At 30.0% G+C, this 67,644-nt stretch overlaps 1 protein-coding gene across 1 annotated transcript; it reads left to right on the top strand.

Annotated features, from left to right (window-relative positions):
• The first annotated feature begins 7,749 nt into the window (after nucleotides 1-7,749).
• LOC117172299 (transcription initiation factor IIB) lies at nucleotides 7,750-35,998 on the top strand. Its single transcript, XM_033360066.1, has 5 exons — nucleotides 7,750-8,003; nucleotides 8,625-8,735; nucleotides 15,051-15,237; nucleotides 20,231-20,701; nucleotides 34,886-35,998. The coding sequence occupies exons 1-5, from the start codon at nucleotides 7,987-7,989 to the stop codon at nucleotides 35,045-35,047; spliced, it is 948 nt and encodes a 315-aa protein (XP_033215957.1). The 5' UTR covers nucleotides 7,750-7,986; the 3' UTR covers nucleotides 35,048-35,998.
• The last annotated feature ends 31,646 nt before the right edge of the window (nucleotides 35,999-67,644 follow it).

The following is a 67,644-nucleotide window of genomic DNA, read 5'->3' as shown; positions in this document are numbered from 1 at the left end:
GCATTGGGGTTGAAAATTCAACCCCCCCTCACTTGGGGAGGGTTGGTAATCCTGGTCTATAAGTTTATGGATTAACTACTGTTGGGTAGGCGAACATATTCCAAGAATTTAGAGACAATCGAAAAACATGACTTTTTGAGTTGGGGCAGTTGAGGAATAATGCACCATATACGGGTAGCAAAGCCAGTGTAAGGGTAAATGGGAAATTGATTGACTGTTTCGATATTGCGCAAGGCGTTATGTAAGGATGCGTTATGTCTTCATGGTTATTTATATTATTTATGGACAAGTGTTTAAGAATGGCTCTCTTCTACAAAGAGGGTGTGGATCTTCAAACAGTAAGGGTACGTGGGTTAGCGTTCGCAGATGATAAGGTTGTTATGGCAGAGTCAATCGAAGACTTGCAAAGAATTTTGAATAAACGGAATGCAAGCATGAAGAGCATGGACCTCAACATTAACGCAAATAAAACAAAAACTATGGTGTTTAAAGTAAAGAGCGAGAAAACAGTATGCAAAATTATATTAAATGATGAGAGAATTGAGAAAGTTGAGAAATTCGTATACCTTGCTAGCTTATTCAGTAGGGATGGAAAGATAGATGAAGAGTCATATAGGCGAGAGATGAACCTATCAAGAAAAAGATAAGAGTAAAATTAACACGATTGGTATGATATTCCTGCGCATAATATGCGGAAAAATTCTTTATCGACAAAGTTGTTATGGTGAAAAGGGCTCAAAGGTGTTTTTAAAAATATGTGATATCTCTAGTGAGATATCACGTGCCTTTATTTAGTATATTTACAGAGTCAAGATTAGAACTAACTTAGTGGCCCTAATGCCCTTTAATATATAGGCTGCTTATCTATTCAAAGGAGAAAGCTGTGGCTATTTACATATTACAAAGTGAGTAACGAGATAATTCTCAAAGAATGTGGTGCAGAAGAGACGATAGACACATGGGAAAGAAATCGGTTAACATGATTCGGGCATGTTGAAAGAATGCCAAATGAACGACTAAAGAAACAAGTGTATCAAGGTAAAGTAAATGGCAGCGTGCCCAGAGGCAGGCCGCAGAAAGAATGTTTAGAATGTGTAAATGAGACCCTGGTTAGAAAGGACGTAAAAACCTTGAATACTAATGGAGCCAAGTGCGAAAGCTCACATGATGACTTTGTGAGGATCTTCACTTGAGGTGATTGCTAGAGAGATTGATCAGCAACCTGGGTTGGAGCAGTGTTCCGGAACGAACGTGTTATTTAAATTAATTACACGAGAATTCCACATCAATCTAAAAATTCTATAAACCCTTCCTCACATTACTTCCTTTCCCAGCGAGTAAGTCACACCTACCCCAAAAGGGAAATATCTTAATGGTGTAATAATAATAATCATAATAATAAAAGTTTAATTCTTTTTTATTCCATTCAGATTATTTTTCCACAAAATACATAAATTCTAAGCCAAATAGTTTAATTTCTATCATAGAGAGAACAATTTGTAACCGAACAGTTGAAATTTGAACTAAAAATGATGATTTTTTAAGCAAAATGGAACAATTATAATTTCAGTTTAAAAAATTAATTTTCCAACCAAAAAAATTTCAACCAGAGTGATGAATTTTCAACTACAATGGTGAATCTTTAACTAATATAGATAAATTTAAAACCAAAAAGATTAATTTTTAACAAAGAAGTTTAAATTTCAACCAAGTAGTTTTATTTTCAACGATAAAGAAGAATAACATTTTCGACTAAACTAATCATTACTTAAATAGAATACTTTAATCTTCAATCAAAAAGATGAATTTTCAAATAGGAATATTAATTCGCTACCAAAAAAGACGATCTTTCATCAAAATAAATATATTTTTAACTAAAAAGACAATTTTTCAACCAAATAGTTCAATGTGGAAATAAAACAAAAATTTATACCAAAAGTGTAATGGTTTAAATTTCAGTGTAAAAAATTCCTTTTAGACCAAACTGATGAATTGTCAATACAAAAGATTAGCTTTCAACCAGAATTTGAATAGTTAAATTTTCAGTTAAAAATAATAACTTTCAACCAAAATAGTAATTAAAAAAAAAGTTGTTACCTTTTCAAACAATGATTTCAAATAAAAGTTAAATAGTTAAATTTGTAGTAAAAAATGCTAAACACGAGAGAAATTTTTATGAAAAACGATATAATATTCGTTTGGAACAGTAGTCACATTTTCAGAAAACGATAAATAAATAAATTTTAAAACAAAAAAAATAGTAATTTGTGGAAAATGACACAAGAGACGAAAACAACGATAAGACCAAAGTTAATCAACAAACTCTTTTTATAAAAATATTTAAGAAATAAAAAGTTATCTTTTTTGGAAAACAACATAGGCTACAATAGAATTTTAGTTCACAAAATTTGTTGCCTAAATTATATGTACAAATTTGCTTGGAACCAATTTCTTTATAAATTGTGCCCTTTTTAAATGATAAAAACAACACAATGAAAATACGTATGTTTCAATATCAATGCATATTATGAATTTTAATAAGAAAAATTTATTGAAAAGATGGGGGAGACCGCTTTACGGTAGATATTGGATAATTATCCTACAGTAGATGATCCTTAATTATAAACACAAATATAAGCAAAAAAATTAATTATAATTTTAATTAATTAGCACGTATTCGTGTATTTACTATATTAAATTAATTATTTCACGTACGCAAATAAATGTAACATAAATTTAATATAAAAGTATTGAACATAACGTAGAAAAGTTCTCATTTTGGACAACATCGAGTACGAGGCACGAGATACGTGATAAGAAAGTGTTCGTTAAAGCGGAAGGAGCTTTAACGAAAGAGAATTCGCAATCACCAAATTACATTTATCGATGCACTGACATATAATTTTAAAAGGTCTTTGTACAAATATGGGATAAATATAAAAACTGAGCGCGAAGCGCGTGAAGCAACAGTCCCGCGCCCCAGGCGCGTTCAAGCTTGCGAGCGAAGCGAACCGCACGCGAAGCGCGCGTTAAGAATGTGCTCGCACGGCGGGCAGATTTTTTTTCATATGTTGTGTCGGTTTCCAAAAGACTTAATTTGTTCAAATTTTTATTTTTTTTCTGGCTAAAACAAAAACTACGAGTTCTATCAAAAAATTATTCAAGGCAAATTAGCAGCTCTTTTTTGAATGAACAAGGTTTTCAATCTATTTTTTTGCAGTTTTTGTGTCGTTTGACCAAAAATTAAATTATGTAACCTTAACGTTTTTTTTACGAATGAAGCAAAAACCATGGATCCTATCTAAAAACAATTTATAACAAATTTTTAGTTCTTTTTGGTTGAACATCTTTTGTCTTACTATTTTTTTGTGGCTTGTGTCTTATGTCCAAAAATTTTTGATTTTACATTTTTATTGTTGTTTCTTACGAATAAAACTAAAACTACTTTCCCCACAAAAAAGTGTTTGAATACCTATTTGTAGATATTTTTTAGGTTTGCAATTTTTGTTGTGTCGTCTTTTTTGTCTTTTGCATAGTTTAACCGCACAATTATTTTTTTCATATCGTCTGATGTTTAACTTAAAATGTACATTTTCTTTTTTTTTATTTTCAAACTGCTATAAACTCTGGTATTCTTTTTGTAATCAAAAAAAGTCATGAGGATAAATTTTTTGCATATTCTTGCTCTATAAACAACTGTATATGGAATTTTCACATCCCAAAACAGTGGTCTCAACAATTTTTAAAATGCTCTAAATTTTTGAATTTTTATCCAAAATAGCTAGTTCATGAACGCGATATTTCTTTTTGGTCTCGAAAAAGTATGCAGGCGAGGATAACGACAACGACAGCCAGACAGACACTGACGTAAGCCCGGTTTTATCGGATTCAGGGGGTCTCGAAGCGTGGAGATTTAAATAAATCCACGGAAGTAATTTTTTACATAAAACATAATACCTTCTCATTATGATGAGACTGTAATAATTCATTATTCTTTGTTCGGATCAAAATGTGAATTTTCAATTTTTTAACTAAATTTCAAAAGTTTTTAGTATAATTCTGTGGGGACTCTAAGAAGTAACGTTTTTGTTCTCTTGACTTTGTTTCCATATCATGCGTTTTTTATTTAAAATGTTTATTTTCATTTTTAGCCTAAAATTTTAAAGGAAAAAATGCAACCTTCATGATTCATTAATTCACGCTTCAAACAAACTAAGTTTCATAACAAATTTTATATTTTCAAAGAAAGTGATGAATGTTCAACTAAAATGATTCATCGTTACCTAGAATAATTTCAACCAAAAAGATTAATTTTAAACCAAGAAGATTCATTTCTACAATAAAAGTCAAATTATCTTTTGAGAAAGACCATTTTTTAACCAATAGTTGAATTTTTTAATTTTTATGATGGAATATTCAACATCTCTTAGCTTCAAATTTTAATAATAAAGAGAATACAAGAAAAAAACTAATTGTCATAAAAAAATTACATTTTCAAACAGAGTGATGAATTTGCAACTTAAATAATTAGGCTTTACCTAAAGTAATTAAACTTTTAACCAAAAACATTAATTTTCAACCAAGCAGATTAATTTCTACCATAAAACCATAATTTTTCTATTAAAAAAGAAAACTTTTTAACCAATAATTTAATTGTTAAATTTTCATGATGGAATATTGTATAATGGAATATTCACTTTTTTGAGCTTAAAATTTTTAGTTAAAAAAATAGAAAATAAAATACTCATTAAACAGAGGTCCATTTTCAAGCAAAGTGATTGAGTTTCTATTAAATTGGTGAATTTTTGACTGGAATGGTAGAATATTAAACAAAATAGATGAATTTTCAACAAAGAAGATTAATTTGTACTACATACTATAAATTCTAAAATTTAGAAGACAATTTTTCAGTCAAAAATTAAATAGTTAAACTTCAATTTACGAAAATTAGTTTCAAAGAAAAAACAAGAATTTTTAACAAAATAGTTGAATACTCCCGCAAATGAAGAATCATTGTTATTCAATTATATATCGCAATTAGAACAATACGTACTCGAAAAAATTCCCGACTTTAAAAGAAATTCCCTAACAATTAAATGTTTTACAGATAGGGTAGACATCCTGTTAATTAATCATGCAAAAAGGTTGAAAACTGTATATTTAAAAATTTGTTCAATAATGGATTTTTAAATCCTTTATATTTTTAATGGTAGGAAATAAAAATTCAGCAAGCTGAGCGTGCGTGTTAATTTTTATTTTCGAAATTAATTTTCACCCCGGATTTAAGATCTAGAGTTCATTATCAATTAACTGAGTTTCTCGTGGCGAAAGGTGAAGAGGATTGCAGCCTGCAGATTAGTTTGTTATTGTTTTCATTGTCTGGAGATGACGCGACGTTCTTCTGTCCTGATTTTTACGTTTGAACGATTTCACTATAAAAGCGGAAAAGAAACAAGTAACTTTATCTGTAGGACTTGTGACCTATTTATATGCGTAATTAAACTTTCCTTCTTCTATTTTCAATAAAAACAAATACTACTATTTGAAATAACACATATTTTTCATCATTGATATTAATTAATTAAATTTATTGTTAATTAAACATTTATTAATTTTTAATCATTCACACAATTTCAGAATCATCTTAAATTTGTCAAATTTTAAACTTTATAAACAAATTGCACATTTTAAGTTTTTTATATTTTTAAATACAAATTACATTTTTCATCAACTTAATTTATATTCTCGATAAAAACTTTAGATCATAAATTAATGTTTTCCAAATAAAAATTGGCTTCTAAAAATATATAAATATCATATAATAATTATAATTGCACTTTCTTTAGAAAAAATTCGGTTTATCTTTTAACATTTTGTTATGGATTTCACAAAAAATCTTATATGCATTGAGAACGTTGTGTACGACACACGTTTTCATATTATAGCGAGAAAAGTGGATTAAATTCAATATGAACGACACATTTTTTTCAGTTATTCACAATTATTCAAAATTAAAAGACTATTTTTTTCATTGAAAAAATATGACTTAATTTTTTTTAAGAGCTAAAAAAACATTAAAAAATTATTTCCGAGGTATTATCGTGTATTTCGAGATATTTAAACGAGTTGCTGATCAAATCAGCCTATAGATTTTAACTTTAATTCCAGAACTTTTCTTCTATTATGACTATTTAATTAAATTTTCAAGATTTTCGCTTATCGTGAATAGCGACTGGAAAACATTTTTTGGTTAAAAATTCAATTCATTAGTTGAAAGTGAAATTAATTTTTTTGTTTGTTGATGATCCATCATTTTAGTAATTTTTTTAGTTAAAATATTTTCTTACCAATTTTATTATTATTATTTTAAACTGAAAATTTATTTTTGTTTTGTTTGGTTCAACATAAATAATCTTCTTCAATTGAAAATTCAACTATTTCTTTGGAAATATCTGTATTTTTTTGCTGTATTTTTTTTGTTGACTAATTCACTTTTTTATTTGAAAATTCAACAACTAAGTTGAAAATTTTATTAAAAATTAAAATATTTGGTTCACAATTCATGTATTTTGTTAAAAATGATTCTTCTTGGTTGAAATTTTATTTGTTTGGTTGAAAATTATTTTTCTGATTTGAAAATTGTTTCTTTTAACTAAAATTAAACTATTTCATTTTTCGTTGAATTTTTTATAGACTTTTAATATTTTTTGTACCAAATTCATTTGTTTGGTGAAAATTTAACTGTTCTGTTAAAAATTGATATTTTTTCTTTAAAAATTCTTCTATTCTGTTGAAGTTTGGCCTCTTTAGTAGATAATTTATTAATTATTTTTGTTACCAAAATATAATAATTTTATTTTTGCTTGAAAATTTATATTTTTTCAGTTGAAAAAATTTATTTATTTTTGTAGAAAATGTCTATTTTTCCGTTTCATAAATACAACATTATTTATTAAAAATCTTGTCTTTGTGACTTAAAAACTCAACATTATAAATCGGAGTTTTCGTATGTATTGAACAATCTTTCTTTGTTAAAAATTCAACTATCTTCTTGAAAATTGTTATTTTTTGTAGAAAATTTATCTTCTGCGTTGAAAATTGAACATCTGGTTAAAAAAATTATTATTGAATAATTTTTGTTAACAGTTTATTTCTTTGGTTCAAAAGTTACCGAATTTTATTGTAATTTTGTTTTTGTTGAAAATCAGTTTTATCAGTTAAAAATCCACATATTTTGTTAAAAACTCTACTTTTCTAGTCGAAAATTTAATTATTTTGGTAGAAAATGTATATTTCTTGGATCGAAATTCAACTTTTTTTTCAAAAATTTGTCAATTTTTTTCTTTATTGATTAAAAGACTTTTCGTGGTTTAATATACAACTCTTCTGTTGAAAATGAGTACTTTTTAGTTCAATTTAAAAGCTTTTTTTATGGAAAATTCAAATCTTTTTTGGTAGAAGTATCATTTATTACATCTTTAGTTGAGAATTTTTTTTATTGAAGATTTAGCAGTTTCGTTCAAAATTGAACTATTTTGTTGAAAATTATCTTTTTTTCGGTTGAAAATTAACTACTTTATCTAAAAATGTAATAATACAAATTTACATTTTCGTCAGTTTTATTATGCACACAAATATAACCTTCCTTGTCACTGTCCTTCAACTGAAACTGAAATTCTTAATTAGGTGTGTGCATTTGAAAACATTCCTTCCTTCCAGTTTTTAAAACTATCCAATTGATAAGCAAGAAAAGCGACAATACTGCTTTCGATATTTCCGTGACACGCATATTTTTTAGAGCAAGAAGATTTAAAACACCTCATCTCTGATTTAAACTTCCCTGAAAATCACATCAACGCCCTCCTAGCGGAATCAGGGGACACTAAAATTATTGTTCGCATAAAAAAGTCTTCCATTTCGTTTAGTTATTTTTGTCTATTTTGGTATTCAGATTTTAAGTTTTCTCCGTTTTCTCAATCCAAAAATATGGCAACTTCTTCCAAGTAAGTAAATTAAACATATTCGTCACAACCTTTAATAATCATTTTTCAAATAAAATAAAATAAAATATGTGAACGTGGCTTCTATTTCGAAATTCCGATTATTTCAATTAATAAAGAAGAGCAAGAAGTAATTTCACCAGCTTGTTTTTATTTTAACTTCATAAAGGAAATTACTTCCCCTTTATTATAATTTAATCTATGACAAGAGTTCTTAAGAATGATCTTTTGTATGTTTGGAATCCTGACTCCTCCGATCCCTCCAATTTTGAGGTTATGTCTGCCACACTTCTGATTGTTTACGTTGTTTTTGTTATCAGTCGCAGCTGGGACTCTATTGTTATTTATTTTCAAACAATTTTTCAAATTTTTGTCGTTTATTTATCATTATTTTTGTCAGAATTCTAACCCCCCCCCCCCACGATTACGAAAAAAATGTTATTTTCATTCAATTTCGTCCTTTTTGCGACTTAGATTTGGATCGATTAGTAATTCTTAAAAGTACTTTCTATCCATAAAATTGTTACAATTATAGAATAAAAACTCCAGAAATTTAATTTAAAATTCATTTTTGAGGTTAGGGCCGGATTGCAAAGCCTTTATTTATTTTCTTTTTAATTTCAGCCCCTACGACAATAAAATTTGTTGTCCTTATCATCCAGGATGCCCTCTTATCGAAGATTACAGAGCTGGGGATCAAATTTGCCCAGAATGTGGATTAGTTGTCGGAGACAGGTAAAAAAAAGTTTTTTTTTAAATGTATATATATATAAGTCAAAATGATTTGATTTTTAACATTTTAATTAAATAAAATAATTTAAATTTAAAACCAAACTTCAATTTTATTGATCAGTTGACTCATATTGGTGATTTTCTGTACCAAGTTCAATTGAAAATATGAATTCGCTAAACAAAAAATGTAATAATTTATATTTTAACCAGAAAACGATGTTAAATTAAATGCAAAAAAAGTTGAGTTGAACGAAAAAGGACCAATTTCTAATCAAATAGTTCAATCCTGTACTAAAATATTGACTAAAAACGACGAATTTTCAACTAAGAATTATTTTTCAGTCAATGAGGAACAAAAATGTCATCGAAAATGTTGAATTTTCATTAAAAAATATGAATTTACAATCAAGAAGATTCATTTTCTACAAAAATAGACGTATTTGTAACAAATTAAATAAATTTTTAACTAAAGACCTTGAATAATACATACGGTAGTAAAAATTTTATTTGATTAATTTTTAGTTTACATAATAATAGAGTAGTTCAATTTTCATTCTTTAGAATTAATTTTCAATCAAATTTTCTTCAAAACAGTATAATTTTGTACCAAATAATTGTATTTTTTACTTAGTTAGATTTGGGAGCCAAAAATAAAATTTTGATATGTAACAATAAAATCTTTCATCAAAATAGTTCTATCTTAATTTTAATAAATTAATTATAAACCAAAAAATAATTTTCATCTGAAATATGAATCTTTAACCTAAAAAATAAGTTTTTAAGACAGTAGTTTTCTTTCAACAGTAGAGTTTAATTTTCAAGTAAAAATGTTATAGTTGACATTTTAACTAAAAATATAAATTTTCAACTAAGCATTGTTCAAACCATTTAGTTTAAATGTTTTTAATTTGTTGAAAATTCGCCTTTTTTCGTGGAAAAATAATTTTTTACTTGAAAATTTATATTTTTGGTTGAAAATTAAACTATTTTGGCAAAATTACAACTGCTTTGTTGAAATCTCATATTTTTTACTTAAAATTTCAACATTTTGGATGAAATTTTTTTCTTTATTGAATGAAAAATCTTTCTTCGTTGAAAATTTTTTTTTTATTTGAAAATTTATCTCTGGGCAGAAACTTTATATTTTTTAGTATTTTTTGTTGAAGATTAAAGTATTTTATTTTGTTAGAAAATCATCCGTTTTTTTTCTATTAAAATATTTCTTATTTAAGTTGAAAATTAAACTCCTCGGTTGAAAGAAAGCTGTCTTAAAATTTTATTTTGTAGGCTAAAGATTAATATTTCAGTTAAAAATGATTTTTTGTTGTTTGAATTAATTTATAAAAATGAAGATTAAACTATTTTAATGAAAATTTGATTGTTTATAGCAAATTTGTATTTTTGGCTGCAAAATTTAACAACTTAGTATAAGATAAAATTATTTGGTGCAAAATTAAAAAGTTTTGAACATTAGATTTTTTATTCAAAACTAATTCTAGCGAATGAAAATTTATCTTTATTATATAAACTAAAAATTAATAAAATAAAATTTTGACCAAAATATGCATTATTTAAGCTAGTTAGTTAAAAATGTATGTAGTTTGTTACAAATTCGTCTAATTTTGTAGAAAACGAATCTTCTCGATTTAAAATTCATATTTTTGAATAAAAATTTAACATTTTTTATGAATTTTTTTTCATAATTGTCCAGGAGAATATATTCAACTTGAATCAAAAATATTTGAATAAAAACAAAAAGGATGATTTTCTAACAAAATAGTTTAATCCTCAACCAAAACTACTAAAAAAGATCAAGTTTCTACCAAGAGATAAATTTTCAAGTAATAAAAGACGAATTCTTAGCTAAGAAAGATTTTCAACCAAAAAGTTGAAATTAGATTAATTTTCTACGAAAAAAGATGATCTTTCAACAAATTAAAAACATTTTCAATTAAAGGGTTTGAACAATTTAAAAAATTAATTTTAATACATTTTTCGTGCAGAATTCAACTTTTTTCAAATACAAATTTGATTACTTGGAAAGACTTTTATTGAAGAATATTCATAATTCTGATCTTTTGGTTTAAATTGATCTATTCCAGTTGAAGATTCAATATGACACTATTTATTTATTTTGACACTATTTTTTAAACATTTGCGATAGTTTTTGAGAGAACACGTATTTTTTTCGAATTGTTTTAAAACTATTTTTTGAAAAGCTCAAAAGATCCGATTTCCAAAAAAGTTAATGTTCTAAAACTTTTGGGGTGCTGAAACCGATTTTGATAACATAATTTCCAAATTTAAAGTGGCTGATTCAATACGTGAATTAAGAATCTAATCCTATGTATTTTCATAACTTAAAAATGAAGTTTATTTAATTTTCAAGATGAATAAGTCAAAATTATTTAGTTGTCTCGAAATTTAAGATTTTTAAAATTATAAATTGAAGAAATTTCAAACTTAAATCATCAAAATGACATCATTTTTCATTTTTAAAAGCTTTTATTTAATTTGGCGTTCCTTTATGTTGGCAATCAGATCTGCTGATCGAAAATTAAGGCAGTTCTTGTCAAGCTAGAAACTTTTTTTTTTTTAATCTACGCGTCTTTCATGGCAATACACTAATCTGAAAAAAATTTGCATTTTGCATAAATAAGTATTGTTTTTCAGAGACAGTAGTTTTTATAGCCAGCGCGTGTAGCTGGCATATGAATGTTTGTACATCTTTAAAGTTAAATAAATTTCAATTTTAAATCTTTAAAAACAAATATTTTTCAATTTAAAATCTTCAAAATTGAACTATTTCGAATAAGCATGTAAAATTGCATCGTTTTCTAGTTTCAAAATTAAATATTAAATAGACTTCAATACAAAATTTTCAAACCTGCAGAATTCTGCATTTTATGTATTCAAAATTGGACTATAAATTCCAAAAACGTTCAACATTAAATAATTAAAAATTGTAAGTCGTTAAAATTAAGAAATTTAAAAATTTGGAATTTAAACTATTCTAAAAAAAAAAACATTCCAAATTGTATCGTGTTCTAGTATAAAAATTAAATATTGAGAAGTATTTAATTGAAAATATTTAAAATTGAAGAATTTTCCTTTTTGAGTTTTCAAAATTGAACTATATATTGCACAAAAAAAAAACAGCTCAAAATTACACAATGTTAAGCGAAAAAATTACGCATTAATGAATCTTCAGTTTTAAATCTTTAAAATGGAAGAAGTTTAAATTGCAAATTGCTCAAATTGAAGCATTTTAAATTGTAAACCTTCAAAATTGAACTATTACAAAAAGCTTTAAAATGGACGAGTTTTTAATTTTGTAAATTGCAAATTAAAGATTATGTAAGTTTTAAGCTTGAAAATTAATATTTTTGTAATTTTGATACTATACATTTAAAACTTCTTCAATTTGAAAGATTTAGAATTGAAAACTCCTGATTCTTTACAAAACTAAAGAATTTTTATTTATGCATCTTTAAAATTAAATGTTTTAAAATAAAAATATTTCAAACTAATAAATAATAATTGAAAAAGCAATAAAAATATCCAAACTTCCTGAATATTGAATCCTAAGTCCTTAAAATTTAATTGCATATTCATAAAAGAACCTTTAAAATTACAGAATTTTAAACTACAAACATTACGCATTAACGAATCTTCCATGGTAAATCTTGAAAATTGAAGAATTTTAAATTGTGAATCATTGCAAAAAAATATTTCAACTGTAAATCATCAAAATTAAACTATTCTAAAGAAAAGTTGAAAATTACATACCTGCCAAGCTTAAATTGTGAAAATTGGAGAATTTTCCCTTTTTAAATGTAATCAAATAAATAAAAAAAATTTTAACGCTTTGATTAATGCTTAGTTGTTATTATTTTTAGATTGAATAAATTTTATTCATTTAGAAAAAGCGTTTTTCATGAGTTAATGTCTGATAAAAAATTATTTTTTACTTTTTTGTACGTTTAAATGCGGCAAGCATTAAATAAAATCATTTTTTTTTAAAATATTTTTATTTATTTCATTACATTTAAAATGGGAAAATTCTTTAATTTTCACGATTTAAGTTTTATAGGTATATAATTTCCAACTTTTGTTAGAATATTTTAATTTTTAGTTGAAATATATAGAATTTTTTATTATTTTTAATTTTGAACGTTCTTTTAGAAATATGTAATTACATTTTGAGGACTTGAATTCAACATTCATGAAGTTTGTATATTTTTGAATGCTTTTTCAATTATTATTTATTAGTTTTAAATATTTTTATTTTCAAATATTCAATTTTAAAGATGCATAAATAAAAATTCTCTAGTTTTGTTAAGGATCAGGAGTTTTCAATTCTAAATCTTTAAAATTGAAGAAGTTTTAAATGTAAATTATGAATATTACAAAAATATTAATTTCCAAGCTTAAAACTTACATAATTTTCAATTTGCAATTTACAAAATTAGAAACTCGTCCATTTTAAATATTTTTAGATTCAAAGTTCTAGAATTTTGAAGCATAATTTTGAGTAATTTCAAACCTTTTTGTAAGAGTTCAATTTTGAAGGTTTACAATTGAAAATGCTTCAATTTTAACGATTTGCAATTTAAAATTCTTCCATGTTAATGAATATATAGTTCAATTTTGAAAGGTTAAAAAGGAAAATTCTTAAATTTTAAATATTTTAAATTATTTTTAATTAAATACTTCTCAATATTTAATTTGTATACTAGAAAACGATGCAATTTAGAATGGTTTTTTTAAAATAGTTTAAATTTAAAGATTTAAATTATTTAATTTTAACTTTTTGCCATTTTTAATTAGTTAATGTTGAACTTTTTTTTGGAATATATAGTCCAATTTTGAATACATAAAATGGAGAATTCTGCACTTTTGAATATTTTCAATTGAAGTCTATCTAATATTTAATTTTGAAACTAGAAAACGATGCAATTTTGCATGCTTTTTCGGAATAGTTTAATTTTTAAAATCTTTATTTGAAAAATATTTATTTTTAAAGGTTTAAAATTGAAATTTATTTAATTTTAAAGATGTACAAACAAAATTCTTAAATTTCTTTAAGATTTTAAAATTTAAAAAGTTCCAATATGAAGAATTTTTAAATGACAATAATTAAAATTACAAAAATCTTAATTGTGAAACTTAAACTTTGCATAATTCTTAATTGTAATTTTCAAAAATTATAAAAATTACAGCTCTTTAATTTAAAAAATTAATAATTTAAAGTTCTACAATTTTGAGGACTGACAATTTTGAATATTTTCATTTGAAACCACTTCGATGTTTAATGTGTATTAGAAAATGAATAAGCAATTTTGATGTGTAATGACAAGCAACAAAATAGCACTGACTCTATTTGTTTAATACCATGTCAGCGTAACCTCAATACAATTTTTCATATTTTTTTCAAGTCCAACTTAAATGCGATGACGAGTTGAAAATTTGTGAAATTAAATGACAAGCTCTAAGAAGCGTTCGTCTAGTCCTACATTTTTATAATTATGAAAAAAGGAAAAAAATTTGCTTTTAACTTTTTTATCTTTGGAAAATTTAAGTATAAGCCTCGTTAAAGTTACATAATTGGATCTGAAACTTCATATTTTTGAATCAAAGTAAAAATACTTGGTCGAAAGTTAAACTCTTTTGTTAAAAAATCATCTTTTTGGTTGAAATTTCATTTATTCCAGTTGAAAATTCATTACTTTGCTTGAATGGTTTTTTTTTCGGAAAATTATTTTCTTAACCTGAAAAATTAACTATTCCAGTTTTTGTTAAAAACTGATCTTCCTTAGCCGAAAATCCAACTATTTGGTTAAAAATTAATCGATCCTTTTGAGGATACAGTATTTTTACTTGGAATGTTAGGAATTTTTGTTTAAATATGCACTGATTTTTTAGAATAAGAAGATAAAATAAAAATTTGTTTGAATTATTATTTAAATTCATTGACTTTAGAGTTAAATTCAAGAAATGATTTGACATCCGTACTATACAGAATTATACCTGAAAAAAATGGAGATACTTGGAGAAAATCTGGAAGTGTCAGGGAATTTTTTCCAGGATTTAATATATTTTTCAGGTAAAATAATCTGTACCTCTCACATGTTTTTGGTTAATGCTATCAAGAAGAAGAATTTTACCAAATTTTAAAACATTTCAATAAATATTCGCCAAAATATTTCACGGGGAAGCAAAAGTGTCCCCAAACGGAGACATGACCATATGTGAAATTTCAAAATTAATTATTTTAATTAAAAAAAAAAAAAACTATTTTAAATTTAATTATTTCAGAGTGATAGACGTAGGATCAGAATGGAGAACATTTAGCAACGAAAAAGCAGGGGTTGATCCATCTCGTGTTGGAGGTCCCGAAAATCCATTGCTAAATGGCTCAGATTTGTCAACAATGATTGGACCAGGAACTGGCGCAGCTTCTTTTGACGCATTTGGCGTTTCAAAGTATCAAAATCGACGCACTGTAAGTCGCTTTTCAATATTCATTTAGGGCGTCTAGCTACCTTGACAATCTTTAAAACCTGGAAATCTCTTTGAATTTTCGAGAGAACCTTGAATTTTCATTATTTTGGTATTTTTTTGCCTTGAGTTACTCACGAGAAGCTCGAATTAATTTTTCTTCTTCTTTTACAACCATTATTTTATTGAAATTCGAACAGTAATTAAAACTTAACCTTTTAGTCTATTATTTAAGGAACATATTTCAAAGATTTAAAAACATTTCGAAAATTTGAAATGAGTGCAAAGGGTTTCAAAACATTTTAGAAGATTTGAGAAGAATACGCTAAAATTGCAAATCAATGATTTCATCGAATAAAAAAGATTTCACAAACAAAGATTTAAGAAAATCTCACAAATATTTTTAAAATATTTTAAAGATTTCGCAAAAAATTCCCAAAGATTTGGAACATTTTATAAAGATTATGAGGATTTAAAAGATTTCCAAATATTTAAAAAAATGTTTAAAGGGCAACCCAGATTTCTAACATTTCGAAAGATTTTTTACAGATTATAAATATTTTAAAAATTTCAAATAAAAAAAAAGGTTTAAGAAAAATTTTACAACTACCTCAAATATTTCATACAGATTAAAAAATACAAGAAATCCAAAGATTTCAAAACGGTTATAGTGCACCAGATTTTGAATTATTTTAAACATTTCGAAGATTTGAAACGATTGCAAAAGCATTTAAACATTTTAGAAGATTAGAAAATATTTCACTAAGATTTCAAATAAGTCAATGATTTTAACGAATAAAAAAGCGTTTACACAGATTAGATATATTTTAATTATTTTTAATGAATATAAAAGATTTCAACAAATTTGAGAAGATTTTCAATATTAAAGAAAGCTTATAACAATATTTAAAAATTTTCAAAAAAATTCCCAAAGATTTGAGATTTCAAGGATTTCAAATATTTCACAAAAATTCAAAACAAATTCCAAAATTGTTTTCTGATACAAATTGAAGTGGCTCATTTTTTACATGTATAACCAACAGTTTTTTAATTAAGTTTTTAAATTAATTAATTATTATTTTTTATTATTTGAAAAAGGAAACCTGGAAAAGTTATAAACATTTATTTTATTGATTCAAATTTTCTAAAATGTGACATTTACCACGTTCTAAAATTAAGAATTTGTAAAAAAAAAAATTGCCTTTTTCAAACTATAATCTAGACGGCTTTTAATAAGTTTCTTTTTAAATTTTATTACATTTATATGAAAAAAGGTCGATTTAAATACTGAAACTAAAAAATATACCCTTTTTAAAATGATTAAGAAATGCTGTATTCTTTCAAAAAAAGATTTGAAATTGAAAATTGTGCTGTTTAAAATTGTTCCCTTTCTTAAGTTTTAATTTGATAATTAAAAATGATATGGTTGAATTTTGGAAAGTTTAATCAACAATTTGAACATTTTTAATTTTTAAAGCATCCACATTTATTTAAAATAACTGAAAATTTTAAAGAGTTTTAATATAAAACAAAGTTTTGATAGCACAGTTCTTGGTAATTACAATTTTTTAAAAATTGTAAGTGAAGTTCTGATTCATTAAATTTTTAACATATCGAAGTAGAAATTGATTCATTTCTAATGTTTTCGTTTTAAAATTACTTTATTCGAATATATTTTTTTAGAATAATAGAATTTTTAAGGGTTATGATTGAACATTACTCCATTTTGAACGGCGAAAATAGGGTCAATTTAATTTTTGATCTTATTGTATCAACAATTTAAAAATTATATTATAATTGTTTAATGTAATTAACACATAAAATTCTAGATTTTCAAAAACTAATTAAAATAATAATAATTAATTAAAAGGTTAAAAAATACAATTATTCAATTTAAACGCTTTCATTTAGAGGTAATAAAATTTTTAATCAACCGTCAGAATTCCAATCTTAAATTATTTAATTTTGAATTATTTTGGTACTGGGCGACAACTTTATTTTTACAGTAAATGTTGAAAATAGCGTCGATAAATTATTTTAAAATTCAGCATTTTCAAGCTTCCAAGATGTCAAAATAACTACCGTTTACGAATTTTTAGTTTCTATAAGTCATTTATTTTACAGAACTGACTAATTAAACTTAAATATTTCACTCAGTAAATTTAAGCTAATGACATTTTGGCGATGAAAATTATATTAAACAAATATTTCCAATTCAAATTTAGTGTTATCGAGTAACAAAAGTTAACTTTAGCTTAGTGAAAATAGTTGAAAAATCTAACAATATCAGCTGTTGTGAAAATACAGTTTTTGGTTGGCATTTGACAATAAAGTTACTTTTTCTCATGTCAACTACAAATTTTATTACAGTTGAATACGACTGGCTTCGATTAAATAAAAAATCTTTAAACTCTTTGAAATATTTTGACATATTTTGAAATCGTTCTGATATCTCTTTAAATCCTGATGAAATTAAAAAAAAAGAATTCTTTGTAAATTAATTATTAATTAATTGAAACCTTTAGGACTATTCGTGTATTTGAAAGAATCGTTTGTAATCTTCTGAAATAATTTTTAATCTTTTTGAAATGTTCTAAAAACTTTGTATTTTCGAGAAAATCTTCGGACAAATCATTGAACTAAGAAGTTTTCTGACATATTTTGAAATCTGTGGGAATGTTTGACATTTTTTTCAAGCTTTGTGAAAATCTGGAAATTTTTCTGAAATTAAAAAAAATAGTTTTTAATCTTTGTGAATACATAAAAAACTTTCCAAATCTTTAACATGTTTGAAATCTACTGAAATATTTTGTTATCTTTGAAACCTTTAGGAAAATTTGTGAAATATTTTTAAATTCTTGCAGTCTTTGGAGCCTGAAATCTTCTGAGATATTTTGAAATCTTTGAAACCTTTCTGAAAGTATGGAAATCTTTGTAAAAATTTAAAAATCTTTTTTTTTTATTTAAACGCATAATTCGTTACCATATACTTCATTTTTCAACGAAATCAATTTTTAGTTAAAAAATTAATTTTAATCAAACAACAAAAAAACAACAAATTTTCAACAAGTTAGTTGAATTTTTAATATAAAAACTGAAATCTCAACGAAAAATGTAACAGTTAATATTTTAACTAAAAAATACTTTTACTTTAAATAAAAAACATTTATATTTTCCAACGAAAAGATTAATTTTCTACCAAAAAAGATGGATTCTTAACAAAATACATCAATTTGCAAACAAATAGTTAAAGTTTCAACTAAAGCAGATACATTTTCTACCAAAACCGGATTAGTTAAATTTCCATTAAAAAAAAATTAATGATAGCCCAAAAAGATTAATTTTTGTGAAAGTATGGAAATCTTTGTAACAATGTATTAAATCTTTGTGAATCTTTGAAATCTTTTCCAACCTTTGTGAAAATCTGGAAATTTTTCTGAAATTAAAAAAAAATCGTTTTTTATCTTTGTAAATACATTTAAAACTCTTCAAATATTTAAAATCTTTGAAAAATCTTCTGAAATATTTTGTAATCTTTGAAATCTTTAAGAACATTTATGAAATCTTTTGAAATTCTGGCAGTCTTTGGAATATAAAATCTTCTGATATATTTTGAATTCTTTGAAACCTTTTTGAAAGTATAGAAATCTATGTATAATTTTTAAAAATCTCTTGTAATCTTCTGAAATATTCTTTAATTCTTGAAATAATTTGAAATCGGTAACATTTTTTAAATCCTCAAATGATGTGAACTCTGGAGTTTTCTGACATATTTTGAAATCTTTGAAATCTTTTTTAACCTTTTTGAAGTTCTAGAAGTGTTAATGAAATTTGTAAAAATCGTTTATAATTTTTGTGAATGAATTGACACTTCTAAAATTTTTTTAATATTTAAAATTTTTTAAAAATATTTAGGAATCTTTGTGAAATCTTTGAAATCCTTGTGAAAGTGGGAAAATCTTTGTAGAACTTTAAAACATCGTTTGTAATCTTTGTAAATACATTTAAATCTTTTGAAATCTTTGAAATCTTCTTTGTGAAACCTTTGTGAAAGTATAGAAATCTTTGTGAAATTATTTAATCCTTAAAGGGCACACTTCCGTAAAATTACATAAAGAGCATACTGGGTGTTAAATACCCAAGGGTATTCAAACGTGTGCTATGCCGACGGTGTTGGATAGTTTTTTTATAAAAAAATCAATTAATTATGTTTAATCTATCTAGTTTAAGGAGAAAAAGGTTTCAAAACAGTTTTTGAAACTTAAAGTAGTTAAAAAAAATTTTGTTTGGAAAAAAATTAAAAAATTATTTCTTTCTCTTCCGAGATTCGGCGCTTCAAAAATAAAATTATTCTTATAGTGTTCGTTCGAAGAAAGGTATTTATTCTGAAAAATAAAAGCTTCAATTCAGTGAAAAATGAAAAACCGTATTTTGCGTGATTAAACTATTTTATTGATCTTAAACTGCGTATAAAAATAATAAAAATCAAAATTATGTGAAAATCACATAGAAAAATAGGTTTTCATGTAATTTTTTAATCTGGCGCTATATGTTGCATTTTCTCGAATTCGGTACGCTTTGTTATAGCGCAAATAAGTCGCTGGGTATTTTACACCCAGAATGCCCTTTAAGGGTTAAAATCTTTGTGAAATTTTTTGAAATGCTTGCAATCTTTGAACTCCTTCAAATCTTCTGACCTATTTGGAAATCTTAAGTAATCTTCAAAATATTGTTTATTTTTTGGAAATCCTTGTAAATTGAAAAAACAACTTTCGAAATCTTTGATACCTTTGAAATAGTAAAATATTCGTTAATCTTCAAAATCTTCAAGAAAATTTGTGAAATTTTTTGGAATTTTTGCAATATTTGAAATATTTCTGAAACCTGTTGAAAATTAGTGTACTACACTAAAAAATGGATCGCTCAACCACTTTGAAATTCGTTTATATTTGAGTGTCCACTAAAGATTTCTCTTCACCCCTCTTTAAATATTTCAGATGAGTAGTTCAGATCGAGCCTTAATCAACGCCTTCAGAGAAATAAACGGAATGGCGGATCGTATAAATCTGCCAAAAACGATCGTAGACAGAGCAAATAATCTTTTCAAGCAAGTCCACGACGGGAAAAATTTAAAGGGTCGAGCAAACGACGCCATCGCCTCGGCATGTCTTTATATCGCCTGTCGCCAGGAAGGTGTGCCCAGAACTTTTAAAGAGATTTGCGCTGTGAGCAAGATCAGCAAGAAAGAAATCGGTCGATGTTTCAAGCTGATTTTAAAGGCTCTCGAAACCAGTGTCGAGCTAATCACGACTGGAGACTTCATGTCGAGATTCTGCGCCAATTTGGGTTTGCCTAATGTCGTACAGAGGGCAGCTACTCACATTGCTAGAAAAGCTGTTGAAATTGATATCGTGCCGGGACGATCGCCAATATCTGTCGCTGCTGCTGCGATTTACATGGCCTCTCAAGTAAGTTTTAAATGCAATTTTCACTTAAATCAGAGAGAAATAGAGAGTAACAACTCACTAGAAATTTCAGCTAGTAGTTAAGTGGCGCCCCCAACTCCCACTATACCACCCACCATATCCGCAACCAGAGACTTCAAAATTCCATTTAATAATTAATTTAATTTATAATTTTTTAATTTAATTGATTAAATAATCATTTAAATTAAATTAAAAATTAAAAACATGCCAAGTTTTTTGAGGATTCAAGAGGAGTGTCTACGAAATAAAATCATAAAAATAACTTTTGTTTCCAACTCACCCCCACCCTCACCGAAGCGCCCCAAATATGACCTAGAAATAAAAAAACTACATTTTTACGTATTAATGTTACTTTTTTAGCAATTTCCGTCGTCTTTTTCATACAAAGAATTACTAATGGACCATTTTAATATTCACCATGACTTTTCAAACAATTTTCAATCGCTTATACTAGTGTAAATTATATAAACAATTATTTATTCCACAAAAATGTAAAAAATAATTGTATTTTCCGATTGAAATGTCAATTTTTGGGGCATTAAATTTTTCTAAATAACATTATATAATTATTTAAACAATTATTTATTGTCTATTTTTAAAAGTTCTATAAATTGAGCCTGAGATGTCCAATTTTTTCAAATTGGCAGCCTATGCTACTTTTTGTTGAATAATTACATAATTTTGACACATTTCTTCTAATGTTTAATCAATTTCTATTTATTTAAACCATTTTTATTTGCTCAAGCAGTTATTTTTCGATAACTGAACAAATGAAATAAAATAGAAGGCATGCAATTAATTACTATTTTAAAAGTATTTTTGGGAAAATAATTATTTAAACAAATTATATTATTCAAACAATTTAAAATATAAAATCTATTTAAACCAATAGAAACTTATTAAACATTAAAAGAAATGTAAAACGCAGCATAGGCTGATAGTTGATATCTCTGGCTCAATTTTTAGCAATTTTGAAAATAGAAAATAAATCATTATTTAAATAATTACATAATGTTTCTGGAAAAATGTACTACTCCAATGAAAAACAATTGCATTTCAGTCAGAAAATACGATTATTTTTTTAAACATTTTTTGGGGAAAAATAATTGTTTAAATAATTTACATCTGTTTAAACAATTGAAAATTGCTTAAAAAATCATGACAAATATTTTAATTTTCCGTTAGTAATTTTTGGTATGAAAAAGACGACGGAAATTTCTAGAAAGTAACAATAATACATAAAAATGTAGTTTTTTTAAATTTTTGGTTCATATTTGGGGCGCTTCGGGAAGGGTAGGGGTTAGTTGGAAACGAAAGTTATTATTATGATTTTATTTCGTACACTCCTCTTGAAAGCTAAAAAAACTTGGCATGTTTCGATGAAACCCTGGAACATGAGCTCAATTTGTCGAAAATTCAAAATTTCCCCACGTTAATTAAATGGGATTTTAAAGTGCCCGGTGGCGCGTGTTTAAATTCGATTTTCGAAAAAAAAAGGTATTTTCTTCCTCCGAAAATCGAAAATTTATCCACAAAATACTTGCATTTTCAACCAATCAGTTGAATTTAGGACTGAACAATTTGCTTTAGCCATAATTGAAATAGCTAAATTTTCAGTTAAAAAAAAAACTAATTTTCAAGAAAATTTTAAAATTTTAAATGAAAGTGATGAATTTTCAACTAAAATGATGAATTTTTAACTGTAACAGTTGAATTTTGAATAAAATCTTTTATTAAATTAATTTTCTGCCAAAAAAGACAATGTTGGAACGAAATAGATTAATTTTCAACAAAATAGTTGGGTTTTTAATTTTTAAAAAATCAATTTTCAACTAACAATGGAATAGTTAAATTTTCAGTTTAAAACAGTTAAGTTTTAACATAACTGATAGACTTTCAAATATAATTATGAATATTTAACTGTTTAAAAGGTGTATTTTCATAACAAACAAAAAAATTAATAACAAAAAATAAGAATTCTAAACTAAAATGATAGAATATTCAATTGGAATAGGTACATGTTTAGTTCAATAAATAATAATTTTCAAGCAAGAAAACTAATTTTTGAAAAAATAATTACATTTTCAAAGTGATTTTTCGCATAAAATGAGGAATCTTTTATTGTAATAGTTGAATTTTCAACCAAAAATATAAATTTACAAACAAGAAGATTAATTCTCCACCAAACAATACAATTTTTCCACAAAACACTTGAATTTTCAACCAATTAGTTGAGTTTAGAATTTAAAAAAAATAGAAACTGGGTTTTAGAAGAAAAGAATTTAAAAATCCCTGTTGCAAATCAAAATTTGTCACAATTAAAACTTCCTTCTTTCGAAATTAAAAAAAAGCGAGTGCAAAAACGATAAATTTCCTATTCAAAGTGATTTCTGTGAGAAAAACTCGTAAAATTGACAATTTAAATGACAAGAACATTTAGCCGAGTAAATTATTTATTGCGTTAAAAGTTTTTTTTTTAAATTATTAGTGCGAAATCATAGGATTAAAATGTGTAGGTCCGGGCTGTACGTATTTATATAACAGCAAATAGCTTATTTTTCAACCCAAGAAATTAATTTTTAATGAAAATGATGAATCTTAAATTTAAAAAATAATCATTTTCAACAGACGAGTTTGTTTTTCAACCAAGTAAATTTATCTCTAACACAAAAGATTAATTTTAATACATACGTGAATTGTCAACTAAATAAATTAATTTTCGATGCAGAAACACAAGTTTATATGCAAATTGTTGAACTTTGAACTAGAAAAGGTCAATTTTACACCCGAAATAGTTCAATTTTCTACTGAAATAGTTAATTTTTGAGTTGAAATGTGATTTTAAAGAAACTAGTTATATTTTTAAAAAGATATGAATTTTCATTTAATACCATGAATGTTTCAACAATAAAATTAATTTTCAACAAAAGAGTTCAGTTTTTAATCGCAAGTAGTTGCATTTTCAAGAAAAAAGTAAATTCTTAACGAAAAATGTTTAAAAAATTATATTATAATTTAGAAATATTCGATTTTAAAAATACTACTTCTACTCTAAAAATTACTTGAAGCACTCTCATTTTTTAAATTTCGAAAACAGGAACTTTTTAATTTTGACGAATTTTGACTTGGAACAGGGATTTTTTAAAATTCTTTTCTTCTAAATCCCACTGTAAATTCTCTACAAAAATTCAGGTTCCAGGTCAAAAATTCCTTGTCCCAAGGAAAATTGTATTACTTTACCGAAATTCCCTGTCCTAAAATAAAAATGATAATTATTTTCAGTTATATTCCCTGCAACTGTAGCTAAGTTAAAAATTACTTTTCTTAATTGACAAAAATTACTAAAATATTGACAACTTGAATTTTGCTAGGATCAAAAGTAAATTCCCGGGTTTTTTACAACCCATTTTCTGACTTTTCTTGGTTTCCCGTTAAAGTTACCACCCTGATTATAAATAAATTATATATAGATATATATTTTTTAGAAAGCAGAAGTGTATAGATGAATTAAAATGAAAAAGTTTATTATAGGGCTAATTATTAATGTTTAAATATTAATATTACTATTATTATTAGTAAACTAATATTATCAATGTTTGAAATTTGCAACAATTACAGTTGTTTATAAAATTAATTAATTATATTAGAAAAATAAACAATAGAAAAATATGAATATAATTCAAAATTTTTTTTTTAAATACTCATCTTTCTATTCAATTTTTCTAATATTCAATTATACGTGTTTTCACGAATTTTTTGAATCACTTATTACAGATGTTCTTATTGTTACTAAAAACTTTGTTCTTTCTTTTATATTTATACAAATCATCAAGTTTTTAATGAATTTTAGTGTTTTTTCTATACATAACAATGCAAAGACAGGCCTACCTAATCGGAACGCCATCTATTGGATTTATTTTAACTACGATACCCCTCCGGATGATAAAATAGTAAAATGACAACTACCTCATACACATACACAGGCGATGCATAGGGATGCCTCAAGTAGTGCACATGCAGAAAATTTGTATGTAGTGCAATAAAGTTTTTTGTTATTATTCCTGAACAAAGAGTCCAGGGACGCCCGTTATAATATTTTATAGCACACAAACTTTAATAGTTGAATTTTCAATTTAAAAGATGAATTTTCAAACAAAAAGAATAATTACTACAAAAAAAAACTAATTTTTAAAAAATATTTACATTTTCAAAGGGATGGGTTTTCACCTAAAATGAGGAAACTAATTTTATGAATTTTTTACTGTAATAGTTGAGTTTTCATATAAAATGATTGAATATCCAATTAGAATATATGTGTAATAATGTAAATATAATATATAATATAAACAAAATAATAATGATAGGTATTTACATTATTTAAATTTCGCGGGAAAATGTATCGCTAACGTTTATCGCTTCAAATTGGAAAGGGTGCTTCATTTAAATGGCTTAGGAAGTTGAAGTAATAGAAGACATATTATTCTAGGTAGACAGCCAACCATACAGTTAGAAGATTAATAATTTAAACGCAAAAAGTTGTGTTTCTAAATACATTTTAAACACTTTTTAGTTGTGTTTTCAAATCAGAAAAATAAATTTCGAACCTAAGAAATTAATTTTTAACTAAAGTGATGAATCTTCAACAAAAAATATAAATTTTTAACCGAACAGTTCATGGAATTTCCAACTCGAAGGATTAATTTTCTATAAAAAAAAGACTCGTTATCAACAAAATACATTAATTTACATCTAAACCAAACCAATTTTTAACCAAAATTATAATATTTAAAATGTTAGAAATATAAATGTTTAACTAAAAAAAAAAGTTTTCTACAAAGTAGTTTTTTGTTTCATCAGAAAAAATGATTTTTTAATCAAAAATAGAATAATAAATTTCCAGTCAAAACAATTTTTGAATTAAAAAATATAATTTCAACAAAATAATTTAATTTACAAAGAAAAACTAGAATAGTTAAGTTTGCAGTTAGAAAAGCACACTTGAAAAAAAAGTTCTCAGCAAAATTAATTAATTTTCAACTAAAAATATTAATTTAAAACTAAAAAGAAACGAATTTTCAGCCAAAGAAAATCATTTTTAATCAGTGTGCTGAATTTCCCATAAAAAATATGAATTTAACCATCCAGTAGAAACTTTAACCCAAATGATGAATTTGCTTTAAAAATATGAATTTATTACTAAATATTTTTTTCAATCAAAAAATGAATTCCTAACAAAAAATAGAATAGTTAAATTGCCTACGTAATGGGCAATTTTTAACGGAAAAGATTACGTTTCTATTGAAAAAGGTAAATTTTTTAGAAAAAATGAAGTAATTAAAGTGAATTTTCAACTAAAATGACAAATCTTCAACTGAAAAAAATTAATTTTTAAGCAAATATATGAATTTTCGACCAAAATGATAAATCTTCAACTGAAAAAATTTAATTTTCAACCAAATATATGAATTTTAAACTAAAAAGATCAACTTTCTGCCAAAAATAAAATACTTACATTTTTAGTTTATAAAATTAATTTTCAGCCAAAAAAGAAACTATTTTTTAACGAAATAGTTCAATTTTGAACCACATAAATTAATTTTTATCCAAAAAGAGGAAGTTTTAACTAATAAGAGTATTCTTCTACTAAAAAGGATGGACTTTCAACAAATAGTTGAATTTTCATCCGAAACAGATTAATTTTCATTTAAAAACATAATAATTAAATTTGTATTAAAAACCTAATTCTCAATAAAATCAAAGAAAATTTTCAACGAAATTGTATAATTTTCAACGTAGAAGATTATATTTCCAAAAACAAATTATTATTCGAAAAAAATGGAAAAAATACATTTTCTGTTTACAAAATTAATTCTAGTTAAGAAAAAACTAATTTTCAATCAAATAGATCAATTTTCAACTAATAAGATGATTTTCCTACAAAAATAGACTAATGTTGAACAAAGTATATCCATTTGCAACCTAATATTTGAATTTTTAAAGGAATTTTCAATCAAAAGGAGGAGTTAGTCGCCAAGAAGGTTAAATATTCTCCCACAAATTCGAACTTTCAATAAAATACAGGAATTTAAATCTAAATATTTGAATTTTCACCTTAAGAAGATAAATTTGGAATCAAATATGTACGATATAAATTTTCAGTTAAAACGATTAATTTTTAACAAAATAATTAAATTTTGAACAAAAGAAACGGGTTTGTCAAATAAAGTGATGAATCATAAACCAAATCAATAAATTTTTGACAAAGTAGTTTCACTTCCAAATAAGTAGTTGAATTTTCAACCGAAAAGGAATTTAATTATATACCAAAAATAAGTGAATTCAACCGAAAAATATGAATTTTCAACAAAAAAGTTTGAATCCTCAACCAAAAGAGATTAATTTTCAACCAAATATTTGCGTTTTAACCATAATAATAAAATTAACTTCAACTTTAGTTTTTGAAAACTCCGTAACTCTATTAGGTTTTCCCTGACATTTACTGACTACCGGAAATTACCTGATCTGTAGCAACTCTGTAATTTTAAAAAAGTATTGGGAATGGTGGTCTACCGTTTCGCCACCTGATGCCGAATATTGGAACTAGAAAGAGTAGGTAGAATTTTGAAGATGTATTTTAATTTTTGCATAAAAGTATTTTTACAATTTTTTTGTGAAATATAAAATAATAATTGATTACTGAAAACAAATCTTCATTGAACACAAATAGTTTTAGATAGAATTTCCATCTTATACAGTGAAAAAGCACATTTTTATCAAATAGGTTTTTACAACAAAAAAACAATTATTTTATTATTTCATGTAAGTTTCAAAGCCTTGTAAGCTTAAGCAAACTCTAATTAATGTATGTGGCGACCAATTTCATCCAGCTTATGCAAACAATATGAATAATAGGTGATTCGTATTTAAATACGAATTCTAACCGAACTTTTAGATCAGTTTTCTAAATAGTAAATATTTTATGTACAAAATTAATAAAAATGTACTTAGAGTTAATTTTTGCTTCAAAATAAGTCCATTTAAGTTTATTCCGATAAAGAATTATTTTTATTATCCAATAAATACTTTAAACTCCACAAAAAAAAAACGTTAAAACACTTGTATCCACAAATCGAAATGCTTCGTTAAATTCGCATCTATTCCTTCTAGTTCGGATTTCTGTCACCAGGTGGCGCATCAAAGTTTAACTATTCCCAATATGTTGTAAATGGCAGTGCATGGATATTCAGAACTTACACAAATTAATAAAAAATAAAACGAATACACAAATGAATGAAAAGAAATTTCCGAAAATATATATTATTACCGAGTTATAAAAATTCCCAAATTTCAAATAACGCCCAGATTTTTAATTCACAAAAAATTCCCGAATTTAAAAATATCCGTAACTAAAATTCATCGACATAAAGACCGATTTATAAAATAAACGAGTTATTAAATTCCCACAAATAATTAATTCCCTAAATTTGTAATTGCTGAACATAGCTAATTGATTATTAATTTATGAGCTATTTATGAACTTATAAATTATGCAAATAATTTAATTATTAAATAATTAATCATTTATTTATTATTTTCGACAATTGTAAATTTCAGGAATATAAAAATAATTATTATATCTATATATTATAAACAAGGAATATGATAAATCATAAAATATTTTTTTCTATTACAATTAAATAACGAACTCTTAAATGTGACATTTTTTAAATCAAATAGACTTTGTAAAGAAGCTAAAATATTTTAACATTTTTATAGTTACTTTAAATATGATTATCGAATATTTTTTTATCTTTGGCAACACTCAAATCAATCGAAAGTTATTTTTCGCAGTGTTATAATAAATCTATGTTGAAATTAAATTCTGAGAATTAAGAACAAGAAAATAATTATTATCAGTTTGTTTTTAAATTTATATAAATATCATTTTCATAAAATTTTTCAGAACATTTTTAAAAAGGTTTTTAAATATTTCAGAAGTGTCAGAAAATAATCTACAAGCTTTTAAAGAAACTTTTTTATTTTTTTTATATATATTTTTATATATTTGATGAATTTTCGAAAAATTTTCCCAGTTTTAGAATATTTCTATTCTATTTAAAACGTCTTAAATGCCAGAAAGTATTTTTAACTGACCAGAATAGTTTTTCTCAAAATTTTCAAGTGTCAAAAACTTTCCAAATTATTTTGAAGCTCCTAAAGTTTAGTTTTGAAATCTTAAAAAATCTGCATTTCTAAAAATCTGTTTAAAGTTTAAAATGAATTTTAAATCTCTTTAATTCTAATAAATATATATTGAATTTATTCGATTTTTTATTATTTTTTTATTTTGCAATCTTACGAAATTGAAACATGTTGCATTAAAATCATTTAAAGTATTTTATGAAAATGTAGGAAGTCGTTTGATATGTTTAAAAACCTTTATTAATTTTCTCTTAAAGTTAATTTTTCAAAATAAAAAATTATTTAAAATTTTCTCACTAATATAAGGAAAATTTTTTCTTTTTTTTTAAAACATTTTCAGACCTTTTAAACCTTCTAATCTCTAAACATTATTTTAATTTCTCCTGCATTTTTTTATATTCTGCGAAATAAAAAAAATTGCCTTCAAATTTTTCAGATTGTTCTTTGACAATTTTCGAAATTGTTAAAGATCTATTAAATAATCACTTAGAATTAATTTTTCGATGTAAAAAAATTATTTTCGTTTTTCCTAGGAACCTGAAAAAATGTACTTCAAAATGTTTTGCGGTCTTTTTAAAATTTTCTCTTGAAATTCCTTACAAAACAATTATATCAAAATTGCCCATAAATCTTATGAACTATTTTTTTTCTCTCGACACACTTTGTCAAACTTTAGTTTACCTACAAAAATTTGTAAATCCTGGAAAATTGAAAAAATTGTCAAAGTCTTCCATATTCTTTCACCCCAAATTTTGAAATCTTCAAAACTTAATATTATCCTTTTAAAATCTGAGTTCAGTTTTTTAACACTTTTAGAAAAATGCACAGTGTCATTTTCACAAAAATCACATAAATAAATCGTTTTCTTGATACATTTTTAAGAGTTTGTAATGGATTGACATGCAGGGTGTCTACCGTACCTGTAAAACCTGGAATTGTCAGGGAATTTTTATATACCTGGAAAATCTATAAATGTCAGGGAATTTTTGCGCGAGCGTGTTTAATTTTTTGTTTAAATTCAATTTAAGCCGCAATAGAAAATAGAATAACAATGATTCTTCATTTTTAAAACTAGCTTTATATTACTGTATTTAACTACTTTGATATTTTACAGAAAAATCTTTCAGTTAATAAATTACATTTATATTCAAAATTAATCTTTTTTGGTTGAATTCAACTGTTTCTTATTAAAAATAAAAATCTTTTTTGTTTGATTTATCAGACACTACATTTATCTTTCAGAACTCATCTTTGTGGAAAACTAACTTAATTAGTTGGTGAAAACCTAAACTCTTTTGTTAAAATTAAATTTTTTTGGTTGAAACTTCATAATTTTAATTCAAAATTCATCTTCTGGCAAAAAATTAATTTTCATACTGAAAATTTTCCTATTACAGTTGTTGAAACTTTAACTATTTTGTTTAAAATTCTTTTTTTTTTGTTTTTTTCTATTGAAAATTAGTTTTTTTTTTCACCCGAAAATGTAAATAACTATTCCAATTGAATATTCCATCATTTTAGTTAAAAACTGATCTCTGGTTGTACATTAGTTTTTTAAACTGAGTTTTGCTATTCAATTTTTTGTTGACAATTTATCTTTTTCAATTGGAAATTCATGCGCATATTTGGCTTGAAATTCATCTTTTTGGTTAAAAATTCATCGTTTGGATTTAAATTGAATTATTCCAGTTGAAAATTCACCAGTTTAGTTAGAAATTCATAAGTATTTCTTGCTTAAAATATATCAATTTTATTTGGTTTTAAAAATGCTATTTTTTGATAGAAAATTAATCTTGGCAATTGAAAATTCATCTTTTTGGTTTAAAATTTAACTATTCCAACCAAAGATTTATAATTATGGTTAGAAATTCATCACTTCCATGGAAAGTTTAACTATTTCGTTAAAAATTATTATTCTTTTTTTTTTTTGTTAAAAAATGCTCTTTTTTGACCTAAATTCAACTATTTCGTTGAAAATTCATGTATTTTGTTGAAAAATTGTATTTGTTGATTGAAAATTAATCTTCTTGTTTGACATATTTCAATCATAAAATTCATCATTTTTGTTAGAAATTCATCATTTTTATTGCGAATTTAACTATTTTGTTAAAAATTATATTTTTTTGTGTGTTAAAAATGAACTTTTTTTTACTGAAAATGTATCGATTTTATTTATGGTTCACAATGGCTTTTTTTAGACCTAAATTTAATGATTTCGTTGAAAATTCATGTATTTTGTTGAAAAATTATATTTTTTGGTAGAAAATTAATCTTCGTGTTTGAAAATTCATTTTTCGATTTAAAATTTAACTATTTTCAATCAAAGATTCATCATTTTGGTTAGAAATTCATCACTTTCATAGAAAATTTAACTATTTCGTTAAAAATTATTATTCTTTTCTTTTGTTAAAAATAAATTTTTCCAACTGAAAATTTAAAGATTCCATTTATGGTTAAAAATTGCTCTTTTTAGACCTAAATTCAAATATTTCGTTAAAAATTCATGTATTTTGTTGAAAAATTGTATTTGTTGATAGAAAATTAATCTTTTTGTCTGAAATTTAATCTTTTTGATTTTAAAATGTAACTATTTCAATCATAAAATTCATAATTTTGGTTAGAAATTCGTCACTTTCATTGGAAATTTGACTATTTTGTTAAAAATTATATTTTTTTGTGTATTAAAAATGAACTTTTTTTTACTGAAAATGTATCGATTTCATTTATCTTTGAGAATTGCTATTTTTAGATCTAAATTCAGCGATTTCGTTGAAAATTCACGTACTTTGTTGAAAAATGCTATTTTTTGATAGAAAATTAATATTTGTGTGTGATAATTAATCCTTTTTGTTACGCATTCTTCAGTTTCTTGAGAAATTAGTTTTTTATTAAACTGGTAATATATCTATTTCATTTTAGGTTGAAAATATATCTTCTTTGTTGAAAATTTAAATATTTCAGTTGAAGATTCATTATTTTATTTGAAAATATAAGCTTTTTGTTAAAAATTCGACTATAATAGTTAAAGTTTCAGCATTTTAGTTGAAAATTCATCACTTTGATTGAAACTGTAACTATTTTGTTAAAAAAAGTTTTTTTCATGTTAAAAATTAATTTTTTCAACTAAATTTAACGATATTATTTCTGTTTAGAAATTGATCTTTTTAGATCTAAATTCAACTTTCTTGTTGAAAATTAATATATTTTGTTGAATAATGGTATTTTTTCAAGAAAATTGATCTTCTTCTTTGAAAATTCATCTTTTTTTTTGAACATTTAAGTATTCCAGGTAACTACTCATCATTTTCATTTGAAAATTAATCTTTCTGTTTGGAAATAAAACTGCTTTCTTCAAAGTTAAACTCTTGTTAAACATGAATGTTTTTAGTTTAAAATTATCTATTGCAGTTGAAGATTCGTCATTTTAATTGAAAATTCTTCAATTTGGTTATATTTTTTTCGCGGAAAATTAATTATTTTAACTGAAAATTCAACTTACATTTTTGGTTCAAAACTGATCTTTTGTTATTATTTCAAAATTCAATGTATTTAGTTGAAAATTGAACCATTTTATACTTAAAAGGATGCAAATATATTTAAAAATATCTTGTAATATGAGTTGTCAAAGCTTTATCAATTAAATGTATTATTTAAATTCTTAGAACTGCAACAATATATTTATAATAAATTAACAAAACTCTATACACGTAGACCATTTTCAACTCTCGGTGATAGAGTTCTTAAAATCCCGAGAATTTAAGTTTAGTTTATATAACCAAGAATATGACAGAATTTAGGAGAACTTAAAAGAATTTAAAAGAATTGAAGAATTTATGATTATTAACAATATTTTTATTGTTCAGGTTAGATCAGCGGTTGAATATAAATTATGTTCTAGCTCAGACATATTCAGGAATTACAGTGTTTCATATACGAATTAAAAATTTTCAAATGTATTAATTTATTTCAAACAAAAAAAAGTTGTTTCTACTTTAAAAGTTAACTCTTTAACAAAATACTAGAATTTTCAACAAAATAATTGAATTTTTAACATAACAGCTTAATATTCAACCTAAAAAGACAAACTGCTAACGAAAAAATGTCATAGTTTATATTTTAATAAAAAAAAGAATGAAATTTATAGAACAAATAAAGAATTTTAAAACCAAAAAGACGAATTTCCAATAAATAAAGATTTTTTATTAAAAAAATAAATAAAAGTTCATCTACATTATTGAACCTTTAAACCAGATGACAAGCTTTCTTTATAAAAATTTAATTTTAAAACAAAAAATATGACTGTTCAACAAAACTGATGCATTTTGATGCAAAAAAAGGAAATTTCAAACTAAAAAAATTATTTTTTACCAAAAAAAAACGCGAATTTTTAACTGAAAAATATCAATCTTAAAAAATGGAAAAGTTACATTTTTTGTTAAAAATTGAATTCTAAACCAAAAAAAGAAGTATTTTCCACTAAACAGTGACATTTTCAACCTGACATAAGCCTTCAATCAAAAAAAATTCACAATGGAGTTTTACTTTAACCCAAGTAGTTGAATTTTCAATTAAAAAAGATTAATTTATCATAAGACAATTAAACTTTTAACCAACGAGATAACTTTTAAACTTAAAATATAGTTGCATTTTCATACAATTGTTGACAAAAGTCTTAGTCAAGTTTTCACGATCAAAGTATGAATTTCTCAAAAAAAGTAAGTTTCTACGAAAAAATTGAATTTTAAATCCAAAAAGAAGAATTTTTTCAACCAGAAAGGATGAATTTTTAACAAAATAGTTAAATTCTCTACCAAATAGTTGCATTTTTATCCGAAAAAGATCAATTTTGTACTAAAACAGATGAATTTGTGATAAAATACAATTTTTTTTAGAAGTGGAACTTTCATTTAGAAAATATTTTAGTTCATTTGTCAACACCAAAATATAAATTTGAAACGAAACGTAAATTTTCTACGAAATACTTCAGTTTTCAAGAAAATAGTATAATAGCTTAATTTCTAATCGAACAGTTGCATTTTTATCAAAAAAAAAATTTAATTTCTGCTAAAGCAGATAAACTTTAAAATAAAAAAGAAAAACTTGCAAAAAAAAGAGTTGAATTTGCAACCGAAAAGTTGACGAAAAAATGTAATTTTCTATTAATTAAAATAAATTCTGAGATTCTCATAAATTCTCGAAGAATTTATTTCTCAATAATATTCTCATTCCCGTTACCGTTCTCAAAGTAATATAACCGGCCCAGAACTCTAGCCCTCTACCGCCCACAGTGACATATATGTAACGTTTGGAAGACTTGAGTTTTTTAAAATATGACTTTGAGACGAACAGCAATTTTTAACGCAAGGATTTACATGAAAGTCAGGACGTTAATGAGCTAGAATTTTAGTTTTGTATACACTCCGCCATAGGAATAATATGCGTAAATATCTCAAAATTCATAAAAAAATAAAGTTTTAAGGGCGGTAGGGGGCTAGTGGCAGTAGGTTGGTTTATACGCCTGTTGGGTAACTACGAAAGCGCCAGCAATTTGGAATTATTGGGTAGAAATTTAAATTTGAATTTAATATTAACAAGAGATCTTGTAGTAAATAATTAATTTTAGACCTTAGAATAATATTTTTGAATAAAATGAATTGATATTTATTGCTCTTTTTCGTTAAAATTTATCTAATAACTTTGAGATACCCAATAGTTTGCGTGTTAGATGGCGCTGTTGTCAAAGTCAAAGAGGTACCCTGCAGGCCTATTTCACTTTAGAATGTTTTCGTAAAAATGTATTTAGTAATTATGATTAATATATTTTTTTAAACAATAAATGTTTTCAATTCTCTTAAATGCTCTATAAATACATTTCTAATGAGTTGTCACTCTCTATTACTCTCTGCTGGAATGCACCGCTATTATTAAAAACATGAAATCAAATGGCAATTTCCTATTTGACAGGCTTCAAACGACAAAAAATCGCAGAAGGAAATCGGCGACATTGCTGGCGTCGCTGATGTGACAATCAGACAATCCTACAAATTGATGTACCCACATGCAGTAAAACTCTTCCCCGAGGATTTCACTTTCGCAACTCCCATCGATCAGTTACCCCAGATGTGATACAGTATTTAACACTTACAAAAAAACAAAAAGAAAAAAAAGATGTTTCATAAATTTCGGTTGCATAGAATTAAGCAAGCGTAGATTAACTCCTCGATAATAAGGGTATGAATAATTCTCATGCTTTTCAGTTATCCATCCTCCTGTTCTTGTTAATCGTAGTTGACATTCCTTAAAAAATTTATTGAAAAGAAAAACAAAACGAAAATATCGCCAAGGTTAAATGGAATTGAAAGAAGATATATTTTTCGTATGAAAGAAGAAAGGTAGACTTCATATTTTCTTATTTGAAAGCCTTGTATGGTTGAAAGCAACCACGAAAGTTATATTGACACTTCCCGTTTTTATTTGTTAGTAACGCGTAGTGTCTTGGTTGTTTTTATGCGTTATAATTATTATATAATATAATTGATACTTCTAAAATGAAGAATGTTGACTAAAATTTTTCGAATGGTACTATTGTTTTTAGTACGAAGGTAGAAGCATAAAAACTTTGATAGTAATTGCTTGCGACTGAAAATAGAAAGGAAGCAACTATGGTTTGATAAAAGAAAAGCATATCTTGAAAGCCAAGGACTGTAAAATAATCCAGGAAAAAAGTATTAAGAGTAGTTTTTATTTTGTAAGAATTTAAGCGAACGTTAACACTTGATTGATTAGATACTAGCAAGAAGTTACTGATCTTTTTTTCCTTTTTCCTCGTGTGCAAGTTTCAACATTTTATAGTAGATTTATACTTGATAATTTAAAATCAATTTCCAAGTCTCGTAATTAAAACTAGAAATCTTGAATAGTTCAAGACGCAAAATTGCCTGATCACAAACGCAAATAAAAACTGGTATTGCTTGAAATTGTAAAATTATATGAATAAATTGTAAAAAATTTAGAAAAATAACTTCGAGAGCAAGGAGCGTGTTATGAATGATTAAATATTATAAATAATCTAGGTATTGTTTATAAGATTTTCAAATAAAGAAATGAAATATTTATGTAGAAAATAAAATATAATTTTGCAAAATATTGTGTTGGTAATTAAAAATTGTATAATTAATTTATATATTTAAATATTTTCCCGTTGATTTCTATCAAAAAATGGCTTGAGAAAATTTTGTAGGTGTCGTTTAACTGAAAATTAAAAATTTTGATTCTTCAATAGGTCTACTTACGTTTTCGAGGTCGCTCATTATGATACTTAATTCAACATTTTGAAATTAAAAATAGCAGACCAAATACGGCGGACATATTTTGGTATTCTTGACATTTTTAGTTATTAAAATTTATCAAATAATTATGAATGTTCCTGAAATTGGCATAAAGTTGCCAACTGAAAGGAGTGACATTGAATAAAACGAATTTTTCGGACGAAAAATGCCTGAATGATGCAATTGTTTGTAATATGAACAATAATAATCTCAAGAAGAAATTTATTTATTTTATTGTTTTTATACAAATTTTTTGTAATCTAACTTAAAAAAAGTGAAATTATGGAAAGTCGTAGAAAAACTTATTCTTTCAACAAATAATTTGTTTATAAATTTTTTGTTTTGTTTATTATATAATATTAAAACATCTTTATCTTATGTTCCACTATGCAGGATGGCCGCTGGTCCGGAAAAGCGAGAAATGACCGGTAATTTTATGAAACCGAAAAAACCGGGAAATAACAGTTAATTTATTTTTTGACAGGGAAGTTCACTAATTTTTAGAAAACTTAGAATTCCAACTTAGAATTCAACCGTCTTTTAAATAACTAGTTAAAGATTTTCCATGTTAGATTTTAAATTTTTAAGCGTACATTTTAATTTAAAGAATTTTAAAATGCCGTTTTAAAGACTTAAGGAATTAAAAATCATAAGCACTTAAATTCAAAGATTTTTGATAAAAAAACGCTTTTAGTTGATCAACTGCAAATATGAATTAATTAATTATATTTAAAATTGAATTGCACTTTAAAATTTAAAAAGTGAATAATAATTAATTTTACAAGACGATTCGGAGTCAGTAAACTTCAATTTGAAATTTTTTAATTAAAAAAAGGACAATTACTTAATATTTAGAAAGATCAGGCTGTTTTTTTTTCAAAATCCGTAATTGCAAGCTAAATATTTGAAATCAAACAATAAAATAAATTTTGAACGTTACAGTTTTAATTGTTCTATTGAAAAAAATTAATTATTTAAACGAAGTTTCTACGTGTCTAGAAAAAATCCGGCTATTCGAACCCAAAATTTCTCGATTCAAATAGTCCACAGCCTAATTTCAAACCAAATATAGATTTTGGCAGATTTGTTTATTTAGAAAATCATACAAAATTCATAGGAAAATTAAAAATTATTTTTTTGTTTGAAAAATTAATTTTAAGAAAATATTTTAACATATCTAGAAAGATTTACAAAGTTATTAAAAATTAATCTGGAATATTTTATGGAAATTTTTTAAATTTAGGAGTATATTGATAAATAAATTGTAGACAAAATTTGAGGAAAAATTCGAATCATTTTAAAAGATGTTTCGAAGTTCTGCAAAAATTAAAAAATAATTTAAAATTTGAAAAAATTTAAAGCGACGTGTAAGTGTTCCAAGATTATAAATAAAATTTTGAAGAATTTTAAGAGGTTTGAAACTATTTAAGATAAAAATAATTTAACTTTTAATTTAAGAAGTGCTCAGTTTCTTAAAAAAATGTAATTGTTCAATTTGTAATGTTTCTAGCTTAAAATTGCTTAAAATGATACAATTTTTAACATTTTTAAATACATTAATTGATACTTCAATTTAGAGCATTTAAAATGATAACCTGGATTTATATTTTCGAAACTAAATGTAAATTTATAAAAGCTTAAAATTTATAATTTGACAGTTTACCCGAATTTAATCAAATTTTGTTTATTTAAAAAGTGTTTGTAACTTTGATTTTATACTTGTAAATTATTGAAAATTTGAATACAAAATGTTTAAATTAAACAACTTTTAAACTTCAGTTTTAAAAGTTTAAAATTTAAGGGTTCCACTTTGAGTGCATTAATTAGATGCTTAGTCATTATTATTTAAATGGAAACAAATGTTTGCGTTAGAGTCCAATTTTTAAAAATTTCATTGACCCTGAAAAATGTTTGCGAACCGGGAAATGGTCGGGAATTTGTTTCTTTGATTAAAACGGTCACCCTGACTATGAGACTTACGTGACTGAAAGATGTAAAAAAAGTAAGGAATTTCGGGCACATTTAAGTTTCAAGTTTAGAGCATAATTTTATATACAAGAAGCAATGGGTAAATTTTGAAAAAGTTTAGGAATATAAATAGAAGATTTTTGAACAAATTCCAATTAACAAATTTGATAAATAATGAACATTATTGCTTAAAACTACAAAAGTGTACGCAAAGTCTATGTAATCATTTACAATCTTCAGAAAAGATGTGGCTGCTCCCCCCCCCGTAAAAATAGCGATTTTTCGGACTTTTTTTCGGGCGGGGGGGGGGCCTTCCTTTTGCGTACGCAATTGTTGGGAATTTGAAAATGAATCAAGTAACTCGTATTAATTGTACATAAATTTAATATGAATTTAACTTTACGCATCAAAGAAACCCGACGAGTAAAAAATAAACCTAGCCAGCAACAATTTTTTTGAGTCAGAAAATTTCATTGGTCAGGGAACATATAGCGATTTAGAAAAAAAAATCTTGCAAAAATCATGGAATTTTTATAACTTTAAGGATTTACACTAGGTACAATATCGTCAAAAGCCTTTTAATTTTGCAGAGTAGCAATATTGAGCTTGATATGATATTTAGAGGTAGAGTAAATGATTGTTATTATGCAAATATCATAAAAATTGTGATTCAAACCAAAATTGAATGGTAAAAGTTCATTAATGTACAGCCGTAAATTAATGTATGTTTGCCTGGTCCAAACTTTTGGCTGTTAATCCATCTTGGCAAAACGAAAATTAAGAATTTTTCGATTATTATATCTGCATTCCTGGCGGACCGAAGGAACCGAATGGAGCCTCTGAAAAGTACCCGTAAAGACCCTATTGGGTCCCCATTCGGTTCCTTTTTAAAAAACTCGAAAAAACATCAAAATCAACTTAAAAATGTTTGAAATTCGAATTCTACGTTAAAATTCCATATAGAAGGTCAATTGGGATCTGAAATACTCGAATACGCCACCTGGTGACAGAATCGGAAAGCCTTGAGCGTAGGTAAATTTTGACGGGAAGTTTAGGCGAAGATACGAAAATAATTTTTCTAAAGGTTTTGTAGTGGTTTTTACAGTGAAACTGGGATAAAAATAAAAAGTGATAAATAAAAAGTTACAAATAAAATAAATCGAACTTTATCAATGCAGTTTTCGCCAAGGAAATCTAAGATCAAAGTGTTTTGTATGTGTGCTTTGTTGCTCTTCTACTGCTCGAAAGCAAGAAACAGTTCTGTTTTTCTGAAATGTAAATAAACACCTATTTAAAAAAATATGAAAAATTTTATGGTACATTTACAGCATTTACTGATAGTGTGACTCGAGAAATAAAACAGAATAAGGTAAAAAATGCACGAAATTCAAACGGATTTTCAAGCTTATTCTACTGTCAATGAAAAAGTTTGAAGAAAAAGTTATAATCATCATCAAGTATTTATCGTTTCCATTCTTCAATGATTTTTCAGCATTCCGAGTGAAATAATCAAAGTAGGTTCTAAATAAAAATATTATTTTAGGTACAAATATATCAACATAACCTCAAATCTGAAAAAAGTGACTGCTTATTTGTCATTTCAAGTTGATATAAATTAAATTTTGCATTGGAATGTCGATAGTTAATATTACATTTTAAATGTTCATTAGGGAAAAACATTAAAGAATTTATTATTTAGACAACAAGAGTTTTCAAATTCTAAGTTTGCAAACAAAATGCAATAGTAGTCCTGGCGGACCGAAGGAACCGAATGGAGCCTCTACAAAGTACCCGTGAAGACCCCATTGGGTCCCCATTCGGTTTCTTTAAAAAAAACTCGAAAAAACAGCAAAATCAACTTTTAAATTGTTGAAATTCGGATTCTACGTTAAAATTCCCTATAGAAGGTAACGGAATAATCGCAATAGTTTTTTTTTTGCAACGGTAAAAAGTTTAAAAAAATGTAAGACGTATAACGCCTGTTGACTGCTACTTACAGGCGATGCGTTTGAAGTGTACCAGTCAATAGGCGTTGTACGTCTTATATTTTTTAAAACTTTTTCCGTTGCAAAAAAACTATTGCGATTATTCTGTGACCTTCTATAAGGAATTTTAACGTAGAATCCGAATTTCAACAATTTAAAAGTTGATTTTGCTGTTTTTTCGAGTTTTTTAAAAAGGAACCGAATGGGGACCCAATAGGGTCTTTACGGATACTTTGTAGAGGCTCCAATTTGGTTCCTTCGGTCCGCCAGGGAGAAACTGAAGTTTCATTTTCCACCACTTTTCCGCAAAATAGAAGGTGTAATGCTTGTAGAATTCTACTGTCGCCGGCCATATTGCGTTTGCCGCTAGTAGTGCCCTTAAGGTTTTAGATCCCAATACTAAATATAACATGTGAGAGAAGTAAGTGCGGCAACACCACACAATTCGGACTGTTTTGTTTTTGCCGGTTGCTAGCACTGAGCTTGCTATAACTGGCATGGTGGTTGTATTTTTCTCGCTGTTATCGTAGTTTTTTTAAAAATGATTTTGAAGTTAGCGGCTTGTTTCAGAATAATTATTTTTAATCCTCATTAATTTGAGTAGAATTTGAAGAAACAGCAATTTATTCTGATACTCTTTATATAAGTAATAATTTCTTTTATTTTTATAAATAAAATATAATTGAGTTACACCAATTTTCACCTTTAGTACCCAGCAAAAGCACCTTCGCTTAGTACAATCTTGGGACAGTTGAATATTTTCGAATAGCACGGCCGTGAATCATATGTTTGCTACAAACTGTGCGGCGTTGCCACGGAACTGACTCCTCAGTCGTTTGTAATCGTGTAATGAATAATTTTTTTTATTCTTTCGACGAATCTCTCGTAAAAGAGTTAGCAGATTGACTCCAAAATTTGCAATAGTGTTCTTGGATATACGTACTATGTATTCTTGAAATTAAGGCCATGTAACGAGAGGGTCACGTGACCAAAGCTGAACCTCAATTTTTCTTTCCCAACTTACGTCCAAACAAAATGAGGGATTACTCTGAAAGTTTAGGAACTGAAAGAGGAGGTAATAAAGTCCATGTTTCTGCTTTGTTCCGGAGGAAATTTTTAAGAAAAAAATTTTTCGAAGAAAATACAAGTAGAAGTTAGAACGGTTTTTTTCTGTCCCAAATTACGTCCACACGGAATGAGATATCGTGTTGAAAATTTGGCTCGCTAAATAGAGGGCACGTAAGAACGTGTCTCTGGTCCTAACTAATTAGGATTATGAAGACAGTTTTTTTTATAAGAGAAATACCGACCGTGCTATGGAACACTGCAAAGAATTTTCAATGTTGTCAATGGGCTAGCTATGAGGTTTATATTAATCCAAGTGGGACAAAACCAAAATTGGTCACAAACATTATACACAAATAATTCAACAACTAATGTTTGCACTTTAAATGCAAATAAGCAATTTTATATCATTAGATAGTGCGTGTCTAACATACGTCTCAGCTGTTTCAGAGCAGCACTATTGCAGCGAGTAGACAATTTCAAACTTCTACGGATCTGTGGGTAAAACAGATTGCTTAATTACCGACAGAGAAAGTTAGAAGTTAAACTTCTGCTGTAAAGACTAAATGCGTCCGTCGATAATAATTATTTCCATAAATAAACTTTTTTCTTCCCCCAACTCTTTGCAAGGTCACAAATGATCCTTTAAAATTTATAAACAATTCCCGAAAAAAATTTTGGCGTTATTCAAACTTATTTTTCGATATGGATAAAAAAATATTGATCTTAGGGCTGACTTTATCAGTTATTATACTCGTCACATGGCCTTAACAGAAGATCTATTTGTTAAAGTTCCTTACAAACTTCAATTATGGACTACGAATTGCTTTTCTCCCATAAAAACCTATGTTAAATTAACAACATTTAAAATCTAAATTATTTAAAAACGGGCTTGCGAATCGATCTAAAAATGTACAGACAGTTTTGAAGCGTTAAAAAGGATAATTGTTTTAAGTTTCAGTGATATCTATTTGGGTTTGAGATAACTTTAGTACATCCTATAATTGTCAAGCAGAATAAATTTAGAATTTTTGAATTTTGATATTAAATTGTTTTATGTGTTTGATAAAGGATTTCAAGTTAAAAATGTTACATGCTTAAAGTTTTAATATTTGAATATTAATGCTCAGGGAAAATGAAAAAATGATCAGGGAAAAATTAGGGAATTTTTAAGATAATGTTTTGCGGTCGCTCTGATAGTAACACTGATTCTTGTTGTTTATTTATTTGCCTTATTTTTATGTTTATGTTTCTTTTTTCTTGCACTGTTGCTGATGTTTTGAGAACCTTCTTTAAAAAAAAATCGAAAAAAATTGCAATTACAATTTATGGCTATAATTCCTCAGAAGTTTAAATCAAAGTTTTCTATTCAAGTTATGATATTTATGATATTTAAAAAAATGTAGTTAAAGTGTACACATTAAACGTACGAAAACGGGTGCAAGAGAGTACCCGCGCACCTTAAGCGCGCTGAAACATCCCTCTAAGCGCCGCGCGCGTAGCGCGCAAGAGGAATGTGCTCGCGCAGCGGACATACTTTTTTTATCTGAATGTTACTTTTGATATAAAATTAACTGGTATCGCTAAAACATAGTCTCAGTTGAAGAAAAGTACCGCGAAAAGCGACAACAGGTCACTACTCAGGTCCTGTTGAAAAATTAACTTTACATCTTATTACATGCGTAAATTTTACGAACATGTGTGGCATCATTGGTTTAAGTATTTCTTTTGTACTGCAGCATGCAAATGTGAAGCTGTGTACATTTTTTTCGGAACAGACCCTGAAAATTTGAGTTGTGTCATTTTTGATATTGATATTTAAACAAACATTGAAATCCCAATTTTCAAAGAAATATATTGACGTAATTATTTTTGGGAAGCCATTTATATAATTAGATGATTAGTTAAACTTATTTACCGAACATGCAAGGTTATACATTAATAGTCACGTTTTTAATCCTTATCATTGACATCGCTCACTGAGCGTACCACGATAATGCACGCATACAAAAAAGATGATTAGTTTGAGTTGGCTTCGTTTTTTTCGTAATTTAAATAGCTTATTATAAAACTAAATATAATTTTGTTTGTATTATACTTATATAAAGAATGAATAATTTAATAACAAACCTTGGCGTTACATAAAAGTGTTTCAGTACAAATAGATGTAAGATAAGATGTAAAGTTCATTTTTCAACAGGACCTAAAAAGTAGTCTTGTGACGTTTTTCACGATACTTTTCTTCAAATCATATTCAGCGATCCCGGTTAATTTCATATCAGAAGTAACATTTAGATAAAAAAGTCATTAGAATTATATTTTTGAAAAAAATGGAGTTAAAGTGAAACTATTCTACAGCGCCGATTTTCGGGCTGGTGGGAACTAACTCCTTATAGCCCGCACCGCTTTTGTTTGTTCACGCCTCAGTGTTCGCCTAAGTGACAACCGCAGATCTCGCGCTCCGCGCAGCTTCTGTTACAACTACCTGCGACGTGGCGTCAATTCTCGGAAGGGCTTGAGAAGGGAGGGCTATTGAAGGGTTTAACTGTACGTCACTGTCTCGGGAAGCTGAAAATATGTGTCAGTATTTATATACTTATAAATATACTTATAAAGTCTACCTTGCGAGTGGGACGATGGTCGTGGGGGCTAAAGCGTAGGCTTTGGACCCACTCCTTCGGCTTGCGGGTTCGATTCCCGCCTCGCACTCTGGAAGAGTCTCGGTGGCCCATGCGGTGAACACTAGCCTAGCAAGGGAGTTGTTCATCTCCGGAGAGTCGTGGGACCGGTACCTCTAGAGAAAAAGGTTTTCTCTAAGTACTTAAGGCTGTTGCTCTTGGTGGTTCGGAACCCACCTTAAACTGTAGGTCCCCCTTCCACTACCAAGTAAGTGTGTGGAGGGTGTGTAAAGGAATAAAGAAGGTGTAAGAAAAATGTAAACCCTTAGGGGACACATTAGAAGCTTCCACTGAAGTCTACCTTGAGGTATTGTAAGTCTGATCCCGCTCCGAGTATACGCTAGATGGCGCAGCGTTGCTTCAACTGCTCACACCTCGCAAACCCATAGCCCCTAGCAATGCGCCAACCACCATGTTATTTGCCGGTAATCACCCGTGGGAAGGCTTAAACCGGAGTGGGCGCACCGTGCTGGTTTCCTGCCATCTGCTTATTTTCCTCTCCTTTTACTTTGATTTCCTTGTAACTCCCTAAAATTCCCGCTAATTGCTTTTGGCCTTTTCTCCCCTTTCTCCATAAAATTAACGTACGTTGGGGCTTAGCTTGGGTGGTATCTAATATTTTACAATTAGTTAGAAGAAAGGGAACTAGCTGAGATCGCGGTACCTATATTAATGTGCATACGCCCCTGCCCGTTCATAGTTCGTAGGATTGCTCACGTAGCTGGTATTACGTAATGAGCTGCGGGCAGTGATACATTTCAGTGGTGTTTTACTTTTTTTCTTTCTACCTTTCTTATTGTTTTTTGGTTCGGGCACCAATGGACGGAGGCTCACGCCTATGTTTGTAATCACGTTAGTTATGCATATTTTGTTATGTACATTATGTACATTAGGTTAGCTACTTTCACCTGATTCTGTAGGAAGAGCGGGTACCGGTGGTGACTGGAAACACAATTGCTGGCTGTGAATTTTTTACATTGAAGGTAGAATATAGGGTGCTAATGAGCAGTTGTGATCTAACATAATATATTTGCAGTATTAATTGGGCTTTTTTTCGCAGGTTTTCTTCTGACCTCGGTGCTATGCCTCTCCACACTCCGGTTTTGCATGGGGCCCTCGGACATCGTAGTGGCCCAAGGGCGGGGGGGGGGGGGGGGGGGGGGGGGGGGGGGGGGGGGGTCAGGAACAGCGTCAATACGAATGGTCATGGAACGGGAAATCTTCAGGCTGATGTTGAGGAGGCTCGCGCTTCCTCAAATACGGTGCAACCCCCGCAGAACTCTTCTTCTTCCTCTCGGGGTGGGCGCGGCATGGGCAGAGTTAAAAGTAAGGGAGGCTCTTTTACTCCCTTTTCTGAGGAGGGCCTCAAGGAGTTGTGGATGCAAGTGTTTAATGAAATCCAGATAGTGCAAGGTATTTCGAACTCTAAAAAGGCCGTGCGGCTAGCGGGCCGGGATGTTCAGAGCCAGTCTAACTTGTTCGAGTGTGATCAGAGGCGTTATTTGGCTGAGAGTAAATTCAGCCCAGCACAATGCTTTAGAGAGCACCGGCGATCGCTCATAGAGCCTACGAAGGGGGTGCTTGGGACTCGCGGGAAAAATATCCGGAAAACTCCTGCAGTGGACCAGGCCAGGTGGTTCCCCCCTTCTACTGTATCCAAAGTCATCCCTCCCCGAAATCAAATAACCCGGGGTGGACAAAAACAAGCTAGGGGAAGGAACCCCGAATTAAAACCAATGATGAGTGACTATGAGATAAACAGAATACCCCAAGGAAGTACAAATCTTCCCACTGATTCCGATCGGGTGAAAGCCCCGGTGGCCGGTGCTGGTTCCATGGATTTTGGAGAGAACCAATCATACTCGGAGTGGAGCGTCTGCGAGGAGCTGGGAGGTCCTTTGGACGTCACTGAGGAAGGAGCTAGCAGGGAGATATCCGTCAACAAGAAGGATATCTCAGAAATGGATGTCCAGCTTGGCGAGACATATGATCTCTTCAAACTGCTGCATGACACCATTGAAGAAATGGTGGCTTTCAGCAGGGAGAAGAAGAATATGTGGCTCCCAATTAGGGATGGGCTGCAAAGAGCAGCGAGCCTCATAGTCCAACTTCGCGATCACACTGTGACGACCGAAGGTCTTCATCAGGATCTGATCGAGAACGTTGGATGAACGGCGAGAACGAGGGCCATGACCCCAAAGTTAAGGAGCAAGAAGAGGACCAGCCAAAATGGTACTCAAACAGACGAAGCCGTGGTGAATCCACTCCCCGCGAAAGGAAGCGAGAGAGGGAGACCACTTTGAGTCCCATGGAGGCTGGACCCTCTAAGCAAAGGCGTAAGAAGCCGAGGACCGCAAACGCTTCAGCGCCAGCGACCCCGACTCCAAACAAGAAAGAAGAAGAAGAGAAGCCTGCTTCCAGCAACTTCAGGAAGCAAAAAAACCAAGGAGAAGAGCTCGACCCGAGGCAGTTCTTATCAAACCTGCCGAGGGTTTGAGCTATGCCGAGGTTCTCAAGGACCTCAAGCGAAAGATTAGCCCTGACGCCCTTGGTGTAAAAATCAAGGGTGTCAGGGAGACCAGAAATGGAGAGGTCCTTGTAGAGCTTGGGCCTACAGGCAAGGGCAGAGCTGAGCTGTCAGCGGTAATACGCGGAGCTCTAGGGGAGGGGGGTAACATGCGTGAGCTCGTCCCCCGGGTGGAGGTCGAGGTCTTGGACCTCGATACCTCAACAGACGAAGAGGAGGTCGAAGCGGCCGTAAGAAGCCACTTCGGCAATAAGCATGTGGGTGAGGTGAAGGTCAGCCTCACGAAAAGACCCTTCAGAGGCAATCTGAGGGCTTTCGTGGAGCTGACAGAAGAGTTGGCGGAGACACTTGTACGTGCGGGACACCTCAAGGTGGGGTGGGTGTCCTGCCGCGTACATAAGAAAATAGAGAGGGTGCGCTGCTACCGCTGCCTAGGCTACGGCCACATGGCAGCTGGCTGCGAGGGCCCTGATAGGTCGAAGATGTGTTGGAGATGCGGCAAGGAGGGCCATAGGGCTGTGGCGTGCGAGAGTACGCCACAGTGCTGCCTCTGCGCCGCCAAAGAAGAGAAACCCCGAACCGATCATCTGCCGGGGACGCTGAGATGCTTGGCGTATAGGGAGGCAGCCTCGTTGAAGAAGCCTCCCGTACGCCGAATGTAACATCACAACTGGGCAGGTCCAAGAGCAAGCCCAGAAATAGGAGAAAAGGCCAAGTTGGCAAGAAGGAAGATGGCCGAAGCACGGCCAAGAAAACGGCACCCCCTGAAGTAATGCGAAAGCGGTTCCGGGGGGAATTATGCCAAGGAGAAAGGGTGGTGGTTTTTAGTGGGTCCCTTGGTAGCATCGGCGCTGTGGTCTCATTATGTATATTTTCTTATATATATTGGGGTCACTGTGTTTTTGAACATTTTCCACCAGCCCTCGTAAAAAAAGTCATCCCTCCCCCATCTTACATGGTGCTTCTTGAAAGCACGATTCTGGGGAAGAACGTGGGCATGTACGATCTTTCAGAACTCTCGGATAGAGTCGACAGTGTCCTCTGAAGCCCTTGTCAAATCTTTAGGAACGGAAAAACCGGGTTAAGATTTTCTGTGCATCTGGACCGGAGGTGAACACTCTGGTTCTCTTTCCGGAACTTAAGGGGATGGTTTTCAGTATTTACATCCCTCCCTCCCTGTTACTCAAAAAGGCTTTCGCTAATGAAGTTCCCACCAGGTATTCGATCCAAGAAATTGTCCAGAGAATCTCTCCGGAAGCTCTGGAAGAGATAATCTCGATCAGGCAAAGGACAAACAACGAAGTCTCTCTAAGTAAAAGGGTTGAGTTTGTTTTTTCTTCCTCTGAAATTTCTCGCAATATATTGATTTCCAACTATACATTCAATTTAACTTCTGTGATCCCTCCCCCGAGGAGGTGTTTCCTCTGCCAGAGATTCCGACATGCATCGGATCAGTGTAGGGCTTCTCGACCGAGCTGTGAGTTCTGTGCAGGATTCCATAAGACGGAGAGCTGCCAGAACAGATACCGCTTCTGGGGCGACTGTGGGTACGATGAAGTGGAGAGTAGGATGAACGAGGTGGGCATCTCACGCTCTAGGGTCCGTGTGTCTTCGAAATCCTCACCCGATTTCTCTTCCTCTGTTCCTATTTGTTCTCCGCAGCAAGAAGGAGCATGGACTCAGGCTAGTAGTCGCCCTCCTAGTGTCTCTCGCTATTTCTGGACCTCTCTCGCCACTCCCAGAATGCGTTAAAGTACTTAGTCAATGATCATGTGGAAATCGACATCCAAAATTCCGATTAGACTAGAACGGCTCTGTCGGGAATGGAGAATGAGAGGGCCTTCACCCCCAGTAACAACTTATTGGAAGAGACTGACATGGATTTCCAAGGCTTTAGAGATCTGGGTCTTCCGAATATTGCAGGTCTTGGAATTAACTGTTCCTTTTGAATCTTAAGTTTGTCTAAGGTGGTTAGTACTTGTAGATTTTTTCTAGAAATAGTTAAAGGACGATGGAATCCACCAGAAGGAATAAGGATAGACCCTGTTTGGTTGGTCTTATCAAAGTTATATATTTCTATTATATTACAATTTTGTTTACCTTAATAGGCTTTCGGTTCTTATATTAAAATCCTAAAGTCAAATAGAATTAATAGGGTGACCGGAGGGGATTTATAAATTTTATTTTAAATGCATTTATTTGTTATCAAGCTTCCGGTTATACAAATTTTGAAATCTTATTTTAAGCAATGACATCAAATAAAATTAATTGCCGGATGAATTTGTCAGAGGAGTGTAAGACCAGAGTTTTGCTGGTTCTCATATCAGAGTCAGAATTCTCAACTGTACTATTGTTCGTTGTCGTTATTAAGCTTTCAGCCGTTTGTCTTCAATTTTAATTTTCAATGTTAAATAGCATCAGTAAGAAGAATTGGAGCTGATTTATAAGCCTTTAAAGGACGATTGAACCCGCTAAAAGGGAATAGGTCGATTAAATCCGTCATAAGGGAATAATGACAGAACTTTACTGGTTTTGCGCATTAAAGTTAGATATTTATATTATACTTGAATCCTTGTTATTGTTAATAAGCTCTCGGTTTTTGTATCAATCTTTGATGCTTAATAGAATTTGTAAGAAATATTGGAGTTGATTTATAAATTTAAATTCAAAAGTACTTATGTCTTGTCTATCTTCTGTCTATTTGAATCTGTACATTTTCTTCCGAACAAGCAGATTAAATAAATTTAAAGGGTGGATTAATGTGTCAGAAAGAAACAAGAACAGATTTCGGCCGGTTTCTTACATCAAAGTTTGATATTACAACTGGACTAAAAATTTTTGTAACAGTTAATTTTGTAAATTTGTTATTGTTAATAATTAATAGAAATTTATCGGTTTTCACATTAAAATCAGCTATCTTCAGTATATAAAAGTTCGGTTGTTGCTAATAAGCTTTTGGTTTTTGTGTTCAATCCTTGTTGTTAAATAGAAAGTGAAAGATGAATTGGAGCTGGTCTATAGATTTTTCTAAAGGTATTTATTTGTTACTGATCTTCTGGTTATCTGAAATTTTAAATTCAATCTGAATAGGTAGTTTAAATAAACTTAAAGGACGGACGAATTTGTTAGAGGGAAATTATGAACAGATTTTTGCTGGTTCCTCACATCAAAGTCAGATATTTTAATCATATTAAATTTTAGTTTTCACTTCAATTTCAAAAGTCAAATAGAATCAGAACTTTTAAGGTGAATTGAAGTTTGATTTCTACAATTATTTCACAGGTATTTATTTTTTATCGATCTTTCGGTTGTTTTTTACTTTCAAATTTTATTCTGAGCAGGTAGATTTAACAGATTTAAAAGGGGGATGAATTTTACAAAGGTACATAAGAACAGTTTCTGCTGGCTTCTCGCATAAAAGTTGCATATTGCAATTGTATTGAATACTTGTTGCTGTTAATAAGCTGTCGGCTTATCTTCTAATTCAAATGCTAAATAGAATTGGTAAGGTGAATTGGAGTTGATTTATAAATTTCATTTCAAATATATTTATTTTTTACCGATCTGCTGGTTAGTTTAATTTTTTCAATTTATTTTGAGCCAGATATTTCAATTATATTAAATTTTTTCTGATAATAAACTTTTGTTTTCTGTCTCAAACCGGATGTTAGATAGTATTTTTAAGATGAATTGGAGTTGATTTATAAAATTTTCCAAATGTATTTAGTTGTCATCGATCTCCTGGATATGTTTAGTCTTACTGGGTAACCGCCCTTTGTTATAGTTAATAGTTTCTTAGAAGTTTACTAGAAACTTCTTAGCTTAATTGTGGTTATAGGTTTTCTCTATATAGCTTTAGCTTGGTGGTTACTCTCAGCCGGGTGGCTGAAATGACGGGTGACAGTGGTACAAGGAAGGCCAATTGGAATTCACACAGTGTATCGGACAGGAGCAGAGAGATTGAATTCCTGCTCTTTCAGAATGATCTGGACCTTTTGTGTAACACAGAGTCTTGGTTGTCCCAGGAGCTCAGTTACAAAATTCCACGATATTTAACTTATAGAGCACATAGAGGGGAGGGTCGTGTGGGTGATAAAGCCCCTATACTAGTCAAGAATGAATTCTCTATCGACAGGATGGATTTAGAGGGTGCCTGGTCTGGAACCATTAATGTGGCGGGTATCTCTCTATCTTCATCCTTAGAGAAAATCGCAGTTGCAGTTCCACTTAAAGATTCAGAACCCAAGTACCTGTCTTCTTACGGTTCCATCTCCAACATTATTGTACGTAACTCTCAGATAACCTTTCAGATGTAACTCATACTCATCTGATCATGTCCTCGTCTCTTGCAGATTTGATGCAACCCCTTTTCTTGCAAAATCTTCCTCGAGTAGGTTCAATGTCCAGTCCCTGGACTGATCCCTCTTTAACAGACAGATGGAGGTGTACGTCCCGGCCCTGCCACAGGCTCTGCTTGGAAATGAAAATCCGTGTTTGATTTATAAAAAATTTATCAATCTGACCTTCGAAGCCTTAAAAGTTAATGGTGCTTTTCGGGCTTCTCCTAAGGCGACCGATAAGAGGAAGCAGCCACTATGGTGGAATAAGGATTGCGAGCTGGCACAGACTAGGAGAAGTACCGCACAGAAGAGTTTCTTGACTATCCAGACATGGGAGTTGAAGGCAGAGTACAGGATTTTTGACAGGGAGGTGAAACACTTCATTCGGGATGTGAAATATCAGGCCTTTAGGACCTTTTGTGAATCCATGAACCCAGCTTCCGGTCTAAGCATAAGTTGGAGCACAGTTCCGCTCATTCTGTCCGCTAAAACTAACGCCATAACGGATGCGGACTCTGCTGTAATCAGAGAGCTGCGGGATGAGCTAGTGCGCTCGGATATTCCCCCGATTGAAGTTGAGCCAGTCCGACTCGTTGTCGACTCCGGATATGGAAGGAATAACTTATGAGGTACTTAGGGGAGACTGGAGACTGGAATATCTGGCACAGCATTAAAACTGGCTTTCGGAATTCCAGTACGGATCAACTAAAGCTCCCACCAAACCATTGAATAAATAGTTGATGGTCTAAATGTCGTATTCCTCCGAATAACTTCACAAAGGGAGGTATCTACTTTAGCTCGATCTTGGGGCTGAGAAGGAAGCTGGACGATAATCATCCTCATTGCCCTAAAATCGCTATTATCTGTCAAAGGGTCTCTAGTTACCGCGTTTGGCCTCAACGTCGCCTAATTCTTTCCATACGATGTTTGTTTATGCTGCGGTTGAAAAGCTCTCCGCGCTCATATCCAGTTTTCGCGAGGTGGGCAGCTTGACTTTGTAGACTTTTGCGCAATGTACTGAAGCACTGGATGTTATGGCAACATAAATTATACGCACTATTAAGCCCCCGCAAACAGGGATGATGCTGAAATTGTAGCAGACTCGAAGGTCATGCTTCAGTCGATTCGTCCACTTGATGTTTTCTGACATATTGTAGGGTGATCTGTGCGTTCGATCGTTTTGAACCGCATCTATAACGTTTTGGTACTTTCTGGTGTCATTGTTGTTCCCACTAGCAACAAAGGAATGTGCTCGGCCATCCTAGTAGAGCCCTTATGCAAGGATAAGGATGCATATTCTGACAGGTCCCCTGGTATCTCGAGGTTACTTTTAAGAAAATCTCACCTAGGTAATCTCAAGCTTTTGTCATTGATGCCGCGCATCCGATTTTGTGTTTTTTCCTTCGGGATCAATCCTGGAAATTTGACTGCGATTGCTTCTGCATTATTTAATTACATTTAGTAGAAACCCTTGATGCAAAGACTCTATTGGCAATCGGAGGTTGCTTCTGGTAGCTTTGTCATAGGACATTTGGCTCGATTCCAAAGAAACTGAAACCTCTGGAATCGAACCAAAGGGTCGATAACAATTCCACCAAACACATCCTTGAGGTGCGGATAGAGGGACTCTGTATTAACGGTTCCTGCTGAATATGGTTACAATAATTATTATACAGTCGCGGAGAATTGTTCGGGTGTGATCTCGAATGAATTACCCAAAAGCGGTGGCATAACAAATGTGCTGTAAGATGAATGACACCAGGGTGTGGTATCTCGAACAGTGATACTGAGATACCGGGTGATTTCTCAGGCTATGTAGCCTTATACTTACAAGCGTGCAGCTAGAAGGATGGATATAACGCTTTACCTAGCTGCTCGTGGGAACAACATTGATAGCACCAAACATATATGTAGTTCATGCGACTGAAAACAATCGAGCAGGGCTCCCGACAATGGGTCGGAAAATAATGTCGATTACCCTAGAGTTGGAGGAGCCAATTAAGACAGAGTCAATGCGAAAGACCGTCGGAATCTCAATACTTTTATGTGAACAGATCGACTCAAGAACGAACTGCTAGAGTGACTTCAAAAATCGAACAGGGCTCTCGACAATGGGACGAACAATAATGCCGATTACTCTAGAGTTGGAGGAGCCAATTAAGACAGAGTCAATGCGAAAGACCGTCGGAATCTCAACACTTTTAGGTGGACAGATCGACTCAGGAACGACCGCAGCCATAAATAAGCCAGCAACTGAGAAAGAGAGACGATTTTGAGACCAGCGGGTAGGCATCCGATAGAGGAAGTGCAATGCTTCCGGACCCGAAGAAACATCAACATCTAGATTTTACTCAAGCTTAAAGATCTGGCTGAACTGAAGGTTGGGCTTTCTGTAGTTTTTTCCAAGAAAAAGCCAATGTTTAATTCTATGAACAAAATACGAATGCATGAACTAAGCAGAAATATAGGCTAGACAAGACAGTGCGCGTCCCGCTTTCAGTGTGTAAGTAACTACATAACAGCTGGTAGAACTTTTACTGCATAATTTTGATACATTACGGGTACTATTTGAAGCTAGGAGAAGTCTAGAGCGGAGAGAGAGGTGTTCAGAGTAAACGAACAGTTTTTCTTGGACCTATCTCCACTCTGCCCAGATTCTCTAGCTCCTGTTGAACATCCATCCAAACCTGAGCAGTTCAAAGTATTGCGGAGAGTAGTCTTTAAAGTCCAGCATCTACTGAAAGATAACTCAGAGAACATTAATAGCTTCAAGGAGCTGTGCAATGCTCTGATAACACCTGAAGAGGGAAGCCCACAAATCACTACAGAAGAGGTAAATAAAATATAAAGTAGCAGTAAGAACTATTCGACTCCGCAACCAGATAGTATTTAGACATTCTGGTGGAAGAAGTTTCCTTCAACCCATCAGCATTTGGCCCGTATTTTCACCTCATATTTAAAGTCGGAAGAACCAATTCCGAAGGGGTTGGTGGAAGGGCGCACAATACTTCTGCTGAAAATAGGCAACTTAGCTAACCCGAAGAGTTACAGGCCAATCACTTGTCTGAACACACTGTATAAGATATTCGCAGCTATCCTAAATGATAGGTTTGTTCCGGGAATTTAACGTATGTCGCAACAAATATATGAACAAAGCGGCTTAAATAAAGGCGTAACAAGATATCGGGAGAACCTGCGCATTGATAGATGTGTTTGCAAAGACGCAGCATTTTACAAGCGCTACCTATTGATTGCCTGGATTGATTACCGGATCTCTCGCACTTAGCGATTCGCAAGAGAGCTTCTGCGCAAACCTAAATATCGAAAGCATAAGGTCACTCATGTATTTTATATGGATGATCTTAAGATTTAGGCTAAAAGTAAAGAGCAACTATATCTAGCCCTAGGGATTATCAAATTTAAGAGTTCGGAATAGAGTTTGAGTTAGCAAAATGCGCCATGGTTAGTTTAAAGCGAGGAAAACTCAATGGCAAACTCAAAGATCCTGATTTTGTCGATAGAAGCGCTATACGACACCTTGGCGCTGGATTAACCAACACATACCCGAGCGTGCCACAAAACCGCATTCAGAACGTAACATCTATTAAGAATGCTTTCTGATGCAGATACAAACGTCTTATCTGACAGATTTGATTCTTTATCAATTTGGTGTTAAACAAAGCATCTGTAAAAAAAATATACTTGCCGCTCTGGTACATGGTACCCTACTCATTTGAAGTGGTTACATAGACAAAGGACGGGATCAGATCTCTTAATAACTTGTCACAAAAAGTTTGTCGTCTCTTCTGCAACTTCACATTTTATGCCGTCAAGGTAGTGGCGGAATACTGAATCTTGAATGTCCTCACAACAGGATTGTTTTGGGTACAGCACATAAGTGGTGTGTTCAAAAAGTAAGGTGACTTTTCAATTTTCGCGGACTACGTACATTCAAGTTTTAAATTTTTTGTTTTGTTATGTTGGTACACTCATCACGATCATATGTTCACAGTTTTGCCTATATAGCTCGTGTTGTTTTTCTGGCAGAGGCGTAAAAGGTTAGAAGGGTTTGGTGTGCTCGGCGATTTTCTTCTTTCGAAAAAAATGAAGCAAAGAGTTTGCATTAAATTTTTTGTGAAAAATGGAATCCAGTGCTCTAAAACGCCCTGGACGTCCCAGCACGTCAACAACAGATGAAAATGTTCAAGCAGTGGAAGAAATGGTGTTGAAAAATCGCCGAATTACCATCAAAGAAGTTGCTGAAGATGTTGGCATATCGGTTGGCTCATGCCATGCTATCTTTTCGGACGTTTTGGGCATAAGACGTGTGTCAGCGAAATTTGTTCCAAAATTTCTTAATTTGGATCAAAAGATCCATCGCATGACCATCGCTCAGGAGATGTTGAATGAAGTCAATAATGATAATGATTTTCTCATAAGGGTTATAACTGGGGATGAATCGTGGGTATATGGTTATGACGTCGAAACTAAAGCCCAATCGTCTCAGAGTAAGCATCCTGAGTCTGCAAGACCGAAAAAGCACGTCACGTTCGGTCAAATGTGAAGGTTTTGCTCACTGTCTTTTTTGATTACCGTGGCATAGTGCATCAGGAATTCTTACCACAAGGTCGTACGGTCAATAAGGAGTATTACCTTCAAGTTATGCGCCGTTTGTGAGAGGCGATACGCAAAAAATATCCGGAACTTTGGAAAAACAATTCGTGACTTTTGCATCACGATAATGCACCTGCTCATTCATCGTTGCTTGTGAAGGATTTTCTAACCAAAAACAGCACCACAGTCATGCCTCAGCCTTCATATTCACTGAATTTGGCCCCCAGTGACTTTTTTGTTTTCCCAAAACTGAAGAGACCCATGAAAGGACATCGATTTTCAACGATTGAGGAGATAAAAACTGCATCGCTGAAAGAACTCAAGGCTATACCACAAAATGATTATGAGAAGTGCTTCGATGATTGGAAAAAGCGTTGGCACAAGTGTATTATATCTGAGGGGGATTACTTTGAAGGGGACAACATAAATATTGAGGAATAAATGAATATTTTTTGAGAAAACCATAAAGTCACCTTATTTTTTGAACACACATCGTATAGTGAGAAGATGATATACGATATTTTCCGCACAAATGTAGGGGATCAGTCGATGTGGTTTGAGCTAACGTTCAATTTTCATAGATAACCCAGATTGAATTAGGGCAAGGTCCATCGTAGACTGCAACCACCTATCTCACGGTCGCAAAGTGGGCCAAAATCGTTCTTAGCTGGCCAAAAGAAAAAAATGCTTTTTAAATAAGTTTTGAAAGTTGGGATTGTCTCACTTATGAATGCAGCCTCGGGAAAGCGATCTATAGGGCTCAAGTATTTTTAAACTGCTCTTGGTCTTACTCTAAACGTGCGCTTCTTGGACCAAACATACTACGCTCTCCAAGTCGAAATAAATTGTTTGTTGTTAAAGTTGTTCGATTTCTGCCCTGGCGGACCGAAGGAACCTGGAGGATCCTCTATTAAGTACCCTTAAAGACCCCACTGAGGCCTTCTTCGGTTCCTTCTTCGAAAACTAAAAAAAAACAGCAAGATCAATGTTTAAATTGTTGAAATTCGGATTCTACGTTAAAATTTCCACTAGAAACGTAGGAGTAATCGCAATACTTATTTTTTCAGCGTTCGGAATTTTTTTTTAATATCAATAACTTCTGCTGAAGGTGACTTTAAGCATATCCATAATTAGCTCAAGTAGTATATTGCGGATACTGCTTGAATGCTCTCACTTGCATCGCAGCTTTTTTGTGTGAGTTTTCCACTGGATGGTGCTAGGATCCAGACAAAATTATTAAAGTTACCGAGGGAACGCTTATTAAATTCTTCGAAAAATAAGCACTTCAAGCCGCCCTCGGCCCATGTAAATGACAGGTATTTTATTATTTTTAAGTTTTTAACGCTGCAAGAAAAAGTATTGCGATTACTCCGTGAGTTCCTAATGGAATTTTTTACTTAAAATCCGAATTTCAACAATTTAAAAGTTTATCTTGTTTTTTTTAAATTTTTTAAGAAGGAACCGAAGGGGCACTCAGTGTGGTCTTTAGGGGTACTTTGTAGAGGATCCTTTCGGCTCCTTTGGTCCGCCAGGGTGTATATGTGAACTAATTGACATGATACAATATATAATCTCTTTTTCATAATAAATACAATGAAATCTATAAATTCAAAATTGAATAGTATGTTGCCTTACAAGGGATGAAACACAACGATTGCAATGACTGTGAAGTTTGCTGCTCAACCGAAGCACAGTGGGGGAAAAGTGCATTTATGGTTCAAAATACGATTCCGGCTGAACCTGTGGACCGATTTGGACGTTTCTTAAAGCTGAGAAAATTTCAAAGAAAGTTGCCGAACCTGATTTTTAATTTACTTTTTCAATTTTTTTATAAATAAATATGACGAAAAAATGACCATTTTTCTATTTGACGTTCTCGCCCGCGTCGAAATATAGGCCCTAATTTGACGCTTTAAGTGGAAGTATTGTCCCTACTTTGCGGCTGTTTATTCTACTAGCTCCTACGTACCTACTCCTAAAGATATTTTCATTCTATTTTGCTTCTGTGTAAGCTTCAACCGCTACATTGAGGGCTTTGCCTCTATATTCTTGAGTTTTACTATTGTCTCCTTTAAAGCTCCATATTCTCCGTAGAATTTTTAACACTCTTAAATTTTAACGCACAAAATATGTGGCGTCGTTGCCTCGACGCCTGCGCCCTCGTGACAGATACTTTGTTGTTTTCTCTAAAATTCCATCATCACAGTTCGTGAAAGCAACAGTTAAATTGGTTTTAAATAATAAATATTAAAATGATAACATCGAAATAGGTTCAAGAGGAAAGAAGTTTGCCCTAATCTGGTGGCTGCAAGCAAAAGGAAAAATGCGAACCAGCGCTAAGATTTTAAAGATAGTTATAAAGAACCGAGATCCCCACCCCCCCAAGAGGTATCAAGTACACGAGAAGAAACGTCAAAAGAAAAAGCTAAGAAAGATACAAATCTTTTGTATTGAGTTTCTTCTGTACCACAAATATAACTCCAAAGTAGTTACCACAGATTCTGAAGAAATAGATTTTCGTTTCACGCAATTTTCTTTTGAATCAAAGAATCACGAAACTGAATGATTATAAATTCAAAGCGATCAAGATTTGACAATTTTATATTGAAAACTAAATATAATCATTCAAAGTTGAAGCTTCTGAAATTCTAGAATTAAAAATTGTTATTGCCGAACAAAATTATAATTTGACCTTCAAGCTAATTAGGGGAATTGTTATAAAATCAAAGAATGAATTTAATTATACTAAACAAACTTTCACACTAAATAATAATTTTAAATGGGAAATTTTAAAAATGAAAAAAAATCTACTCCAGAACCTTGAAAATTGAAGAATTCGAACTTTATTTTAAACTGAGAAAATTTATATTCACCAAAAATTGTGATATCAAAAAATTTTTTTAATCCAAGCCTTTAAAATTTCAATTCTTTGTTTTTTATTCAAATTACATGAAAACTAATATATGCAGTTGACTTGTAACCACTCTTAATAAGATCACCAATGGTTATAAATATATACCAATGATTTTGATGTAATATTTACTTGAAATAATAATTTGTTTGTTCAAAATGTCATATTTTTAAACTAATTTATTTCTATATGCCAAGGGGGCGATCACTTCAATATTCCTGATACATTCACTAAATATTCCCATACACGTATTCTTTCAATATTCTTGGTATTCTGGATATTCTTTCTAATCTCAGATATTTTTGATATTTCAAAATATTCCGAAATATTTACAAATATTCTGACATATCCCTCAATTTCGCTTTGCGCTCTACACGTTTTTAAAGATTCTAAATTATTTTAAATGATTCTAAAAAATTTAAAGAAATTTCAAAAAAGTTCATGTATTATTGTGTAATTACAAAATATGATCAATTGTTTAAAAGGATTTTAATGCATTTCAAAATAATATAACGGGACTTCACAAAAGATTTAACAAAAGATTTTTAGTAATTTTCAGGGATTTCCTGGCATTTCAATCGATATAATATAGTTTAAAATTTTGAATAATTTTTCAAAAATTCAAAAGAGTTTAAGGATATTCACGTAATTTAAAAATATTGTTATGTATTTGAAGAGATTTTGAGGAGTTTCAAGGGATGTAACGGGAGTAATTTGATTGAAAATTTTTTTAAGTTTATAATCGAATTCCAAAGTTTTCGAATTATTTAAAAGATATCAAGATATTTTTAATGAATTTCAGGGATTTTAAGTAATTTTAAAGAATTTTTAAGGAATTTTGGTAGAATTGAAATGAGTTTTAAGATTTTAAGGAAATTCCAAAAAAAATATAATATTCTAAAATCTAAAATCTTAGTACATAGATTATTATGAACGTAACAATATTTTTTACAGAATGGGTCACAAAAATTTGCAGATGGTCTTGTACAGCTGTAGGTTTTATTTCAGTTTTTTTTTTGCACACTTCAAGCTAGGCTAGCCGAGAGGCTTTAGGCGTTAGGTTAGCGTGCGATTATAAATAGTGTAGTGATTATGTAATAGTGAATAACGTGTCCTTAAACGTGTGAAAAAATATTAGAGTACAATATAATAATATAGAATATTAATCTTTTTGTGGCGAAAAATCCATTATGATTTTATAGAACTGTTCTCTATAGTTTCGGGACTAGTTTAACGCAATGTAAAACAAAGACGATTTTAACTTTTATTAAACTACCCAGCGTATCCTCTACTATAGGATTAGTTCTATACGTTTAAATGGATATTTTTTTCCGTGCGCTAAATAACTTGAAACGTTACGCAACTGTGCCTTTTACCTTCTTCTTGCTCCATTTTGTTAATTTTTCGTCAAATAATTTTATTCAGTACAGGAAGGTAAAGTGTGAAGCGATAAATCAGAAACAAAAACTAAGCCTCTATTTTGACGCCCCAAATGGAAGATTCGGAAATTCGTGCCCATGAGAGCGCTAAAGTCGGGGCAAAAATCGTATGGCAATATCCTCTACTTTACAACCTTAGCCCCAACAAATATTAGCGTGAAGAGTCTCAAAGTAGGGGTTATATTTCGACTCGGGGCGCTGCTCGTCAATAATAGGAAAATTGTTTTAATCGTCGGCGTCTCATATGTTTACATTATATCGTCAGGAAATTTCGTTTTTTTCTATGCCAATATTTAAAAATTAGGAACATCAAGATACTTTACGAAAATTCATAATTTGTTGATGACTTTTATGATTTTATCAAATGAATTTAATAAACAAAGGCATTATTTGGGCATTTGTCGACGGAAGAACTGGTTTTTCTCAATGTCAGTCTTGTTAATTGGGAACTTTACAATAATTCCTTCATTCGTTATATTCAAACTCTCTTGTGTTGGCCAACTGTAGGTACTGAATGAAAAAAGTACTTTTTTCTGTAATTAAAAAAAAATGACTTAAAAAAAAAACGAGTTTTTACGTCGACAAATGCCCGAATAATGCATTTTTAAATTAAATTTGTTCAACAAAAATATCAAATTAATCAACTAATTATGAACGTTACTGAAATCATCGTAAAGTTCCCAATTAAAAAGACTGACATTGAAAAAAAACGAGTTTATCCGTTGACGAAGGCTCAAATAATGCATTTCTTTGTTAAATATGTGAAAAAATTCATAAAATTTATGTACTTATTATGAATGTTGTTGAAATAAACATAAAGTTCGCAATTAAAAGGACTGACATCGAAAAAAATCTATCAAATAGTGGTGGATGTTGCTCAAATTATCATGAAGTTCGCAATTAAAAGTACTGGCATTAAAAAAAAACGAATTTTCACGTCGGTAAGTGCTCGAATAATGCCTTTGTTTACTAAATTTGTTTGATAAAATCATAAAATTCATCAACAAATTATGAATTTTCCTAAATTATAATGAGATTCCTAATTTAAAAAAATTCATCTATTAAAATTCTCTTATTATTGACGAGTACCCTGAACGTCAAACAGAAAAAATGGTCATTTTTATATCATATTTATTTATAAAAAAATTAAAAAATTAAATTAAAACTCAGGTTTAACAATTTTCTTTGAAATTTAATTAGCTTGAAAAAAACATCCATATCGTCCACAGGTAGAGCTAGAATCGTATTTTGAACGAAAAAATGTACTTTTTCCCCACTGTGCGAAGCGAGGGCTGAATTCGCACGAGTTGCGATCGTTGTGTTACATTCCTAGTAATGCATATTACTTTTCATAGAAAATCTATAAAAAATTCAATTTTCGGCACCTGTATTCAAGCGAATTTTGGAAGGTTGGAGTGAATGATCGACTTTTTAGATCACGATGGTCTAATTCGTAATAACGTATGTATTCAAACCAAGATGGTTGACGTTGTTAGAGTAGTTTAGCTCATATGCAAGATTTTTATGGTTTATGATCTAGTAGTTTACTTGAAAAGTTAAAAAATAACAAAATCTGATATTAGAAAATATCACCTGTGAAGTGTAGTTGTCACTTGCATGTGGTTAGACACAATTTTTCGGTTATGCCCTTATGACACCGGTGCCAAGAATTTCTGGCCAATTTGTTTAGCCTGACAAATGATAAAAAAAATATGATTAAATTGATTCGAATAGACAGATCATTATGATCTCAAGAGTCTAAAGATCGTCGGAGCAAAATGCTCTGCAACAAAAATTGATCCTTTTTTTTTTACAGTGTACCTGTCTGCCACCGAGATGCAAACACCCTATTTCAACCCGCTCTACCGCTCTACAGGTACTGAAACTCGAAGACAAATGTTTCAACCCTAGGGATGCAAACCCCGTGTTTCAAACCGCTCTACAGGTACCGAAACTCAAAGTTTCAATAGAGGCGCTATAAAATATAATTGATATATTTTCTTAAAGTTTTCATAAGTTTATGATATAATTTTTTCAAATAGTTAGCGAGCAATCGTTTAAAAAAAGCGTATAAGTGATTTTGCCGTGGCGATCAGTGTCAGAGAAAAGTTGGCCAAAAAAATAAAATTTTCATAAAATGGGCCAAATTATGTTATTCTCGGGCTTCCGGGGTCGTTTACTATGAATCCGATGTCAAGAACTTAAAAAACATAATGTTGGATCCAATATAGCGTGCGGGTATGCTAAATAAAGTTTTTATTCTTTTTAAAATTGGTATGAGGGGTTTTTTGAGGTTTTTCGGGATTACGAATTCGATGGCTGCCATTTTTATTTTTGTTATTTTTAATATTTTTGTAATTTTTGACATTTGATTTGTAATCAGCGAGCTTAAAAATCCGCTTATACCAATTCTGAGACGAATTAATAGTTTAGTTAGCATACGCGGAAGCCATTTTGAATAATTTATTTATTGTTTTAATTATTGAAAAGCAAAATTTGCAACATATTTTCCATTTGTCATTGCGAAAAATAATGTAAAGAAATGATAATAATTCATGTAATAAAATATATAATAAAGACTAAATTCGTCTTAAATTCCTTTAACCTGTTTTATAGAATTCATATTAGTCTTTCGAAATTTTAAATCGGCTGTTATAGAGGACAATATAGATTTTTGATGTCGAAAGCGTATTTTTCTAAAACGTAAACGTTTATATAAATTGTGATGTCATCTTTAGTAGACTTAGTAAATAATTTTTTTCCTTGAAACTTACATATGAAATATTAAGACAATCTCATGTAAGAGTAATCTATAAATGTAATATATAAGCTCAGAACGACAAGCCTGATGCTAATAAAATCAACACAATAAGAAAACGACTGTGTACTCTGATAATGCAACTAAATACTCATTAGTTACACTTGATAGTTTTTCTTTTAATTGGATAAGATGAACATCGTTTATATCCTGTTCTTATATTTGGTGGTTATACTTAATTCTATTGGTAAATATAATAATATAATATATAATTTTGAAAACAGTTTCAAGCTTTTATTAAATCAGAATATGTCCGATATAATTCCTATTTTATCACAATTGAAAATTTTTTCTCAAACTTTATCCACGTTTGTCGAAAAAGATACCTACAACCGCGGTACCTGCCATAACAAAAATTACGTATCTTTGCCTATCACTTATGGTTTACAAGATATTTTGAGCTTAAAATTTACTTTTAGAGTTTAACGTATTTTTCCTTCTCTCTAAATATGAACCAGTGAAAAATTTACTTATTGAAATAGTAGTTAGACATTTCACTGATTAATCAGTGATTTCAGACTTATTCACTAATCAGTCCAGTAACACCAGTGAAGCATAACCTCTACATTTTTAATTTAATTTACTATGATTCTTTGATTGAATGTACTAAAATATTATTTTATTATGATTTCTAAATTTACATTGTTTAGTGCTTCCAACCCTCAAAAGTGGTTACTTCACTGAATCAATAAGTAACTTTTCACTGACAGCCAGTCACCCATTTTTAGCTATTTGAATCAGTGAAATTTCACTTATTCATATTTAGAGAGTTGAAAACGATCCGATGGTTGTCTTTCTGTTAAAACCGTAACAATAGCCAATCAATCTAAAGATAAAATTTTTTAATCTCCTTGAGTAAGGCATGGAAAAAAATATGCCCGCTAAGAGTGCCTAGGGCGCGAGAGTACGCACTATCGCTTCGCGCTTGTTTTTGTACCTTTAACGAAAAGAAATTCGTGACAATCGTTAAGACAGTTATTTATTTAAATTTTCAACTAAAAATAGTCAAAATAGGATGAACTAATGAACCTTGAACAACTTACAGTAAAAAAAGGATAAATTTGGTTGCAAAGCATTTTGCTCCAAGGATCATTTGACTCTCGAGATCATAATGATCTGTCCATTTGGATCAATTTGATCTTATTTTTTTGTTCATTTGTCAGACTAAACAAAATAGCCGAAAATTCTTGGCGCTTGTGTAATAACGACATAACCTGAAAATGGTGTCTAACCACACGCAAGTGACAAATACACTTAACAGGTGATATGGTCTAATATAAGATTTTTTTATATATTGAAATTTTTTAAGTAAACTGCACGATCAGAAACCATAAAACGCTTGCACAGGAGCTAAAGTACTCTAAGAACGTCAGCTATCTTGGTTGAAATCAAGTAGTTTCACTTATTTCTTGATTTTTGAATATACGCCCTTACGATTATACAGTGAAATCCTTCAATAGCCCTCCCTTCTACAGCTTTCCCGAGAATTGACGCCGCACTGCGGATGGAAGTAAAAAGTGATGCAGTAAGGGGAGGGGGGTAGTCACTCAAGCGTGGCAAAGAAGGAGTGTTTCGGTAACGAACTTTACCGGGACACGAATTAGCATGGCAAGAATTGGTGGCGTTGCCGTGGCTAACAGTTGGCTCTATGAATCAAAAAAGAAAAATAAGAAGTATTGGATAGACAGACAAAGAGAGAGCAGTGTTTTGTTGAAAAAAGTCTTTTTTGTGAATATTCCTGTCTTCGAATGATTTAGTCAACTAAGCCACCTAGTATTTGGACCGATTATTCAAGACAAAGCTCTCCTTTTAAACGAGATGCTCAGCGGTCCGCAAACTTTTAAAGTACGTAAGCAAGTAAAGCATTTAATACGTATCAATAAAGTTTCTTCCTCATTTCCGATAAATATTCAGGTGACCCTTGTCTTCGTTTTTGAAAAAATATTTTTTATCGCGCATTAAAATCAACAGGAAACGGTTTATACGCCCCTGACTATTCACATCCGGAGCTGGCTATAATGAGTTAGATCCCACTCATCGTCAGCCAAAAAATCAGCGCTACAGAAGAGTTTCACTGTATATGATAGGAAAAAATGAGCGTTTAGTTTTTTCGTGACAACAGAAAAGCCCAGTGGGCACATTTGGCTTAAAGTCATCCTAAAGACGTCTTTTTGTGGACGCCTTTAGGCCTTTAGAAAAACACCTCATGAGGTCGTAATAAAGACGTTCTTATCTAGTCCTATATCTTAAAGATGTTATCAGTACAGCTTAAGGATGTCTTTAAAAGGTCCTACGTCTGGCATTTCGTCGTCTTGAGGATGTCTTGAAAGGATATCCAGAGGACAATGTCGTAAGGATGTCCTTAGGACATCTTTGAAACGTCTTGTATAAGATTATCATTATTCGAAATCAACCCAAATTCAAAGTATGTCAATATTTTCTCTCACAAGACTTGTATGCCTAAATTTTCTGAAATATTACAAAAAACTGATTGATACTTAATTTTGAAGATTTATTTTTTAAAGTTCAACTTAGAAATATTTCGGCTATGAGATTTCTCTAAGTTTTATTGCGAAAATGTGAATGAAACCAAAAACATCCTCTAGAGTAAGCCCGAAACTGTTCTACAAGTGGAAAAACAGTTGTATCATAAATTTATAAATTACACGGCGATATCATAAAGTCATCATAAAAAAACATGAATACATCCTATGTGATTTCAGTTCAAAGTTTAAGTTCAATTCGCATAGGAGGTCCACTAGGTCACCTGTGAAATATGAAATACCACAACCCTAAAATCGGTAAAGTGGCCTTTTATAGGACAATGATGAGTCCCTTACTAAGATTACCTGAAAAACTATAATATACAGGATACATTACAATTTTAATTAGGAAATTTTTCTATATTAAAAGAATCAAATTTCTTTAATAAAGTACTTTTGAGGACTGCGCGCGCACGCCGGCGAATTTCAGTTTGCATATCTCATCCTAGTCGCAGAACGACTTTTCGTCAGTGTTGCTTGTTGCTGCCAGGACGCACAGTTGCCATTACTGTTTTCGCTATCACTGTTTTTTTTCAAATGTTCACGTTTTGAGACCCTCTGAATCCGAAAAACAGGTTTCTACGAATGTGTCTGTTCGTGGATGTTTTTTTTTGTTAGCACGATAACTTAGGAAGTTATCAAGGACGTCCTGAGGACAACCTAGGGACGTCCTCAGGATGTTATCAAGGATGTCCTGAGGACAACCTATGGACGTCCTTAGGATGTTATAAAGCATTACGGTGTGCCTAAACGAACTTTAAATGCGGGTGACAAAATTATTGTATTGGTTTTGTGTAAAATCTGACATGACCGGTTTTCATCAAATCTCCACGTTTTGAGACTCTTTGAGTCAGAAAAAACTATTTTTATGGAGGTATCTGTTTGTCTGTCTGTAGTCTGTAGTATTCTGTTGGCACGATAACTTTCGAAAGATTGATCAGATTGGATTCTGCTTCAGCACACTTTCTCAGGCCCCAACAAGAAAGAACGAGTTCCTTAACCAGGCATTTGGCATAAAAACTCAATGACAGAGCACATTTTCAAAATTTTGAAAATCATGTTTTTCCAGATTTGGAAATTCTATCTACAGTTGTCCATAGTACTTTGAAACACGAACAATTTCTTCATATTACTTTTTTCCATAAATTAAAATACTCAATTTACTTGTATAATAATGTATAATTAGGGCACGTCATTTTGGGCTGTCGTCTTACTTGTCGTTTTTGCTATAGTTTATCCTAGCCTTTTAATGTGGTCGCGAAAAAAACTAAAAGGAAAAAATAACAAAACAAAAAAAGACACGCTTGTCATTTTCTTCCTATCATATATTTTTGTAAGGGCCATACTAGCAATCTATTGAAAGTTAAGCTTCCAATCCCAAACAGAGGCATAGAGCCCTGAAAAATTGTACTTGGTCGTTTTTGGGTTAGCTGATTACGAATCATATGTCAGAATATTGAATTTTAAGTTTCATTATTTTTACTTTATATTCGTAATCAGATCACCAAAAACCCTCAAGTACAGTTCTTCAGGGCCGTGCACCACATTTTCTTGTAAATTCGAATCTACCATTTTGAATCCGCTATCTCAAACTAAAAAATTTCAATATTTTGACTTTAGTTTCATAATCAGCAGGCCCAAAAACCTCCGAGTACAATTTTTCAGAGCTCTGTAGTTCTTTTTTCTAAATTTGAATCCGCCATTTCAAATTAGCCATGTTGAATTTGAAAATTTCAATATTTTTCTTTCAGATTCGTATCCAGCGACACCAAAAACCCTGTAGTACAATTGTTCAGGACTCTATGTTTCTTTTTCTTGGCAATGTTTCAATAGATTGTTAGTATATATTCAAAAATTTTGAAATAAGTCAGACTACTTAATTTTAACATATGATTTTTCAAAGACGAAAAAAGATAACTGGACCAATCAAAATGCGTTTAAAAAAAAAAATTTGTCAGTTTAGGATCTCATTATTAGACCCATTTGAGAAATTTAATTTTCCGTGTAACATTGCCTTAAATATATAAAAAAAATCGCGATCTTGGCACTTTTAGGTTAGAATATCTTGATAACTAGAACCGATTGAGAAATTTATAGGATATTCTGCATTCTGGGTTAGATGGTCGGCTAAATGTTGTCAGCTTGTATAATCTATTAGAATTGTAATAATGTGTCTCGATATTCTTAATGATATGAAGTTTAGTGTGACTACCGTTTAACTATTGTTTATTTGAATTTTCTATAATCAAATTCAGATTAAAGGGGTTTCTCATATCCCAACAGACGAGTATGTTTTTTTAACCAAATTAAGGTCCGTCCACTCAGCGCTGCCACCAACGAAAATTCACTAAAAATTATTATAATGAGATGAACGATTAGTAGACATTTTATTTATTTATTTTTTTTCTGATGATATATATTAAGTTGCCCAGAAAACTACCCCTAAGTCTTAAACACCTACCCCTCTTGATCAAAAACGTTTTAAAAGTGGGAAAACCGCTTTCAAC

The sequence above is a fragment of the Belonocnema kinseyi genome, chromosome 1 (assembly GCF_010883055.1).
Source record: "Belonocnema kinseyi isolate 2016_QV_RU_SX_M_011 chromosome 1, B_treatae_v1, whole genome shotgun sequence".
NCBI lineage: Eukaryota > Metazoa > Arthropoda > Insecta > Hymenoptera > Cynipidae > Belonocnema > Belonocnema kinseyi.
The sequence above is the reverse complement of the archived record's forward strand: the minus strand, read 5'-3'. Positions and strand labels throughout refer to the sequence as shown.

Coding starts and splice junctions, on each gene's coding strand:
- LOC117172299 (XM_033360066.1), top strand. Junction 8,736..15,050: donor GGATTAGTTGTCGGAGACAG/GTAAAAAAAAGT, acceptor TAATTATTTCAG/AGTGATAGACGTAGGATCAG. Junction 15,238..20,230: donor AGTATCAAAATCGACGCACT/GTAAGTCGCTTT, acceptor TAAATATTTCAG/ATGAGTAGTTCAGATCGAGC.